General features: G+C 46.4%; 15 protein-coding genes across 15 annotated transcripts; 10 read left to right on the top strand and 5 right to left on the bottom strand.

Moving 5' to 3' along the window:
• EDB91DRAFT_1064239 (uncharacterized protein) lies at nt 1–815 on the bottom strand (the record flags this gene model as incomplete). Its single annotated transcript, XM_041314676.1, has 4 exons — nt 1–210; nt 244–298; nt 358–583; nt 642–815. Coding segments are annotated over 4 exons (665 nt in total), but the record flags the coding sequence as incomplete, so codon positions are not given.
• Nucleotides 816–4,082: 3,267 nt separating this feature from the next.
• On the top strand, nt 4,083–4,307 carry EDB91DRAFT_1064233 (uncharacterized protein; the record flags this gene model as incomplete). Its single annotated transcript, XM_041314675.1, has 1 exon — nt 4,083–4,307. A coding segment is annotated over one exon (225 nt), but the record flags the coding sequence as incomplete, so codon positions are not given.
• Nucleotides 4,308–7,323: 3,016 nt separating this feature from the next.
• Nucleotides 7,324–7,518, bottom strand: EDB91DRAFT_1029201 (uncharacterized protein; the record flags this gene model as incomplete). Its single annotated transcript, XM_041312688.1, has 1 exon — nt 7,324–7,518. A coding segment is annotated over one exon (195 nt), but the record flags the coding sequence as incomplete, so codon positions are not given.
• Nucleotides 7,519–15,508: 7,990 nt separating this feature from the next.
• On the top strand, nt 15,509–15,700 carry EDB91DRAFT_1023552 (uncharacterized protein; the record flags this gene model as incomplete). The annotated part of the gene is made up of 1 exon (XM_041312602.1): nt 15,509–15,700. A coding segment is annotated over one exon (192 nt), but the record flags the coding sequence as incomplete, so codon positions are not given.
• A 247-nt stretch (nt 15,701–15,947) lies between these two features.
• EDB91DRAFT_1088334 (uncharacterized protein) lies at nt 15,948–16,675 on the top strand (the record flags this gene model as incomplete). Its single annotated transcript, XM_041316404.1, has 3 exons — nt 15,948–16,091; nt 16,146–16,323; nt 16,479–16,675. 3 exons carry the CDS (start codon nt 15,948–15,950, stop codon nt 16,673–16,675), a joined length of 519 nt encoding a protein of 172 aa, XP_041169427.1.
• A 612-nt stretch (nt 16,676–17,287) lies between these two features.
• Nucleotides 17,288–17,641, top strand: EDB91DRAFT_1088335 (uncharacterized protein; the record flags this gene model as incomplete). Its single annotated transcript, XM_041316405.1, has 1 exon — nt 17,288–17,641. The coding sequence occupies one exon, from the start codon at nt 17,288–17,290 to the stop codon at nt 17,639–17,641; it is 354 nt and encodes a 117-aa protein (XP_041169428.1).
• Nucleotides 17,642–17,938: 297 nt separating this feature from the next.
• Nucleotides 17,939–18,142, top strand: EDB91DRAFT_1027534 (uncharacterized protein; the record flags this gene model as incomplete). Its single annotated transcript, XM_041312659.1, has 1 exon — nt 17,939–18,142. A coding segment is annotated over one exon (204 nt), but the record flags the coding sequence as incomplete, so codon positions are not given.
• Nucleotides 18,143–20,055: 1,913 nt separating this feature from the next.
• EDB91DRAFT_1088337 (uncharacterized protein) lies at nt 20,056–22,452 on the bottom strand (the record flags this gene model as incomplete). Its single annotated transcript, XM_041316406.1, has 10 exons — nt 20,056–20,330; nt 20,356–20,600; nt 20,669–20,708; nt 20,751–20,981; nt 21,043–21,291; nt 21,342–21,405; nt 21,446–21,556; nt 21,746–21,856; nt 21,904–22,026; nt 22,075–22,452. 10 exons carry the CDS (start codon nt 22,450–22,452, stop codon nt 20,056–20,058), a joined length of 1,827 nt encoding a protein of 608 aa, XP_041169430.1.
• Nucleotides 22,453–23,004: 552 nt separating this feature from the next.
• Nucleotides 23,005–23,720, top strand: EDB91DRAFT_1088338 (uncharacterized protein; the record flags this gene model as incomplete). The annotated part of the gene is made up of 4 exons (XM_041316407.1): nt 23,005–23,143; nt 23,191–23,406; nt 23,456–23,566; nt 23,620–23,720. 4 exons carry the CDS (start codon nt 23,005–23,007, stop codon nt 23,718–23,720), a joined length of 567 nt encoding a protein of 188 aa, XP_041169431.1.
• Nucleotides 23,721–24,842: 1,122 nt separating this feature from the next.
• Nucleotides 24,843–26,653, bottom strand: EDB91DRAFT_1088339 (uncharacterized protein; the record flags this gene model as incomplete). The annotated part of the gene is made up of 6 exons (XM_041316408.1): nt 24,843–25,066; nt 25,148–25,478; nt 25,583–25,665; nt 25,784–25,887; nt 25,943–26,361; nt 26,426–26,653. The coding sequence occupies 6 exons, from the start codon at nt 26,651–26,653 to the stop codon at nt 24,843–24,845; spliced, it is 1,389 nt and encodes a 462-aa protein (XP_041169432.1).
• Nucleotides 26,654–27,608: 955 nt separating this feature from the next.
• On the top strand, nt 27,609–28,973 carry EDB91DRAFT_1240275 (uncharacterized protein; the record flags this gene model as incomplete). Its single annotated transcript, XM_041321993.1, has 5 exons — nt 27,609–27,869; nt 27,941–28,104; nt 28,156–28,297; nt 28,376–28,473; nt 28,889–28,973. 5 exons carry the CDS (start codon nt 27,609–27,611, stop codon nt 28,971–28,973), a joined length of 750 nt encoding a protein of 249 aa, XP_041169433.1.
• Nucleotides 28,974–29,138: 165 nt separating this feature from the next.
• EDB91DRAFT_1256337 (uncharacterized protein) lies at nt 29,139–30,100 on the top strand (the record flags this gene model as incomplete). Its single annotated transcript, XM_041324145.1, has 2 exons — nt 29,139–29,992; nt 30,043–30,100. The coding sequence occupies 2 exons, from the start codon at nt 29,139–29,141 to the stop codon at nt 30,098–30,100; spliced, it is 912 nt and encodes a 303-aa protein (XP_041169434.1).
• Nucleotides 30,101–31,183: 1,083 nt separating this feature from the next.
• Nucleotides 31,184–32,514, top strand: EDB91DRAFT_1088341 (uncharacterized protein; the record flags this gene model as incomplete). The annotated part of the gene is made up of 4 exons (XM_041316409.1): nt 31,184–31,397; nt 31,456–31,664; nt 31,718–31,888; nt 31,945–32,514. The coding sequence occupies 4 exons, from the start codon at nt 31,184–31,186 to the stop codon at nt 32,512–32,514; spliced, it is 1,164 nt and encodes a 387-aa protein (XP_041169435.1).
• Nucleotides 32,515–33,451: 937 nt separating this feature from the next.
• EDB91DRAFT_1088342 (uncharacterized protein) lies at nt 33,452–34,528 on the top strand (the record flags this gene model as incomplete). The annotated part of the gene is made up of 5 exons (XM_041316410.1): nt 33,452–33,679; nt 33,720–33,890; nt 33,943–34,048; nt 34,138–34,336; nt 34,399–34,528. The coding sequence occupies 5 exons, from the start codon at nt 33,452–33,454 to the stop codon at nt 34,526–34,528; spliced, it is 834 nt and encodes a 277-aa protein (XP_041169436.1).
• Nucleotides 34,529–51,444: 16,916 nt separating this feature from the next.
• On the bottom strand, nt 51,445–52,311 carry EDB91DRAFT_1088344 (uncharacterized protein; the record flags this gene model as incomplete). Its single annotated transcript, XM_041316411.1, has 2 exons — nt 51,445–51,741; nt 51,841–52,311. 2 exons carry the CDS (start codon nt 52,309–52,311, stop codon nt 51,445–51,447), a joined length of 768 nt encoding a protein of 255 aa, XP_041169437.1.
• Nucleotides 52,312–56,183: the final 3,872 nt, after the last annotated feature.

The following is a 56,183-nucleotide window of genomic DNA, read 5'->3' on the forward strand; positions in this document are numbered from 1 at the left end:
TCCAGCTGAAGACTTGGCATACTCATGCAAGCATTCGAATAACTACCCACGGTGGTGAGAATATTGAAGTATTCAGGAATGAATATGTGGTCTCGATGATTGGGGGTTTGCCGATTGGAAATGACGGTGAGGGTGTTAAACACAGATGCCCAGTACTGGAGGGTCTCTGACATCCTCAGAAGATTCTTGCTTTCGGCTGATTGTCCGAGGCTTAAAAAGGCTCGTATCCCAGCCCAGTACTACTCAGGATGCATCACCCTGAGTGCGGCTGATGCGAAGGCTGCCAGCCTGGCAATGGCTTTGAGAATATTCTCGGAGAATGGTCCCTTCAATGAGGCAGATACCGCCAGGTCCAACAGATTCTACCGGATTGGTCAGTGTAACTATCGGAAACCGCCATCTCATGAGATCCCACCTTGTGCCCCTGTTGAAACCAAGCCGGAGATAGATTGATGCATCCAGGAGATATGCCATCATTTTCCGAGCTTGGTTTGAACCAATCCTGATTAGTCCGCCAACTCCCATCAACCTTTACACTTTTTGCAAGGCTCGGACTGAGCAAATCGGAGGCTGCCAGAATTTCCTTCTGGAGTTCCCATTTCATATTCCATATCCATTGAGTAACAAAATATGTTACCCACCTGGGTGGTTTCCGTCAGGGCATCCGGGAGGTACCACACAATGATGGCGCCGGTAGCATCGAGAACTGTCATGGGTATGTCGACCAACTTTGTACCTTCATGGCCAGGTGGACACCTCTCAAGCAACCTCGCCTCTCTTTCTTCATTATGTCCAGTGTCCTTCGGGGAGATCATTTTGCTGTATCTTGCAATATCAATCTGCATCCGAACTGTGAAGTAATTTGAATCATCAAATGGACTGTCCGAATCTGCAGGAAGACCCACTGGGATTGTTATATGCCTTTATGAGGCAATCCACCAATCGATCGCAAGCCATCACCAGATTGGTGTCTAGCTTAGGAGAAGGTATGACTGGGTCTCCTCCTGTTTTCTTGGCAATGAATTTCTGTTCGGTATATTCACATGCCTCATGAGTGACTGTCAAGGCCCAAGTGCGCCAGAAGGTTATTTCAATATCGGAGGTGGAAGACACATTCATGATGGTGTTGATCTTGGGAAATCAGATGGTCAATGCTGGATGTCCACAGACTTTAAAGGTGGTGGAGATAGGGTGGATCAGATAGGGAACCTTGATTTTAGCTTTCAAAGATGGATTATCATTTCATTGCTATACTAATATGTCAATGAAATACCGGATAATGGGAAGGGTGCAAGATATCAAATATTTGAGTGTCAGGACCCGGGACCCGGGACTCCCGGATCCCGGAACTCGGTACATGATGCTTGGTTCATTCAAATTTCGGTAGTTGGAACTTAGCTTTCCAAGACGGATTATCATTCATTGCAATGTTAGTATGTCAATGAAATACCAGATAATTGGAAGGGTGCTAGATATCAAATATTCGAGTGTCGAGACCCAGGTCCCGGGTCCCGGAACTCGGTACATGATGCTCGGTTCATTAAAATTTCGGTAGTCGGAGCTTGGCACTTGGCACTCGATAGTCCCACCCATCTATATCATATAATAACCTCAGCCCACCTGTCAACATCATATACATCTGGGCCCACCCGTGTATATCATACAACACCCTTGGCTCGGCCCACCTGTCGACATGATGTGTCTGGGCCCACCCATGTATATGATAACAATTAAACTCAATGCCCGGAACTCGGTACTCGGTACTTCGTGATTTGTTCAATTTATGAAATACCCGGAAGTCGATATTAGTTACCTGGAACTCGATATTAGTTACCCGGACATCAATAGACGTTACCCAGAACTTGATAGACGTTACCTGGAACTCAATGGATGTTACCCGGCCCATGGATATGATATCAACCATCTCAGCCTACCCGTCTATATAATATACTACTACCTCGGCCCATACGTCTATATAATATACTACCACCTCGGCCCATATGTCTATATGATATGTATCTGGGCCCACCCGTATATGTGATATCCAACTACCTCAGCCCACCCATCTATATAATATCTAATAAATTGCTCTCTCTGCCCACCCGTCTATATTATATACCCCCACGTCGGCCTACCTGTCTATGCAATATACGACAACCTTCGGCCCACCCATATATATAATAAATATTTTACCGCTCCCTCGGCCCACCCATATATATAATAAATATTTCACCACTCCCTCGGCCCACCCGTCTACAAAATAATCTTAATTCGTCGGCCCACCCGTCTAATATGATATATCTGGGCCCACCTGTCTATGTGATAACAAGCACCCTTGACATACCCGGCTATTTGATACACATCTACCTTGGTAAACCCATCCACATAATATCCAACTACCTCGGCCCATCTGTCTATTGAATATTCATGTCTATCGGCCCACTCATCTACTCTACATATTCCCTACATGGGCCCACCCGTCTCCATCGGGAATAATAACACTCCCGGCCCATCCGTCATAGTTGAGGATATATCTACCTTCGGCCCATGGTCTGCTGGCCCGTATCATACAGGATATTATGCATGTCCGTTCACTCGTATAATACGGAGATATGTTACTGCAATATGTGTCAATGTCCTTTTATTATTACTTTGTACTCTGCTGTGCTGTGCCGCATAGATATAGACTCAAACCTATCCTAACTACTCCAACTCGACTTAAGAGTCCCACTCACCATCTAGTCTGACCTCAAGACTTATATCACTGACTTCTGCTTCTGTCTTCGGATGGTCCTTGCCTTACTTTCTATGTCGGACTTAGTCCCTTGTAGCCTTACCTCTGTTGGAGTGTGTCGGACATAGTTCTATGCTACTGAACCTCTGTCGGAGCACATTGGAGTCGATCTTCAGCAGCCCCTATCCGTCCTCTGAAGTTAAGGGCACTGTACTTGCCTAAGGAGTGCGGCATAGAAGCTGAAGCTAAGCCCCTCCATAACCCCTTTCATACCTATTAGGCACAGTTCTGACAACAATCAAACATGTGATAAATTTAAACTATGTATCAGAGTGGGTGAGGGGACAGAGGGGGGCTATGTTGGCCAGACAGAGGGCGGAAAATTTATGAATATGTACACAAATATGCCTAAGAGTTAACCTCTGACAATGACCCTAAAAATGTGTGTGTGTCATATGAGTGCCCTGCTAAGGGCTCACTTAGTGGGGCACTGGTTAAATGAAGTGGGCTGCTTAAGGGGAACTACAAAAATACAAGGACAGAGAAATGGCTGCTCAAGAGGGACTATGACAAAATACAAGGTCATATGAATGGCAAGTCTAGTGGGCCGCTTAAGGACTACAAAAATACAAGGAGCCATGGATGACAACAGGAACAAGAGTTTTATTGAGTTAATGTTCACTACAAATACCCACTACATCATTCATACTTTTAAGTTTGTTCCACAAGATTTCTGTGCAAGATAAATGATGGCAAAGCAACAGCCGAAGATAGGGGTGGGTTGAATATCATGATTTGATGCTTACATTGAGTTTACTTTTGGAGGAATAGAATGATGAGGACCTCACCAGGAGCATCTTCAAATTGACATTGGAAGACAGGACTGAAGACGGGCAGGTTGAGAGCTGACGCATGCCAAATAATACATCTAGAGCTGCAAGGGAGCATTCAGTGGAAATACATGAAGAAGCATCAGATGATTACTGCAAACTTTTCCTCCTCAACATCAATATGCATGCTTGTCTTCAAACTGTAACTGATGCTGTAAATCAGCTTCACTTGGCTGATGAGCAACAAGTACTGGCAATGCTTACCACAGAGTATGAAACAATGTCTAATATGCAGGAAGAAGTGAGATGCATGCAAGTCAATGACAATGCTTGTAATGAGGAGTTTTGGCATGTGATTCTTGGAACTGTGGAGGAGATGAGAGATGCAGTGAAGAGCATCATGGACATCATCACTCATAGAGCAACCAATGATGATTTGAATAGTGCAGAAATCATTGACACAGGTGAGACAGTTGTTAAGCAGGAATGCCTACACTACTGAATCGCAAATAGGACCCTGGTTCAAACAAAAATACCACAATGCCAATCCTGCCATACTCATCACCATGCTCATTGTTTTAATCTTGAATGTTTTCAGACATGTTACTCGTCCATGGTGCAATGCAGTCCTTGACCTTTTGAATCTCCTTCTTGAGACTACCCTTGAAGAGTCAACCTGTCCCACCATCCCCTCCAACATTCATACCATCCATAAAATCTTTGACTTGGACCTGATTACTTGAATATTTGCCACTTGTACCAGATGTTCCTGCACATATCCACCCACACCTACAAGAAAAAAATCGCCATACCCCAACACTGCACTTATCAGAGGTACCGAGGTAGCAAGCCATGTGGTCAGTTGATGGTCAAATATAGGAAGGGTGAAGGCGGAAAAATGTGGACACCAGTGTGTCCATATGTCATTCAAGACTTCAATGCATTCCTTGCTGGAATGTTCAGTCAGCCTGGTATAGAAGAAGCCATGGACCATGGAATGATGATGAATGAGAAGTATTGCATGTGGGATATTAAGGATGGCACTGTGATGCAGGAGATCTCTGGTGCTGATGGAAAACTGTTCATGGATGGGCTGAAGAGGCAGGACCTCAGATTAGCATGGAGTTTTTCAGTGGACTGGTTTAACCCTCACAGAAATAAGACCTCTGGCAAGAAAAATCAGTTGAGTCAATCATGATGGGACTACTGAACCTGCTGCCCAGTCTCCAATACAAACTAGAAAATATGTACTTAGTTGGTGTTATCCCTAGACCCAGAGAACCAGCTCTTGACAAAATAAATCATTTTCTTTGACCTGTAGTTGACTTTTTCCTACCATCATGGAAAGACAGGACAAAATTCACAAGGACATTTCAACATGCTGAAGGGTGATCCAAACAAAGCACACAACGAACGGAACAAACGTGCAACAAGCGGAACTAATGCGCAACAAGCGGAACTACGCGGAACTAACGGAACTAACATGGAACAAACAGAACAAATGGGGAACAAACAGAACAAACAGGGAACAAACAGAACAAATGGGGAACAAACAGAACCAACAGAGGGAAAAGGAAACTACGAGCCTGTAGGAGGATGATTGGGCAAAGTCAGACCAGGCTTGTGTCTGGTACTTGCTCCAAGTCATCAGATCTGATGTCAGGCATTTTGAGCAGAACTCACGGAGGCGGGAACATTGCGATGAGATCAGGAATAGATTTGGGAAGATATTTTAGACAGTGAGTGGAGTACTGGGAAGTACTCTGTAAGTGGAAGTGGAGTCAAGTCTATCAGAAGCTAAAAAACTAAGATCCCATCTATTGCTACCTATATAGGAAGAGGTTCTGAAATGCACAATGCTACAACCGGGTGAGGCTGTGAGATAAGGAACCGGTCCCGAGTAGCGGAAAGATCCGTATAAGTATTGTAACACATATGTACTCACCAGTGAGGATGGAAGGACGGGGACAGGACGGGAGAGGACGTTTCAAAGGCTAAAGGAATATGGTGCGTGTGGTACGCAATTGTTCCGCTGGGTTCCACTTGGTTCCGTGTATTGGATGGGTCGGGTAAGACGCGGATGGGTAGCGGAATAGTAGTGGAATGCACGGGAAGATGGTGGTAAGGCTTGGGAATTATACGGGATACGGGCCTACAGTGGGGACATTCCCCACAATGGATTATATGAAGCCTGGTGATGAAAATGGAAAACAGAGGCAGAAGTTAGCTCATAGCACAATGCTGCTGGCAATGGCAAGCCAATGGGGAACATCACATGTAACATTGACACACCACACTCAGCAGTACATCATATACATGAAGGCCTACCTGGAGTGCATCCAAGACATTTTTCCAGGCCATTCTTTCTGCCTCAACCACCACTCCTCCCTCCACCTTCACGAGTTTCTTCTAAGATACAGATCTATGCATGGCTGGTGAATGTTTCCCTTTGAGAGGATCATTGGAGGCCTGCAGAAAATAAATATGAACTACAAGATTGGTGAGCACAAATGAAAATACGGGGAAACATATTAAATACGGTTCTTCAGGGGAGTTTGACAGAACTATGTTAGAGACATTCTGTGCAGCTGCACATGTCAAGGCAATGCTTCAAGAACCTGGCGCACCTGATGTCCTCAACAAAGCAGCTGACATCCTGCAGCAATGGTGCGCTCCATTTGCAGAAGGAGCATTTCGGACAGACACTGGCATCCTGCACACAGCAACAGAACCAATTCCATATGTGTTACATGTTGAAGCCAATATCATCAAGACCCCTATTTCAGCAGTTGTCCAACACACATGGCAAAAGGCAAGACTCAACTGCATGGAAATGACCACATCATCACTGAGTATAAATGGCTGAACATAGCAGGATTGCAATATTGCAGTTGCAACTATTCATGGGCGGATAGTTGTGTGTTCTTCAAGAACACATTAGCGAAAATTGTACCGGGTGTTATTGAACACATGTTTTCTGTGGAGGAGGATCACAAGCAGGTTTACTACATCATGGTCAGATGTTACTTACCTGTAGCTGTGGGGTACCAAGACCCCTTTCTATGCTACTGCAACTTTGGTGCACAGATATGGAGCTGCACTTTTAACAGCCAGCTTGATATTGTACTGGTGTGTAGGAGTAAAATTTACCATGCTATTTCAATGCCTTTGGGAACTGAATTGGTCCTAAAGGCAATGAACAGGGTGAATTCTCTGCCATTATAGAGGTCTTACCCCGGTACTAACCTCCTACCCTGTAGGACTTTGGTGCATGACCAGCTGTCATCAGAGGTAGCAGATTGTGCTGGTTTAGGGATATTGTAAATGATTGTAAATGATTGTAGACCTATTAGTACATATTGTAAACATCAAGTGTATACATTTACAAAGCCCTAATGACACATGTCACACTGCCTTGAAGTAATAGGAAAAGTTCTGAAAATGTGCCTGACTGGAGGGTGTGTATTACCATGCTCACAAGCATGCAGATAATGGCAAACCAAAGCAGCTGGGAGGTAGGTGAAGATCCTGCTGAGGGTGAGGTATACATCTCATTGTCCTCCCAACAGTACGTACCAATTTGCCCTCCACCCAGACCTTCATGCTACTGTGTCCATTAAAGCAGCTGCCAGTAACAACGGTGCACCAAGTGCACCCTTCATGCAACTACCCCTTGTTAGAAAGAGAAATGTATGCTAGAACTGTACTTACTGCTACAGGTATAATCTGATTGCCCCAATTGCCATGCTCCAACTGATCTTGGTATGCACCATTATCACCCCTAATGAAAATGAGCCCTGCTTGTTGAGCAACAGAGATTTGCAAAGGCACATTCTGCAGGATCATATGGCTGTAAGACTGGACACATTGGAGGGTAGGCATAGAATATTTGTCTACCCTGTCTTTAAGATTACTTACAAGGAGGAAATTTCTCTCAAGGGTGGTATTCCCACTACAGTGTAAGAGTAAATAATTGTGAGCACAGAGTGAACACCCAACTTACATCCTTCCCTGGACTTTCTTGTGCCATTTTAAATCCCAGGGTTCAATGGAATAGCAGAAACTAGAGTCATGGTCAGAATAAAATTAAAATTGTTGTGGTACATGTACATTTCACTGCTTTCCAGAAATGATACTAGTAGTGAAGTACCATTGTCATAGAAGTGTACCGTGCACACCACATACAGCTGCTTCTCAAGCTTCAAGGTGATGGAAGCGAGGGTTTCTAACACAGTCAATACAGCACAAGTACTGATTATTTGACAATGCACTGTCTGGTGTGAAGTTCCAAATGTGGGGCCAATTGTCACCAGCACTCACCAGTCAATGATGGACAGGATCCCAAGCAAGTGACTCTACCAGACCCGAGTGACCCATGGTAGTACTGCAAAATTTGAAAAGTGCCTGATGAGATGAAGCATTATCAGTGACCTAAATATCCTACTACCATCACACCTACATTATCAATTCTTTCATAGATTTGGACATTGCCATCTGAAGAGTTGATCAGGTGCAACCTCTATTGTGATTGCAAAATGGAGTCCCAGACATACTTTAAATTCATGAAATCAGCTGATTACATCACAGTCATGACATCCAAATTAACTTCTCGCAGGGTTAGCACTGTAAAAACATGATTCAATCTGTATGGCACACCATCAGCACGCGTGCTCAGGGGAAATTTGCAGGCATACAACATACAGGAACTGCAATGGGGAATAAATGCCTCATTAATGTCCTATGAGCATGAACTTCAGCAAAGCTCAGATGAAGTGAGTACAGCACTTGCATATAATTGGGTATTGAACATCTTCAGGATGTGTATCTGCTATGGATATTGACCTGCCCACCAGTGCAGGTAATGGGACATACGGTTGTGCAGATACCCTTATGGCAGATGATGAAGTAATTAGTCTCACTTGTCACCAACAAAAGCCAAAACTTACTTTATTTCCAAGGTTGGACCCTTCACCATTGTTCTGGGAACTTATCACTCCAGTTACCAGACACCAAAGAAAAGAAACCTTATCCACGGCCTGCACAAAGGCATGAACAAGTACATAGACCATCACTGTAGAAGGAAGCATCTTGTTACTGAACAGTTACAGGAGTGCATGTACATAGTGCTCCACACTGCAATGGTGGGCGTTGATGTCAAGGACATTGTGCTGCCTGAAGTGCATTATAATGGAGAACAGAATGCTGAGGTGGAAAACCAAATTGTAATGCAGATCATTCATTCTATGCTGATCAGTGTGAATGACACTGCCATAGGAGCTTTCAATGGAATATTTTATCTCACCTGCTATAGTGCAACAAATTTTGGATGGAGTCAAAAATTTCATCCCCAAAGTGAAACATGGGTTGCAGTCCCTTGGGGCTACACTAAGCACTAAACTATCAGCTCTAGTGGGTGAATATTTGACAGATAAGTTAACATACCTTCCACACACCTTTCAAGTCCCTTCTCATGAAGATTAGGATATCCTGCTACAATGCCAGGGGACTTTGCAGAGAGTTAACCAAAATATTGAATGAATGTAAAATTAGTAGCCCATGTCCTTGTACTATAGATCAGAAAAACAGTGATTGTAAACTCGAACTCAGTATGATGTAATTGAGTAGTTGGGCACAAGTACCATCATATTTTGTTGAGTGCTAATGCAGAACATGTTTATCTTTGGGCACACATATGTGAGTGTTATGCCTTTTGCTTGCCTGAATCTACAATATGTAATACAAGTATACATGAAGTACCCTATATTCAAAGGAACATGAAAGCAAGAGGTAAAAATTGAAGAAGAGAAGAAGATTTCAAACTTAAGTAGTGAATGAGATGAATGAGACTCCGATGGAAATACCTGAAAGTGGCTAAGTGGTGTACTGTACTCTGACAAGTCTAAATTTGCCCAAACCAGAGGATCAATGACATGAATGAAAGTGTGACAGGAGAGTCACTAACTGTGGACTTTTCTTTCCAAATTTAGGCCACACAATACATGTCTGCGTTGGTGTCATAGTATAGTCTAGACTTGTAATTGTTATTGTGTTATAGTATAGTATAGGTTAATGTGTTACAGTATAGTCTAGACTTGTGATCGCTTCAGATTTTGCACTGTCTAGACTTGTTATAGATGACTATAGATTGTTTGATGTCTGCTAGCCAGGACACTGGATTGAATGCAGGATTGCACAGCTGAGAGTAATAGATGATGTATGAGTCCTCATTGTGTTTGTTATGGAGGAGGTACATCTCTGGACCTCCCCAGTTCATTAAGCTAAAATGATCATGATCATATAGATTGTAGGCAGGTCTAATGAGCTAATCTGTCAGGAGTGGAACAGAGGACCTCAGAGACACTAATGCTTGTTGCACTACAATGAGGTGTTTGACTGCATTGAGTTTAGGGGTTTCTGAGAAGCAGATGGCCATGCCATATAGCCTGCTAGCAATGCCTTCCTTTATTGCGGCATTACAAATGTCAATGCCAGACACTCCTACCACGCTTGCCTGGAGTGAGGATATCTTAGTTGTCGGTCTGAAGGGGAGTCTATGCCTCCTAGGGCAGTCTTTAGCTAGGTGGCCTGTCTGTTTGTATTTGAAACATTGATTGTTGTCTCTTAGGTGTTGCAAGGTCTCAGGGCTCCTTTTAGGGCATTCTCCATGGGTTGAGTGTTGTTCTGTGCACAACTCAAGGCATGGTCGATCCCATCTCTTACTGTTGTCATTGGGGTGATTCTGGACCATGTTGGACAACAGGACACTTGTGCTTGGTTGTAAGTTAGATTGTTTCAAATGGCACTGACTGTCCCTGCTTCTAGCATTATGGTGGGCCAGGCTAGTGGCAAGTGTAGGATTAATTGCCAGGAGGATATTAGGATCCTCGGAATTCTCTAGAAAGGCTCACTCAGTGCGTAGTGCCTTCTTTTCTATGACATTGATACTCATGGTATTTGGTTCATACCCTTTGTCTACTAGGGACACCTTAAGGTATGGCTGACAATTCATCCAGAATTGTCTCACCATTTCACGATCGTTAATGTCACCAGTGGTGTCCACTAGGTTCCACAGTCTTTATAAGTAATCTCATATAGATTACTTAGGTTCTTGACAACATTCAATGAATCTCTGACATTGTTGCATCCTGAAGTCTGGCAGGAAGACATAGTCAAATAGCTGTTTGAAAACTTGGTAAGTAAATAACTTTTCTGTAAGTCTAGGATATCACGCTCATAGAACCTATAGGCCTGCCCACTAAGGTATTTCCCAAGCATGTGAAGCCTCTGATTAGTGGTGAGGTGGGCTCTGTCCTTTCAGTCATGGACTTCTCTAACCCACTTCTTAAAGGTGGTTGCATTGGCTTCACCTGTATAGGTAAAAGGGAGTTCATTTTTGATGAATCTTTGCCGATATCTTAGTAGGTTCAGTTTGTGCAATATTCTCTATGGGCAGTGCATTTGCTGTGTTTAGTCTCTACCAAGTCACTGTCATGGTCTGACTCAGGTTCAAGGGTGAGGAAATCAGCACCAAAGTCATTCATTAAGTGAGGTCCATGGGGGGAACTACTCCTGTTCTTATGTGACGAGGAGGTGTGTCAGCTCTTGCTATAGCAGCTGGAAGGACGCCTGATTGTGGGGGCTCCTTCACTCAAGCATGATTTAGTTGATGAATGCTTGTTGTCACATGATGAATCAGACAAGGGGTCACTGGGATTTGGGTCGATATCTAATAGTCCAGTTCCCATCATTGCTCATTTTACTGAGCTGGTCTGGGGGAGTACAGATGATGTGCATTGATACCTTGGATTTATAGGGTTGGTAGGAGTGGTTGTCTTGGTCCTGCTCTTGGGAGGGGCCTGTAATGGGTACCTTGAGTGTCCCAAGTCACTTTTGATGGTCAGTTTCAGGTGGTTGCTCACTGGGGTGCTGATGACAGGAGTATGGTGAGCTTCTATAACTAATTTGCGAGCCTCTTCCTCATGTATTTGGCTTTGGATGACTAGTTTCTCAAGTTCATGGACTCAATCTTGCAATTCATCAATGATGCTAAATTGTTTACATGAATCATTGTTAGTTCTATTGAGGGGTCTGCTCGATCCTAGGTATCAGTCTTCTGTTGCCACCTGGTGACCACTGTTATTTGGTCCATTGGTATCAGGTAGCTCATCTCCTGATGCTGTCCATTGGTCATACCATTCATTTGGGTCATCTTTTGTGTCTCTGTTACTATTTCCTGGATCAGCAGATTTTCCCTTCATAGCAAAAGGGATCCTTGGGGATGACTTGGCCATGTTAGGCTCTATTATTGGGCTGAGGATCGGGAATTCAGGAATGTCTGCTAATTCATCATCATTAAGGAGGTCTGCCCAGTTCATTTTCTCAGATAGTGTGGGGAGTAATGATGGACATTAGATTTAGGGTCTATTGTACTAGTTACAGGCTGTTCTGGTTGCAAGTAGCATTGTCCAACACCGCTCTCAAGTAAAGGACTAATGCTCATCATCGTGGAGCCTCCACTGTCTTCACTCATAAGGAGTGGTGCCATGAGTAAGTCATTTTTGCTACAGGTGTTAGGTGGTGTACTGAAGTTTGTGGATAGCTGATTGCTAGTCGGGGGCTCCACCCTCTGACTGTCTGATTGTTTGAATTATCACCATGATCAGTATTTCATTCCCAGTGAAAGCAAGAGTGAGATATCAGCAAGTCTGAGCAACAAGCCTTGTAAACATCACTGGCAGCAACGGTTGTTTGGCAAAGGCTTTGGATCCAAATAAGCACTCGGTCACATCAAGCTCAGTGCTTTGCATCAACCATGCATGCATCACAGACATCCGTCTTGCATGTCTCGTGATTGGCGATCAGGTCTTGTTTGGGAAGCTTCACAGAGGAGAGCTTCCATTTCTAACCACTCTCAGACCAGGTGAGTCCCCAATTTTACCTTCTTTGTAGTCTATTGATGCAGGAGAGAGCTCAGATGCCCTCATTCTAGGCACCACATCTGCAGATGACATTAAGATCCATGAGGCTGATGGCAAAGCAGCATTCAGCGCATCTATCGACATTTGTCTCTGGCAAAAATGAATGTGCGTAGCTGGTGTGGTTGGCATAGAGTTTATTGCTTGAGATGAGTGCATCATCTCATTTTGGTCTTCCATCCTTACACCCCTTCTCACAGGGCACATATGGTCACTCACCTTCTTCACCTCTCCCTTACCTTCTCCCTCATCTAGTTCTCTGTCCACTTGCACTGCAGGAAGTGGGCCCTGGCAAGTCACTCTCTGTCTTATGGAGCACAGCCCGCCCACTTTTGTAAATGGAAGGCTCACCATCAGTGTGTTCCGTCCATCCTTAGGATCATCCCAAATACTGGACTTGCTTTCATTGTCTTCACCAGTCCAAACCTCCCACTCAAGGCACCCATCCTCAAATCAGCCTCGTGCTGTGACACCTACTACCCCAACACAACTGCCCCTCACAATTCCTCTTCAATCTTCAAACTTCCTCACCCACCACCCATCAGATGGGTCTATATTCAGCATACTGGAGCTTGTGCAAGTTACTGGTCCTAGGTTGGTTCTGATTTTGTTGTATTGCATGGGGGCTGACAATGGGCTTCTACTGATAAGTTGACACAAAAAAGCACGGCTGAATGCTGGAAGATAGCGATGGTTTGTTGAACACAGTACTTGGGCTGCAGCTCAGGCCAGAGCCAAGCCAAAGCCAGCCATCACTGGCGGCTTTGGCCCAGCCTGGATTTTTTGCAAGCCCAAGCCATCTGAAGCCAGGCCAAAGCCGCAGCTTTCGAGCCAAGCCGGTGTGGGGAATTCCCCCACTGTAGGTGTAAAACCCCGTCCTTTCTGCATCATCTCATCTCAGTTCTGCATATTCCGCACATTCTGCATTTCCTGTGCATTGTCCGATGGGTTCCACATTCCCACGCATCCTTCAGAACCCGCCCGCACTATCCAATATTCCCATGCATCGTCAGACAACCTTCGCATGTCCTGTCCCCATCCTTCCAGGTCCATTGGTACCCTGTATCTCTCTTCCTGTTGTTCCTAACGTTATCCGGATCACACTGACACATGCCCTTATGGCACGGACCCCTATTCCAGAGTATTGCACCCATGTGCATTGCCTGCCTTCACTTCCGCTTCCTGAGAAGTTTACTACATGTACCTCAGTGTTCCTTGAAAATAATCTTCCCTTTAAGTAGTGGTACTCAGGGCTTGGGGTGTTTTTTATTGAATCCCATCTTTTACCTTCCCACTTTCCCTTCACCTTACTAGAGGACCACTTTGACTTATGCCCACTATCAATCTAACCTCGTGATATACTTCCTTCGACTTCGCCTGCAAGTTCTGATGAATCAGTACATTCCGCGTTTTATCTGTTTGGGTTCCGTTTCATTCCTTTCCATTCCGCTTGAGTTCCACTCAGGTTCCGCTTGTTCCACGCGAGTTCCGCTTGTTCTGCTTGTTCCGCATTTTTGCGGATCCTCATCCTACTTGCGGTAGGGTTGATTAGGGTCGTTTAGACAGAGACTAGTACTCCCCAGTAGCAATCCCCTTTAGGGTCGAACATGCTTGTTCTCAAGTGAGGCAGTAGGCAGCAAAGACCCAACTGTGTAGTAGATCGATTTCTCTCCACTGCACTTGTTGTACCCACACCAGGCAGGAACATCACTAGGCTCAATCCACTCATAGGAGTTGGAGAACTATGGGGAAAGGCACCTGGTGCAGCAATAGAGTTTGTCAACATTCTGGCTTTTGGATTGTAATTGAAGGGAAGTAGAAGGGTCAGAGGGTCAGAGGGTGATCAGTCCTCTTCAATGGCAGCTGTAGTAGATAGCTAGTTTAGGAATGGAGTTCAAAATATGTAATGTTTGTGACTCATTACAGGAAGTGGAGTTGACTTTGTTAACGTAACTTAGGACTTGAACAGGTACACCTCAGGCATCAGTTTTTGGTATCAATAAAAGTCTATGAGACCATGTTATTATGTTAGGCACAACCAATCTCTTAGACCCAACCTCTTGGTTGTTTTAAATATAGCACCTACCAAATATCCCTAAAATGCTCTTCGGGACCTTGCTGGATCCTCATGGCACTACCTGGATCATCACCGCCCTTCCTGGATCCTCTGCAGTACATCCTCTAAACACTCAAACTAATCCTCTTCAACACCCTGTCTGAACATCTGGGTAGAGTCCATGGCACACCAGCCAAATGACTTAGCAGACCCTCTCTTTCACTCTCTAGGGCCTAAGTCCTTTTCCTTTTCCTCTTGTCTTTTCTTCTACGCTACAACCGTCATTATGGCGCCCACCCACTCTGCATGTGGCAATCAGCCAACATCTATAGGGCTAGGGCACCACTTCATTAGCCCCAAGAAAGCTTGAAACCCAAAAAAAAAAAACTCAATCTTTGGTTCACGTTCCAGGCATTAGTTTGCAATGCAAGTGCCTCCTTGACCAAATGGCCACCCTAATGAACCCTCGAGAATTCAAAACTGACACCCCTGGTTCTAGTTCTGCAGCTGTTCATTCTGAAGCCCCAACAAGTGATGACGAGGCCGCAACTTATACTTATGATGAAGACTACAACATGACCAACAAGTACCTTGCTCTCCAGCAGTGGTGTGCGAGGGTACAGGGCGCCATCTCTTACCAGACAAGATGGCCTACAACCTCTATAGTGCCTGGAAAACTCTTATTCCCACCTTAGTGGATGCGCACCTGAAGTATTCTGCACAAACCCATGGGCAGCCTCTCACTTCACCCCATTCTATCATATCTGCCTATGCAAGCCAGGCTTGTGCATAAAGATGTTTCTCTGTTATTTGCATCTTTTTTGACCATAAGTAGTTCATTCCTCACATGTCACTCCAACTGACAGTTGCAGGTTTCAATTCTATCGATGTATTGGCCTGCAAATTTTCCACACTTGCGCAAGTCCTTGTTCACCATGGGCTTTTCCCCACTGCACCTTCTCAACCATGCATGGCCATTTCTGTCAATCTCCTCACATTCTATTGTGCCCTATTTGAGCACTCATGCAATGCTATCCTTGCTCTTGCCTCTGCCCTCAAAACCCATTATGCCCACAGATGTTTTCAGATGATCAATGCAGATGTGATTTTTAATTTATCACTCTTTTGCAACCCTAACTCATTGCACCACAGGGGCAAGTCATTCAAGAACCATTCAAATGGGGCCTTAGCCAAGGTGTTCAGTGGTATGACATATTGCAGACTGAGGTTGAATGACAGGACTGAGGTGATAGTACAAATGTGTCCAGAGTGGGTCTATGAGGCTCGGAGACCTCAACATCAAGAGGATGATAGTAACTGTGACTTCTCATCTTTGATTTGCGATCGCTGCCATGCACGCATACTGCCATGAGTGGGCATGTCAGCTCGAATACAACCCTCAGATGAGCACTGGCCTTGGTCTATCTGACAGTGAGGGTACAGAGAGACTTTGGTCCAGGTTTGTCAAGTTGATTGGAATTCAATGTTCATCATCGGTATGTGCTGGCAGTATTCAAATGATCCTTTATTTATAATCATGCACTACATAGCGACAAAGGCACCTTTGGTTGATAGACCGAAAAGCTTGTGCCATTGGTCTGGAGATGCAAGTAGATCTCAGTGATTGGATCAAATGGAGGCTCAAACGAGGTGTTAATGCTCAGGGCACAGCAGCCAAAGAAGTGCTGACACAATGCAGCATCAAAGCTGATGACCTTCAGACTCAGTGTGAGGATCAGAAGAAGTCACAACTCTCTATTTGTGCCCGTACATCATGTCACTTGCTCAGAATCACAACTAACATTGCATATCACAATTTACAGATGCTCCTGCATGACTGAAGAAAGAACTTGATGTTGTCCTTGCTCTACAGTCTGATCTAGATGCTTCTGATAAAGCCTTGCAAGCCACACGCACTGTGATAGAGAAGGGTTCAGTTACTGAGGAGACACTAGATGCTCTGGAGAGCCTCGAGCACAGCCATGACAAATTGATGAACAAGGTCAAAGTATTGTATTCCTCCCTAAATGTCCATGACAGGTTTCCGGAGCTGCAAGGTGTCAACTTAGATTTTGTTTGAACACTACTCATGGCCCACAACCTGAAAATAAATATCCACAAACGAGCCATAGGCAGCTTTTTTGAGTGGGACAAACTTGACTATGCAGTCGGCAGTGCAAACCAGGCCCTTGGTGATGTCAAATACTTCTGCATTGCCACATTGGAATTCTGACTCATTCTAACAGGCACCAAGCTACATCAACAAACATGTAAAGCAATTGTGAAGTGCTAGCCTGCCTTAATGACTGCAATCCACAAATTTAATTCATACTGCAAGCGTCTGGAGAATCTCTATGACCCGTCTTGGGGTGTCCCACTTCCTGCTGCTCTGCCTATGAAACTTGCTGACCTTTGAAATGATCAAACATTGATGGAGGACGTCTGGATTACTCTGTCAGTAGGAGATGTCCCCCATTGGATGCAAGATACCAATGTGAGAGATGATATATGAGCATTGCTCAAATGAGAACAATGCCATGAAGAACACCACCGCCTTGGGCTCAAGGCAAATAACCTTTGTCGGTGGTTCAGAGATGAGCTGGCTGCACTAGAACTTTCCTTATGATCTCCCGCAAGTAAGGTGTTCAATATACTAGTATATTCAAGAGTAGCACTGATCCTACAAGATTGCATGTTCACATTCCCCCTGCAGCAACAGCAGGATCACGTCCTCCAGCTGCAAACTAAATGGGTTACCCCACTTGCATCTTCTATTCACTTCGTCAGCAATGCCACAGCAGCAGTCAATCTCATGATCAATCTATCTGAGATCAAGGGACTATTGGAAAATGGCCTCTACCAACTTGTACCAACTTCATTGACACTTGCTGATCCCTCCCCTGAGGATGACACTGACAAATACCTTGCACCCACATTGGAAGAAGTTGTTGAAGAAGTGGCACTCATGGACATTTTGCCCAATGGTACTGTAAGCGATGACAAACATGACGAAGCTGTGGAAGAACCTCAATTCACGATTACTTAGACACTGCCAGAGGTATGTTCCCATCTCTTGATATGTACCTGCATTTATCAAATGTCATAGAATATATGCATGGATCCTTTCAAAGTTCCTTGCCCAGAGGATTGCCCCATAGTATCAACTGCATGTGGTCCCCTGACCCGGGTACGACCAACACAAGATGGGTTTCCAAGTCAAGTATTCGATCCAAGGGACCAGTCTTTCTTGGCACAGCCCACTGCCTGTCTTAATGATACATGTGTGAATGGCTGCGCGGCACTGCTATACTCCGAAATACTCACAACCTCAGATGTGCAGCCCTGTGCTGTTCTCTCCACGCACGATCTCCCTCGTATCCAATACAATGCATTGGATGAGATACTGTGGCAGAATACTTCGTGGACAATGTTTTGGGAGAAAGATATTTGGATTTTACCCATTCATCACCCCTTGCCAGTTGTACACTGGGTATTTTGTGCAATCTATATTCAAACTAAGGAACTTCACCTCTTTGACAGCTGTGGAAAAACAACATGAAGGTGAGTGGTAATTTCAGTCATCCTCTGTTAAACTAACAATGATCCGATAACAGGACATCATGAATCTTATTGCACGTCTATCATCCGTTGCTCACCAACACTATGGCTCGCATAAAATTGATCTTCAAGGCTGGGTGGCCTGCCCACTAATAGTCAAACCTCTGCAAACAAATGGCTACAACTGTGGTCTCTGGGTCCTAGCAGCAATTGCAGCCATCTTTTGGGGAGCTCATAGACCAGGGATGCATGAGGAGGACATGATGGCTTTCAGACACTATGTACACACACTTGTAGTTAGAATACCTGTTCCGTGATATAGAATTCATACTTGTCTACAACCCTCACGAAAGCATGCACAGAACAATGTTGAGTATGGTACACGATAAACATAACAACCTACTTGAATTGGTGACCAAGCATGGCTTGGAATGGCTGATGCCTGAACACACTTGCCCTTGGCATGGTTAAACTTGCGGAGTTCCGGATATAGTACCCTGCCACAGAAACACTGAATAGTAGTTAGATGCTGGGAAGACTCAAGTTAATGCTGCAACTAACAAATTGAACATGTTCTCCCTGATCCTTATGTGGTTTGAGGGCAAAAAACCCTTCAAGCAGGAAGCTGACAAGTCAATAGACCATGAGTTGGATGATCATTGAGTATTTGAGGACAGCAGGAGCCTTGGTTCGTGAATGGTTGCATAAAAATCACATCTGAGCGAGTGAGAACACTTACAATTCAATGAACCACTTAGTACTATACCACAATTAACGCAAAGTGAGGCGACTGTGCATCCTAAACACTGCATTGTTATATCTGGCCTGAAGCGGGGTCATAAGGTCTTCAATGCTCACCTCTTTGTAGCCGTAAAATCGGCTTTACCAAGCTCCAGAGACATGTTTTCTGTGTAGTAGGACTTTAATATGAATTTTATATGCTATATGATTGGTTGAGGCACTACCTCTCAAGATGTTGCACCCAACATCTTTCCGCTCAATTAGCGTTAATGATCTCAAGATCGTAACAACTTGAATGTGAATCATGATCATAGCAAGCCACTGCAAATATTCTTCCATGACACTACCCACACTATTATTGTTGCTTGGACATATCTGGTACAAATGCACCAATGCGAATCTGTCACATACTACAGTGACCAAACTCCATCTTAGACGGGCCAGCCAAGGGACATAATACACCGTCTTAGATGGGTTAGTGGACCATGGGCCAATGTAATAATATCCTCATTGAAGATGGGTGGGCCGAGAGGCAAATTATTCCCAATGGAGATGGGTGGGCCCATCTACATAATATCTAGAGTAGAATACAGTAGACAAGTTGGCCAAGGGAGATGGATCATAAAGATGAGTGGGCTGAGGTATTAGTATATTATATGGATGGATGGGCCAAGGTGGATGTGAATCATATGGATGGATGTGGCAAGATAAATGTATCATATAGACAGATGGGCCGGGATAGTGGTATATCATATGGACGGATGGGCTGAGGTAGATGTATATCTTGCAGATGGGTGGGCCGAGAGAGATGCATATCATATGGATGGATGGGCCAAGGGAGATGAACATCATATGTACCATTGGGCTGAGATCAATGTATATCGTATATGGGTGGGCCAAGGTAAGACATATATCATATAGACGGATGGGCCGAGATAGATGGATCTCATATGTATATGAGATGAACAGGTGGGTTGAGGTGAATGAATATTGTATACACCGGTATGCCGAGGTGGATGTGTAAAGTATGTATGGGTGGACTGAAATGAATGAATGCTGTGAGGATGGATGGGTTGAGGTGGTGGTAAATCAGACCGATCGGTTAGATGGTGTAGGTGCATCAATGATTATTGAGGATGGAGGATTGAGTAGCAAGAACCATCATATAAATGAGTATCGAGTATGGCAAACGGAGCACCGAGTACCAAGTACTGAGTACCGAGGATCGGGGATGGCAACCCGGGCAGCGAGGATCAAGTACTGAAGGACAAAGTACTGAGACCTCAGAACTGAGTACCGAGGATCGAGAATGGCAAACTGCAACCCGGGTGGTGAGTACTGAGAATTGAGTACCGAGTACCGAGGGTTGGGGATGGTGGCCCAGGCACTGAGTATTGAGTACCGAGGACCGAGGAGCAAGAGCTGAGGACTGAGTACTGAGGATCTGGGAGGATTGCGAACCGGGCACTGAGTATCGAGTACCGAGTACATGTACCGAGAGCCGAACCAAGTACTGAGCACCAAGGACTAAGTGCCAACGAACATCGGGTATCAAGGTCGGAGGGCCAAGGATCAAAAGCCGAAAGGCAAAGACCGAGTACTGAGCACCAATATGCTTGGGACTTGGTCCTTGGGACTCTTTGCTACATGTGCGGGGCTCAGAGGTTTGCACAATGGTGGGTATGCTGTACTGATTGCTGAGTACTCTACAATTCTATGGTACAAATAATTCACAATATTCACAGTATAGTACAATGGATCGTGGTATATCTACATTTCCATCACGTCATCCTGCTCATCACCAGAATCATATTCTGGAAGAAGGTTGAGGGGCGACTCACACTCAACAATCTCACCGGCGCTCAGGCCATCCTCGGGAGTCTCCAATGGGGTGGGGTTCATTGCCGGGGGGGCCGGAAGTGCGAAGGCTGATGTGAAGGTGGAGGCGCCATCATCGGCTGGGCTGTGAACTGCATCGACGGGTACTGTCAATGCAATGGCAGTAGCAGGGTCCAACGCCGCTTCAGTCTGAGAGGGTGGGTTTGTTGGCTTCATTACCAGGGCAACAATGGTGGAGCCTTCCTCGCCTGTTGAGTTGATGCCAAAGTTGATGAGTGGCAGCAGTGCCAAGTGGACGGGGACTGTGACCTGGGAGCGGCTTGATCCATGAGTAGACAGGAGGGTTCGGCGGGAGGAGACTCCGGGAGGGGGAATGACGGATGTCGGTGCATGATCTGATGTCAAAGGCTCTCATGCAGCCTTCGGAGCGTATTGATTGTGCTCTCCTGTTCAGAGGCACGAGCCTCCAGAGCTGCGATGCGATTGACATCCAGTGGAGGTCCAGGATCGGGAGGTCCTGGGCTGCATGGGGGGCAGCCGAACTCGATGATGCAATGACTGGAATTAAATCAATAACAGCAAATGTTGCATTAATTGAAGTTACTTACTGGCTGCAGGGGGGACAGGCATTGTCACCGAGCCTGTGGGCTTGCTTTGGCCCTGGGACCGTGGCTTGGGGGGGTTGCCCCGAGGCTCACTCAGAGCTACTGACGGCCCCCGGGATTGACTTCGGGTCCACACCTTTGACTGGGAGGTCGACGAGCCTGTCAATGAGGCCCTTGTCCACTCGGTAGACCACCCTCATGTGGTGGCGGCAAGGGTCCTGAGACGTGCCGAGATGCACTTCACTTTCTTCGTCGTGCACAGGATACATGACATAAGGGCCGTGCCCTTTTGCTTATCGAATCTGGTGGTGCACGGCAGCTCACACTGCGTGCAAAACCTGCATGGGTTGTTCTGTGGGGGATGGTCAGTCAGTCGGGACAGCGAAAAATATCTTGGTGGTACTCACCAGTCTGGGAATGAGAATGGCCCTGGCGTCCACAACTGGGGGCACATCCCTCGGGCTCTCGGAAGTCACTTGAGACAACTCGGGGACATCAGGGTGCATGAGCAGAGGTGTCTGCTAAATGTTAGTATTAGGCACCCAAGGCAACAAGTCTAGCTTACCATTCCAGGGCCGAAGGCGGCCTTCTTCAGAGAGCCCAGGGATCGGGGAGGCCCAGACGGCCTTGATGGTTGGGTGGCGGAAACCCGCCGAGTCACAATCACAGAGGATGTGTTGGAACGGGGCTACACCACTGCATGAGTAAAGGTCAACACGGAAAAAACAAAGTGTACCTTTGACAACCTGTCCTCTTCCTCCTCCTCATCCGATGAATCCACTGATTCTCTCAATTTCCGCTCCTGCCCCAACTTCCCCCTCTTCGGCGTCTTCATTGCCGACTTTGGGAGTGGCTTCGACATCCGGGAGAAAGGCTGCTTCCTGTGCGGCTTCTCCTGCTCTTCCTTCGGCTTCTCCATCTCCTTCTTCTTCTCCGGCTCCAGCTCCACTTCCCTCGCCTTCCCTTTCCCCTTCTCCAAAGCATCACCATCCACACTTGTCGAGGGACTGGGAGCATTGTCGGTGGCACTACCATCAACCTCATGTGCGAGATTGAATGAGTGGTCGCCCAAGGCTTGCCAGGCAAGGGCCTTGCTGTGCCAGCTGTGCCGCATGAGTCAAGGGTCGTCATGGCCAATGCTGCACCAGTTTGGGGCCTCCTGTGGAGAACAGTTGCAGGTCCAGATCAACTCTCTTGAGCAAGACAAGACGAGCCCAGGGATGCATGTGGACTCGCCATGATCCCGGACTGCCCTTGCCTGATAGGAGATGAGCGATCATATAAAGTATGTCTTTGATGTAATATATGTACCACTAATTCACTTGCCTGTGTCGCCAGAGCGAAGTGACTGGGACCAGGGGGAATTTGCCGGGCAGCACGGACGATCGCAAGAAGTTGGCTAGTGATCTCCTTGAGATCAGCCATGGACTTGTTGGCTTGGTTAGACATCGAGGATATAGAGATCAATAATAAAAGTTATGAAATGCAGTAACAGCTGGCAAGGAAGCAGTTTTACAAACACACAAGTCAATCAAACTTCGGTCAATAAATATTTCATTGTTGTGGATTATTTGCACAATGTTCACATTTCAGGAGTTTGCGAATAATCCACTCATTTCAAGGATCAAATTGTGAGATCTGTGGATCAGTTAGACCATCAAGCCCAATGCACTCTCACCCCACAGTGCGATTCACAGAACCACTGGTGACTGACATCATCAAAATGGACATCAACGACGCTAGTCAAGCACAATCGTCAACAAGCTCAACAGATCTGTGGATGAGGGAGGAATGGCCGATGTTCGGTAAGATGTCTTCCTACATGCTTCTATTCATTAACACATGCAATCAGATGACTTGTATCTTGGGCCGGACGATGAGGTGGAGTACGAATCCATGCCCCCGCACATCAGTCGGGAGCTATATCTTGGCCTGGAAGACAACTTCGATGGTGGGATTGGTGTGCCCGAGCCATCCCACCGCACAAGCAGTGATCCCCCGGGCCAAGCCATCAGTCTGGCACTGTACCTTGGGCCAGAAGAGATGTCCAATGAACCCATGGAATATTGTAAGTGCTTTGCAACACCAGGCCTTCCATACCTGATTGACTCCATCAGTGAATTCACCCAATGCCAAATGCCTTCTGGCACCTCTGGCCCTCGACAACAAAGAGCTCCAAGCTATGGTTCGGGAGTTCTGGCCTTTTGGGTCATATCATGACATGGAATGTGAGTATTAATTGCAGGTCTATGTCAGCACGTCATTCTCATTGCTATCATAGTGCAGAATCTTCAAACCCGACTGGCCAACTTCACAACCACTCATGGAAACCTTCCAGAGCCGTCCATACTGCAGCTCCTGGAGGCAGAGCGACCATTTTGAACTGCTTGGGTGGAGACATCCGACAAGCTGGCACAGGCCGATTGGGAGCTTCAAAGGATGCAGAGGGCTGAGCGGGCAAGCATCGAAATGCTCAAGGTCGTAGATTCACAGATTCAACAGTTCGAGACCCAAATTCACCAGGGTCAAAGTAGGATACCCGAAGATGTAGATAGCACACGACCATAATCCTTATATTAGTGTATGATCATCATATGTGACTTCCACCAGACACATGGAATAGGAGATTCACTTTGACTTCACAACCAGGCACAATTGAATAACAATACTTTGACAGACAACTGAGATCTCGATTCTCTGTGCATTGAAGTGTGATCGTCAAGCATCGGTTACCGAGTACCGATGCCCAAGCCCGAATGATCACAAAAACAACCATTGACAATGAAGTCCTGTATGCCAATTGCCGTGTGCCACTGGGTTTCATCAGTCGATCATCAGTCATCGGTAATTTGGCGTTCGGCCCTATGCAGATCGACTGCCAAGGGCCAAGGACCTCCGACTGAATACCAATGGCCGATTACTGACGACTGAGTGCCGACGACCAAGTACCGATGGCCGATTGCCGACGACCGACCATTGACTGCCAACAACCAGATGTCGGTAGTTGATCGTCGGTCATCGGTAATTGGTAATCAGCCATTGGTATTTGGTTGGAGGTCCTTGGTCCTTGGCAGTCGATCGTCAGTACATAGTCTTCAGCAGTCAATATTTGGTGCTCGGTCGTCGGCAGTCAGTCGTCGGTAATAGGCCACTGGTATTCGATCGGCGGTGCTAAGTTGTTGGCAATCAATCATCAGTACTCGGTCATCTGCATTTGATGGTTGATGATCTGTGTATTGCACAGACTACATAGTCATTGTTCTTGATACTCAGTACTCTCGGAGGATTTGGCTGACTACAATGACATGATGTGGTATGATGCAATTACTTCCCTGCCCTCGCTCTAGTGACTCTCCTAGGAATATCTAATGACTTTTCCATGGTCTTACTTCAAGTTCTGCTCAGAGGTCCCACAATCACCTTTTTCTGTCGCTGGATTCCCTTTGGCACCAGGGATGCATGTGTCTCCTCCTCAGTTGCAGCTTCATCTTGACAGTCAACTCCTCAGTTTTCACGAGTCAACCCCATGAGGAGATTTCCCATCTGTGACCCCAGCAGCGGACCAGCAGCCAGTTGCACTGGCCTTGCTGGCCTCACCAGGTGAGGCTTCGGAAGCGGGTGTCGCACTCCTTGCCCAATGATCCGGGCTGACAGTGGTCCTGGCGCTACCCGAACCCCCTTATGGACAGTTCTAGCACCGTCCTCATCCATTCCAGAGTCATCATCCCCTGGATTATCATCCTCCAATGACACTCAGTTGTCTTCGGAGAGCTGGTGGGCATTGGCAGCGAGGGCATGGTGCAGCTGACCATCAATCTCAGATTTCGTTGATGAATCCCGTGGCCTCCTGATCATGATGCCCCAGTGAGGGATGCAAGCATGAGACTCGTTGGATGATGACTTGTCTGATCCCCCGGTCGAGACTGGTTTCATCATGTTGCCGACTTTGTTCTTCCATGCTTTGAACAGGAAGATCGGATCATCACCATTCTCCTGGTGAGCATACCAGAAGTTCAGCAAGGCGGTTGCATTGGAGTGTTGCAACTTTGAAGGGTCCTTCAAATGCACCCCGCTCGGAAGATACATTGGTGATACAAAGTCATCCTCACATTCTATGATGGCACTCCAAGGGACAACGGCCTTGTCAATGCCAGAACAGAGTCCTAGGCACATCCAGTCAACTGATTCTCGCAGGATGTTGCCAATGCAGACTCACAGTAGTGTGTTGTAAGGAATGCCCTCACTATTGCCTTCTTCTCCTCGAGCTTTGTTTGCACAGTGTCCAGAAGCGATGGGATGCCTTCCCCATTCACGTCCAGTTCGAAGGCTGGTTTCCTAGGTCTTTTTCAATGTCACTTCTCCTGTCATTCACCATCCCTTGCCTCGGCACCTATCACAGGAACCATCAATGTCACCCTCCGCATCCCAATAGCTGTAACACTCACTGAACTGTGCTTGTGCATACTCCTGCCACATTGGTTCAATATCCTCCCAGTCCTTTGTCTTCATGAAGCTGTCCGCATCTCCCAATGCCTCATTATCATCATGCCTACAGGAAATCTGTTGAGATATCAGGTCTAGCATGACATTTGCAATGCACTTACATTCCAAATAGCACCTGTCCCTGCTCATTCTTCCAGGCGGACAATACAAACACTCTCATCCTGCATTGTCTCCACATCTCGTTGGAGAAGTGCTCCATGTATGTGGGTCCCTTCTTACTGGCAACTTGCACTTGGATCTCGGGAGGAGGAATGTTGTTGGACCATTCGTCAGCTGTTTCTTTTGCCTTCTCCAACTCTTCATCCAACAATTCTTCCATCACCTTCCAGACGGTCACCTGGTAATACTTGAACATATCTGGAGCTCCTGGCTTCGCCCTGTATTTCGCCTCAATCCTCTTGAGCACGTCATCTCTGTTCTGCTGATAGACCACCATCCTAGGGGTCCATTTCCTCCCATACTTTATCATGTCCTTTGTTTCCTTCTTTTTCTTGTTCTTGAACAACCGGGTTTTATAGATCTGAGCGAACAACAAACAATCAGTGTTGAAAACATTGAAATTTCAACCTGCATGGATGAATCACCTGCTTCCTCTTTTTCCATTGTCCATGGTCAAGCTTTGGAGAAAACAACCTTGCCGCTCGAGCTATGGCTGTGAATATTCCTGGTTTCTCGTGCTGTTTTGCGGCAGTCCACTCAGGAAGGTAGTTTTTGAGTTCTAAGATCTCTTGTTCCATGAGCTTTTGTCTCGGTTGTAAACATCGTCCATGTCTTCTGTCTGAGAAGTGAATGGAATCCCCCAATCTAGCCATGGTAAAATGGAGTGCAGGATGCACGTATGGGAGGCAACGTTGAAGAAATAATTGTCCTGAGTTCAAATCTGAGTAAACCTTACATCTTGGTTTATCAATGAATTTCAGATGCACTGCCTTGCATCCAAATGAATTTGTAATAAGCCTACAACAAGACTGGATGACCCCATAATGGAATCACAAATTGTTTGACCTCCCTCAGCAAACCCTCAGCCAATGACATCAGAAGTAAGATGAAGATCACTCAATCGACCCCTGTGCAGAAATCATACAAGGTGGAAGCAAGGGGCAGGAAAGGTAGGAAGACATGGGTCAAGGTCCCACTGGCTAGCGCGATGAAACGTGCCAGCAGGTGCATGCCTCCATCCCCCCCGGAATCACTGTCACTCGATCCTGCTCAGGCTCCGCCTTTGTGGGAAGACATTGCCAATGATGCGTATGAGCTCAACGAAGGATCATTTGAGCCCTTGCACCTGCCGAAAACCATGGCAAGTTCATTGAGGATGTTGCATGGTCGATCGAAACATGGCTGAATGAATTCAATGCAGAGTCAGAACGATTACCTTAGGCAATGGCTGCCAAAGCAGGAATCATATCTCCATCACCTCCTCGATTGAGAAGCTCCCCCGGCAAATATGAGGTGCTCCATCTGTGATCAGGATGGGGTATACAAATGTCAAGATTGTCTTGGGGAGCCACTGTATTGCATGGGCTGCTGCAGGAGTCAACATCGATGCAATCCCTTCCACTGGATCAGTCAGTGGAATGGTCAGTTCTTCGAGCAAAGTTGTCTTGCTCATGTCAGACTCATGATACACCTCTTCATGAGGGAAAGCAATGTCCGGTTCTCATGGATAAGTGGGATTTGTTTCAAGAAGATGAATCCAATGACCACATTGAACCGGAAGATTTACCATCTGTCTCGGGCCCCGAGTTCCAGCCGAAGGACAATACCATGGTCATTGTCAACAGGTCCAGAGTCCACCAGCTCGAGGTGCGATGCTGCGGCTGTCCCGATGCAATGAGTCCGGACATTCAAATGTTTCGACATGGCTTGTTCGCTGCATCTTTCAACAGGCCAAAGACCTTGTTCACATTCAGTGTTCTCAATGATTTTCTGCTGGACAACCTTGAATGTGGCACCTCGGCAATGGCAATGAATTATTACAACAAGCTTCGGCAAGTGACCTCAAGCACATTTCCACACCTCGTGCTGGTAGGGGACAGTCTATACCTTCTAAGGATGTTTATACTCACAGCGGACGTGGGCAGGATCGATACTGAGAGCTCATGAGGGTCTCCCGGCAGTGGCAACACTTGAAGAACATGAAGTGGCATGGCTTCAGCCATCATTCCAACCACCGCAAGCCAGGGGACCTAGCATTGTTCTGCCTGGCATGTCCTCAGCCCGGCATTAATCTATCTCTGACGACAGAAGAATCACTTGATGAGTGAGTCATCATGAATATGCAATCAAGGATGAGGATATTAACAACTTCAAGCTGGAAATACACCAGGTCGTTCATGATGGATGGGAACTTCAAAGTGGAACACCTACATCCAATCAACCTGGACGATGAAGTATGGCTGTCCGATGGATTTGGATTTATGGTTGGAAAGGACAGGTACCAGAGGCATCTTGCAGTAGCTAACGATACTTTGGAAAGGTCGAGCTGCAACAACCATTGAGCTGTCAATCAAGCGAATGTGGCTCGGCACAAGCTGGAGTCCACCGGGATCAGGGGGGGGGGGGGGGTGGCCTGTACCCGACACGGCTGTTTTGTTCCCCACTTGATCGTAGATTTTCAGAAAGGCAAGAGGTCAGTGAAAATCACCATTCCATGGCCTGGAAGTAACCACGAATTGATTTCAGACAGATGAACATGCATTATGCCCTATGTGAAGCTGTGGCATACAACATGAAAGGCATCACCAGGGACATCACCAGGGCCGTCACCTTCTACAACATCAACTGTCAATACAACAAGCATCTTCGCATTCAGGTCAATCAAGGTCCATTCTTGACAATGGTTCCAGAGCTGACCATAGTTCCCGGAATTGGGCTTTGGCATATCCATGGACATCAGGACAGCTGCTATGTGAGATATGTGTCAAAATTCATCGAAGGCATAGGTCACATTAATGGAGAGATCATGGAGACCTTGTGGGCCCCCCTCAACCTCATATCTCCTTCTGCTCGGGGAATGTCGTCGCCACATAGAAAAGAATGTCTAGATTTTCAGATGAACGATTCCAATTTTCGCAAGATGATTCGCATGAAAAGGACGCTCTGCTGGAAATTCAAAAGGGCGAAGTGTAGCATCACCGAAAATAGGAAAGCATTTGATAGACTAGATGAGGGGGCACCAGAAAGTTCAAAGACTGTGTGGTTGGTGAGTGAAAGGGTCGCACAGTCAAACAGAATACATGATCCCACTGCGATGGACATATATGAGATCAATATCCAGAAGGGTGAGATCATTCCATGGACATCAAAGTGTTTGAACTTATAGCGCCTGCAGCACTGAGCAAGAAGGAGATCAAGCTGAGATTACTGGAGGAGAATGATGCTCGTCATGCATCACCTTCCTGCCAATCGGTCGCAACATGGATATCCATGGGATTGGCAATTGAAGAAGCTCAGATCACATTGCTCATTGAGGTCCGGGGAATCGCACAAAGACCTACCAAGACACAGAGATTAGACATCGCCTGTCAATGCAATCGGGTGCAGGGACAGATCGATGAATTCCCTCGGTCCGCTCTCCTGCATTTCGGAGATGGATTCAATAGTGATGAAGATCCAGAGGACTTGAGTTGTGCAATTCTCAATGATCTCAACGATGGCCCGGATGAGTTCAGTGAGACTCTCGATACCTACCCAAACACCCCCGAGCTCACTGTCATCCCATTGCCATCCAATGTCGGGCTGGACCGACTCCAACACTGCTTAGCAGAGGATCTGATTCCGCTGGAGATGTCGCTTCGTGAAGGACAGGCCAATGATGCCCTTCACAATCTCCAAATACACTTGTGCAACAAGGCGGTCCTTTTCCGAACCACCCTTAGGCAGGCGAAGTTGCAAGCTTTGAAGACTCGGGCATGGTCCCAGGTGATGTTGGTTCAGCAGGCTGTGTCTCTGAATGCCAGTATGTACAACAGGACAAGGAAGCAAATGATGAAACTTGGTCTGGGGCAGCACCAGCTTCAGAAATACCAACCTCTACTCCAAGAACAGCTCAAGATCAGCACTGCAGTCAGTGATCCAAATGCCCGAGGTCAGCGGAACGAGTCCCTTGCCTGGTTCTGGTCTCTCAACATTGATTTATCAGGGCTGAGGTAAGCACCGAGTACCATTTTAATTACAGTTGATGAATCAAAACATCCAGGGTGGTGGATCAAACCTCCATCCCATCTCTTATGGGACTTCGGTGGATTCGAGGATGATTGGTGACATTGATTGAAGAACAGTGGGAGGGCATCAGAGATAAGATGGGTGAGATACAAATGTACACTGGTATCCTCACCCGATTGCAGCGAGCCAGGGAGGTGTGCAGTAATGGATTGCAGGAATGATCGGGATCCATAGGAAGGCTGTTATGCTTCAGCACGCCAGCATGTATATACCGTAGACATATTCAAATGTACAGAATCACCGAGTCCCACATACAGAGTGAGCACCAAGGACTGACCCATCAGCACTTTTTACCGAGTACCGAGAGCCAAAGACTCCGGGTCCCAGGTCCCACTCCTTGGTACTGATGAGTGGCATTGAATGCCTCCAGAATGAATTTCCGAGTGCTCAACACTCAGTGCTCGGCACTCATTAGTGCAGCCTCGGGTCTGATCACTCGGTCCTTGGTGCTCCGTCTTTACCAAGTACCGAGTACCAAGGACTCCTGGGTCCCGCTCCTCAGTAGTGAAGACTGGCACTGAATGCCTCCTGAATGAATTTCCAAGTGCTTGACACTCAGTGCTTGGCAGTTGGTGCTCGGTGCTCGGCACTCATCAGTGCACCATCAGGTCTGATTGCTCGGTCCTCGGTGCTCTGTCTTTACCAAGTACCGAGTAACGAGGACATCTGGGTCCTGGGGCCCGATCCTCTGTACTGCACCCGGTGCTCATTACTGCAGACTCAGGTCTGAGGACTCGGTCCTTGGGGCTCCATTGTCAGTACTCGGTACTGAAGACTCAGTGAACTCTCTCCGGTAATCGGTCCTTGCGCGGCATTCGGTCCACAATCCTGGAGATCCTGTCCTCGGTATGGATCATCGACTCTGTGATCCTACCTGGGATACTTGATATTCGGTATTTGGCCCTCAGTTCAATAACCGGTACTCGGTGCATCTTTGATACTCAATGTTTGGTACTTGGTCATCAGTGCTCTATACCAAGATCATGCATCATGTGGCCCTATCTGATCCTTGCAATCTCCGCCACCCCGGATCTGATATCCACCATAAAGCCGAATTGTAGGAATCATCTTATACTCGCCATCACATTTCCCACCATCAAATACATCCCTTCATCATGAATGTGTCCCCAGACTCCGAGATTGAGATATCCTTCTGGATCTCTTGGGCCCTGACTGTCGCCCATGAGGCGAGTGAATATACCAAACAGAAATTCAATGTGGACAAGATGGGAGGGGATCCAGTCATACCTTCTCCTCACCTAGGCACCGATCTGGTGATGGCTTGTGATCAATTGGTTGATTGCCTCATCAAAGCATATCACAATCCCAGTGAGTCGGATTGCAGATTTGGATCTTCCATTTGATCATTCAGATTCCTCGATCACAGTTCAGATGCAGATCGATATTGCAAGATACAGCAAATTGATATCCCCGAAGGACACTGGCCATAATGAAGAGAGAGAGAAGAAGCTGCTTGACAGGTGTCCTCCTGGCCATGAGGGTACCAAGTTTGTTGACATGCCTGCCACAGTTCTCAATGTCACCGGTGCAATCATCGTGTGGTATCTCCCTGGTGCACTCACAGACACCACCCAGGTATTTCAGATTCTTCATCGCCCGATGGATCCTGAATACTGAATATACTACAGGAAGAAATTTGGAAGGCCTCACAATTGCTGACTCCCACACTTGAAAAAAGTGTAAAAGTCGGCGGCACTTGGCAGACTAATGAAGAGTGGTTCGGTCAAGGCTCCGGGAATGGTGACATTGCTGCCGGATGCATCAATATATCCCTTGCGTGGTTTCAGCAGGGGCATGAGGTTAGATGCCATGACATGCCGATGTTCCTCAGTAGTTAAACTCACCACTCCTGTAGACTGTCTCAGATCCGGAGGTATCCGCTTCCTTGAAGGGTCCACTTTCCGAGGATATCCTCAAAGCTATTGTGAGGCCGGCAGCTATAGCCTCAGCAGCACTCAGGGTCATGCATCCTCGACAGTACTGGGCAGGCATGCATGCCTTTTCAAGCCTCAGTGAGTCGGCTGAAACCAAGAACCTTCCGAACATGTCAGAGACCCTCAAGCTCTGGGCTTCCATCTTCAATACCCTCTCTGTCATTTCTAATTGGCAAACCCCATATCATAGAGACCACTTATCATCTCCCGAGTGGTTTGACATTCTCACAACTGTGGGGAATTATTCTAATGCTCACATGAGCATGCCCAGCCTTCAGCTGGAGTTCATGTATGATCCCAGGGTCATGATAGCATTTTCAGGAAGGATAGTCAGGCATGGGGTCCATGAAGTAGCAGGGGATTGGGTTGCTTGGGCATGGTATATGAGGGATTCAGTCCATATTTATGCAGGTGTTCCTTCATGTGGATGGGCCATGATGGATTCGGTAAAGATTCCATTTGGTGAAACATCGGCCAGGGAGGGTCATTAGTATATTCATAAATTCCATACCTCTGAGAAAGCGATTGAGCCCCAACCGAATGTCAAGCACCAAGCACCAAGCATCACACACCAAGTCAGTCCCAGGTCCCAACCACCCATAACCAACCACTCAGGCCTGAGTACCGAGCACCAAGTAACATATTCCAACGTCCAGTATCACTGAGTTAATATCTGTCTTCCTAGGTCATCGGTCTATAAAATCAATAGTTCTATCGGCCCATCCATCTATTTAATGTACAATCTTATTGGCCCATCCGTCTATGTAATGTACAGTCCTATCGGCCCATCCGTCTATGTAATGTACAGTCCCATCGGCCCATCCGTCTATACAATCTACAGGTTGATTGGCCCATCTGTTTATATAATCGACAGTTTCATCGGCCTACTAGTCTACATCATTCAAATCAAGAGTTCTATTGGCCAATCTGTCTATGTAATGTACAGTCCCATTGGCCCATCCATTTATAAAATCGACAGTTCCATCAGCCCATCTGTCTATACAATCCACATGTCGATCAGCCCATCTGTCTATATGATGTACAGTCCCATCGGCCCATCCACCTATGCAATCGACAGTTCCATCTGCCCACTAGTCTACATCATTCAAATATCTCGGCCCTCCCATCTCTATCAAATCCCTTACACATAGTGGCAACATTGGCCCATCCATTACCATCGAGTATTATATACACATTGGCCCACCCATCAACATCAAGGATATTATGACATCGGCCCATGGTCCGCTGGCCCATTTAATATGGGATATTATGTCCCTCAGCTGGCCCATCTAACACAGAGTTGTACACTGAATGGGCTCAATCTGTCTCTAAATATTTATAAAAGTATTTCAATTCTATGTGAAGAACCCATACCATCTCATCATGCTATAAATACTGATGCTAACACTCTACTAGATCAGGATCTGGATGGAGACTAGTAGGGCCGAGTTCCTGCGCTCCAAAATTCCCGCATTCAGAAGACGTCAACCCTGGGACAGCCAAACAGACCTTCTCATTGACAACATACTCGAGGAGTTTGATGAGAGGTGGCCATTATGGGAGCAAGTCTTGCCCGGTCTTGATGTCAAAAGGGATGTACCCATCACCATCTTGCAAGTCGTGCAACTCCGTGATGCGCTTGAGGAATGTCAGGTTGTGAGTACTTCTGACTTTGGTCATTAACATGCTGACCTAGTGGGGATTGGTGGTAGGGATTAAGTGTTTTTTGCTGTGGGAGACACACCGGTTACTGAAGCAAGAGTTGAAACAGAATGGTGTAAGGCCCAGAGATTATTGGACTTACTGGGGGGCGGGACGTGCATCAGATTGGGCCTATGGGGGGTCAGACCGTGATATCAAGTACAAGGTTATTCTACACAGCTGCCAGAAAGACTTCAACTTCACTGGGACCCAACAAGCTCATCATTGACTTCTTCCTCATCAAGCTGGGTAAGCAGCCCATCAACTTCATCTTCCTCCTCATCGACAGTGCCACCTGTAGTCGCCAAGAGCTGAGTGAGGCAGGTGATCTCTGGAATAAGTCCACCAGTTTCTGGTCTACTGACAGGCATCTAGGAGGGAGGGTCATTGGTCAACTCAATGAAAACTTGGAGGTTCCGACAATGCAAGGGCACAGGAGACACCACAGGAGAATGATGATGAGAAGGTGTGGGAGACACTACGGGAGACATCACAGGAGAATCCTCAGGTGATAATACCTGTAGTTTCTGCCAACGAAGCCAACACAAAGGCACAGGTGGAGATAGCACAAGAGATGGCTCTGAGGGAGGCTCTGGAGATGTCTCAGCCATTGTGAGATGAGGAAGCCCCTTCCTATCGATCTGACCATTGAGGAACGCACACCAGCCATGCAGGTTCTGCGAATCATATGCAGGCACCTCTCCAAAGATGATTGGTTCACAGGAGGTCAAGATTTTTCCGGCAGGTGTGGGTAGTGATGTGCTGAATGGTGATGGAATTGGTTTTGAGGGCATCAGCGAGTAGGTCCTGCTCATGGAGCAAGAGACCATTGGGTGTTTCTCGCCAGGCATGAGAACTGTTATGGCTGTGTTTTTCTATGAACTTTTTTTCTTCTTTCCCTTGATCCATGCTTACTATGCATGACTCTTATTAGTCTATATTTAGTTTGGTATGACTCAGACGCCTCATTGCTTACACATGTAGCTTACTGATCATTACCTATTATTATGTCATACCCTGTACCCTGTTTACTATATAAACCCTGGCTAGGTGACACTGATTCTTCAGCTTAACCTACACTGGTTTTCCTCTGATCACTCTGACTTGATTCTAAGTTATCTCTTCGGTACTTAGCCTTTACTTGAACTTGGGCATTCTTTAGACAGTTGTCTAGAACGTATTGACAGACCTTTGGTCTTATTGATTGATTGTTTGCCTGCATTATACTTCAGTGTAACAAGAACATTCTTGGGGTAGTGGTGGAGGGTGTAGCCATGGCGGGCTAGTATGGTGGGTCATGTCTTCCATGGAAATGCCCCCCCCCCCAACCATCAAGTGTGCCTGTACCTATAAAATTGTCAGTAACTATATAGATCAATCACCATTAAAACTTAGCAAGAAGTGCATTGAACCTGCCAATAATGCAAGGGATGCGATTGAGCTGCTTCCAATACTCAGAATCTCTAACTTCCTGCCTCTCAAGCCACTTGACTAACAGTGTATCTCCTGGTACCCCACATTGCATAGCGATGCGATTGAGAACTGAATCAAGCCTGATGAAATCCATAGTAAAATCCATCTGGACAATCTTGTGTGAGGAGAAGCAGCACAGTTGTGGGAGTGAAGGGGATGGTGCGAGGAGAATGACATCGATGGCAGAAGCATACTCTTGATAAGTGAGAAGTCATTACAGGCTTCGAGATTGATGTTGTGCAGAGTCAGGATTTAATAGATCAGAAGTTGAAATTCCCACATTGTTAGTTGACTTGACACTGCTTGGTGCTATAGCTTACTAATATTGGCGCTGATCTTCAACGTTCAGCTACACTGTAGGATCATTGACCCCCATCCACACCAGATCTGAGATCTCCGAGTAAGTCTAACAACAGTTAATCTTCAAATTTTCAGTACACTGAACAACCAAGACTCAGCGAACAACCAGGACAGACTAAGTACAATATCAGGGATGCCCAAGCCACAAGGTAGCCTACTGGCTCAGCGTGTGCGTTTGGTATTTGTTCCCTCGCCAGTCTCCATGATTTCTTGGAGAGCCCCTTGAGTGACAAATCCCATACTATACGGGTCACCCGACCTACATAATATCCCGTGTAATACGGGCCAGCAGATTATGGGCCGATGTTATGTATATTCCCGATGTTGATGGGTGGGCCAGGAGAAATATTATTTCCGATGTTGACGGGTGGGCCCATCTATGCTGATGTTATATATATCATCGACGATGGCAGATGGGCCGGGAGAAATATTATTATGGAGATGGGTGGGCCCATGTGGGTAATATGTAGAGTAGAATTGACATATATTATAGACCTGAGGAGAGATATATAGCAAATATTATTATATAGACAGGTGGGCCGACATATTAGTATTATTTTGTAGACAGATGGGCCAAGGGAGCGGTGGAATATTTATTACATAGATGGGTGGGCCGACGTAGGGAAATATTAGATAGACGGGTGGGCCGATGTGGGGTATTTTACTTAGACGGGTGGGCCGATGTGGGGTATTATTAGGTAGACGGGTGGGCCAAGGGTGAGGCGAATTATTTATTACATAGACGGGTGGGCCGACATAGGGGTATATTAGATAGATGGGTGGGCCGAGGGTGAGGTGAAATATTTATTATATAGACAGGTGGGCCGAGGGTGAGGTGAATTATTTATTACATAGACGGGTGGGCCGACATAGGGAAATATTACATAGACGGGTGGGCCGAAGTGGGGAATTTTACCTAGACAGGTGGGCCGACGTTGGGTAATATTAGACAGACGGGTGGGCCCAGATACGTATCATATAGACAGATAGGCCTAGGTATTGGTATAAGTACCAAGTACCGAGTTCTGGGCACCAAGTGCCAAGTTCCAAGTTTCAGGCATCGAGTACCGAGTGCCGAAACCCAGCACTCAGCACTCGGTACTTGGTGATTTGTTCAATTTATGAAATGTTTTATTTTAGTTTCGTGTTTCAGTGCTCAATGCCTGGAACTCAATGCCCAGAACTCAGTGTCTGGAACTTGGTACTCAGTACTTGGTGATTTGTTCAATTTATGAAATACCCGGAACTCAATATTAGTTACCTGGACGTCAATAGATGTTACCCAGAACTCAATGATTTCATTCTTTGGGTATGCCGGAGGTACAATGCATTTCAACAACATTTACAGAAATCTTACACTACCAAATTATGTAGACATTTCAACCTCACCCAGATGACCCTCATCACCACCTTCAACTTCAACCTTGACCTCAACATCCATGTCATCAGCAGAATCGTATTACGGGAAAAGGTTGCATGGATCATCCGGCACCACAATGTCTCCGGCAGTTGGGGGAGTAGGTGATGGGTCCAGGGCTAGTTGAACTTGGCTCAGCTAAAATATGAGACCCTCGATGGCAGAGGGATCCTCAATTTTCGAGGGTGTGGGCTCCATCCCTGCCATCGAAAGCTCCAAGCACTGAATACTTGGTACTCGGTACCTACTTGATACTCAAAACTCAGTACTCAGTACTTGGCACTCAGTTCCTAGTACTTGATACTTGATGCTGAATATATTGGTAGATCTTAACCTATTGATGTCATGAGACTACAGATAGACTCCCCTAGACAAGGGCTACAACTGTGGTTTTCATCGAAAAAGTTCCCATGGTCTACAATATCAAGTACCGAGCTCCGAGCACTGAATACTCAGTACTTGATACTCAAAACTTGGTACTCGGTACTAAGTTCCCAGTACTTGATACTCAATGCTGAATATCTTGGTACTCAACTGAGCACTGAGCACTGAGTACCAACTACTGAGCATTGAGCACTGAGCACCGAGCACTGAATACTCGGTACTCGGTACTTAGTACTCAGTTCCCGGTACTTGATACTCAATGCTGAATATCTTGGTACTCAACTGAGCACCAAGCACCAAGCACCAAGCACCGGGCACCAGGCAGATATTTATCTAAAAAGTTCCCATGGTCAAAGTGCTTTCTTGAACACTCCATTTGCAAGTATTTTGCTTATATCCTACTAGGATCTTAACCTATTGATGTCATGAGACTATGGATAGACTCCCCTTGACATGGGCTACAACTTTGATTTTCATCGAAAAAGTTTCCACGGTCTACAATATTGAGTACCGAGCACCAAACACCAACTACCGAGCACCGAGCACCGAGCACTGAGCACCAAGCACCGAGCACCGGGCAGATATTTATCTAAAAAGTTCCCATGGTCAAAGTGCTTTCTTGAACACTCCATTTGCAAGTATTTTGCTTATATCTTACTAGGATCTTAACCTATTGATGTCATGAGACTATGGATAGACTCCCCTAGACAAGGGCTACAACTTTGGTTTTCATCGAAAAAGTTCCCACGGTCTACAATATCGAGTACCGAGCACCGGGCACTGGGCACCGGGCACCGGGCACCGGGCACCGAGCACTGAATACTTGGGACTCGGTACTTGATACTCGATGCTGAATATCTTGGTACCTACTCACTACTCAATATGTACAGTGGCTCAAAAAAGTGTCTCAATGTTTGCACATTTTCATATAATTGCATCATTGTGAGCCAGGGTGTAGGAATATAATAGGGCTATAGGGACATGTCTGAATCCGTCGTATCCAGGCTTGAATCTGAGATATGCAGCGTGGGAAAGTGATGTCATGGAGCGGAGATATGGCTATTCTAGTTTAGTGACTCATTGAGACACTTATTTGACTTTATATCAAAATCATAGAATTAGACCACCTACACATGATGTGATAAATGACACATGTCTTAGAATATCATATGGGATGTGAAAGTATAAAAATAATAAAAATAAAGCCAAACATCAACCTTTTTTGGCATCTTTTATCACTGACTACACAAAATCAATTCAACACTCTTTCTACACAATTCAACCAAATTTTTATAGAATATCTCACATTATACTTGTGTCCACTAAAGTATTATAAATAAAATTTACTGTAGACACTATACAAGCCTTCAAAATTTTATTGGTGATCACCATTCTATGCTTTTTACCTCTACTATTTAGTATGCTATTTGCTTAAACAGTACTGACAAGCCTGCAAATGCTGCTCAAGTGACAAAAAGACTGTATAATATCTAGAAGCAGCTTATTACATTGTAGACACCATGTTGTGACTTGGGGTTAAGTGATATCAAGGCTAGAATTATGTAAAAACATCCCTTTTTTATTTAGCACTATAGAAGTAAGAGTAAACACTGCTATGTATCACTAGTGCTGTACTATGAATAGCTGAACAAAAATTATACTATTAGCAGATAGAACAGGAAGTAATCATCTGAGGCCAAATGGATGGCAATAGTGAAGCTTATAATCTCCTCTTCTTTAGTGCTAGAAAAGAAAGGAATGTTTTTGCCTAATTCTAGCCTTGATATCACTTAACCCCAAGTCACAACATGGTGTCTACAATGTAATAAGCTGCTTCTAGATATTATACAGTCTTTTTGTCACTTGAGCAGCATTTGCAGGCTTGTCAGTACTGTTTAAGCAAATAGCATACTAAATAGTAGAGGTAAAAAGCATAGAATGGTGATCACCAATAAAATTTTGAAGGCTTGTATAGTGTCTACAGTAAATTTTATTTATAATACTTTAGTGGACACAAGTATAATGTGAGATATTCTATAAAAATTTGGTTGAATTGTGTAGAAAGAGTGTTGAATTGATTTTGTGTAGTCAGTGATAAAAGATGCCAAAAAAGGTTGATGTTTGGCTTTATTTTTATTATTTTTATACTTTCACATCCCATATGATATTCTAAGACATGTGTCATTTATCACATCATGTGTAGGTGGTCTAATTCTATGATTTTGATATAAAGTCAAATAAGTGTCTCAATGAGTCACTAAACTAGAATAGCCATATCTCCGCTCCATGACATCACTTTCCCACGCTGCATATCTCAGATTCAAGCCTGGATACGACGGATTCAGACATGTCCCTATAGCCCTATTATATTCCTACACCCTGGCTCACAATGATGCAATTATATGAAAATGTGCAAACATTGAGACACTTTTTTGAGCCACTGTACCTTAACACTTTTGAACCATTCATTTTCGAGTATTTTGCTTATACCTCACTAGGATCTTAACCTATTGATGTCATGAGACTATGGATAGACTCCCCTTGACATGGGCTACAACTTTGATTTTCATCGAAAAAGTTCCCACGGTCTACAAAATTGAATACCGAGCACCAAGCACTGAATACTCGGTACTCAGTACCTACTTGATACTCAAAACTTGGTACTTGTTACTCAGTTCCCAGTACTTGATACTCAATGCTGAATATCTTGGTACTCAACTAAGCACTGAGCACTGAGCACACTGAGTACCCACTACTGAGCACCAAGCACTAAGTACCAAGCACCCAGTAGATACATCATATCACTGGACCAGGACACCTACATGATCCTTCCATAGGAACAACACTTGACAAATCACAATTGTGACATTTTGATATGTTTTACCACCCTACCCTTACACAGATTATCCAAGTTACTCATAGACTGTCATTATTACATTTATTATGCTAAGGATCAGTGATATTTAGGCCGGAAATTTGAGATTTGATGTAAAGGGGATATTTCTACTGATCAAAAGCCCACATGGTAAATGATAGCCTTAAAGGCTTAGAAAGATCCATCCAGGATTGAATGAATGACAAGCAAAACAATATATGTGTGAAAAGTGACGATTGACATCTGTTCACACAAAGTCACATTTATATATGATACAGGTTGAAGATTTCATTAAAAATGTGTAGGATACATGGTGGACTACCTAAGGAACCTATACTGCATACTGCCCTGAGGGTAGAGTGTTGGTGGGAGGGATGTGGCATAGAAGTGTTTGAATTGGTTGCCCATAGCCAAGGATACACCAACTGACCATTTTCAATGTTTGGGGCATTTGAGCTTTGACGTTTCCCACACTCGATTTTTTATTTATTTTACTTCCCCAGCTCTCAATTCCTGGTGGATCTTTCTGTAATTTTAGATCCATCATACTGAATATATGTGAAATATACTCTAGGTGTCTGATCATTAAAGTTCAATAATTCAGAGATATGGGCCTTTTATCAGTAGAAATATCAAGTATATACACTATCTCAAAGCAACAGCATATTTTGAGCTGATCCTGGTCATGAAAAGCAAGTATATATGCTATGCTAATGATATATGAATATATTGGATTATTTATGCAAGGATAGAGCAGTCAGAAACATGAGAAATGTGAAACACATGATTTATCAATTTTTGTTGCTGTAGAAGGATCATGTAGGTGTCCTGGTCCAGTGATATGATGTATCTGAGGGAGGGTACACTATACAGGTACTTGAGTATCAAGTAGGTACCGAGTACCAAGTATTCAGTGCTCGGTGCTCAGTACTTGATACTCAGTATTCAATACTTGGTAGTCAGAACTCAGTGCTCGGTGCTCAGTGCTGAGTACAGAGTATTGAGTATTGAGTAGGTACCAATTACTGAGTACTGAGTGTTGAGTATCAGGTAGGTACTGAGTTCCAAGTATTCAGTGCTTGGTGCTTGGTACTCAATACTCGATACTTGATACTAAATACTAAATACTAAATACTTGGTAGTCAGTACTCAGTGCTTAGTGCTCAGGTGAGTACCAAGATATTCAGCATTGAGTATCAAGTACCAAGTACCAAGTATTGAGTATTGAGTAGGTACTGAGCATTGAGTATTAAGTACCAAGTACCAAGTATTGAGTATTGAGTAGGTACCGAGTACTGAGTATTCAGTGCTTGGTGCTCGGTACTCAATATTCAGTACTTAATGTTCGGTACTCAATACTCAATACTCAATATACTAAATGCTCGGTAGTCAGTACTCAGTGCTCAGTTGAGTACCAAGAAATTCAGCATTGTATACTGAGTACTGAGGTCTGAGTATCAAGTAGGTACCAAGTACTGAGTATTCAGGGCTCGGTGCTCAGTACTCAATATTGTAGACCATGGGAACTTTTTCGATGAAAACCAAAGTTGTAGCCCTTGTCTAGGGGAGTCTATCCATAGTCTCATGACATCAATAGGTTAAGATCCTAGTATGATATAAGCAAAATACTTGCAAATGGAGGGTTCAAGAAAGCACTTTGACCATGGGAACTTTTTAGATAAATATCAATATTGTAGCCCTTGTCAAGGGGAGTCTATTCATAGTCTCACGACATCAATAGGTTAAGATATACCAAGATATTCAGCATTGAGTATCAAGTACTGGGAACTGAGTACTAAGTACCGAGTACCGAGTATTCAGTGCTTGGTGCTTGGTGCTTGGTGCCCGGTGCTCGGTGCTCGGTAGTCGGTACTCAGTCCTCAGTTGAGTACTGAGTATTCAGTGCTCGGTGCCCGGTGCCCAGTGCCCGGTGCTCAGTGCTCAGTGCTCGGTAGTCGGTACTCAGTGCTCAGTTGAGTACCAAGATATTCAGCATTGAGTATCAAGTACTGGGAACTGAGTACTGAGTACCGAGTTTTGAGTATTGAGTAGGTAGCGAGTACCGAGTATTCAGGGCTCGGTGCTTGGTACTCAATATTGTAGACCATGGGAACTTTTTTGATGAACACCAAAGTTGTAGCCCTTGCCTAGTGGAGTCTATCCATGGTCTCATGACATCAATAGGTTAAGATCCTAGTATGATATAAGCAAAATACTTGCAAATGGAGGGTTCAAGAAAGCACTTTGACTGTGGGAACTTTTTAGATAAAATCAAAATTGTAGCCCTTGTCAAGGGGAGTCTATCCATAGTCTCACGACATCAATAGGTTAAGATCTACGAATATATTCAGCACGAGTACTGAGTTCCGGGCATCGAGTACCGAGTGCCGAGTGCTGGGTTTCGGCACTCGGTACTTGATACCTGGAACTCAGTACTCAGTACTTGGTGCCTGGAACTTGGTGCTTGGTACTTGGTGATTTGTTCAATTTACGAAATGTTGTATTTTAGTTTTGTGTTTCGGTCCTCGATGCCCAGAACTCGATGCCTGGAACTCGGTGCCTGGAACTCGGTACTCGGTACTTGGTGATTTGTTCAATTTACAAAATGTTGTATTTTAGTTTCGTGTTTCGGTGCTCGATGCCCAGAACTCGATGCCCTGAACTTGTTGCCCGGAACTTGGTACTTGGTTATTTGATCAATTTACAAAATGTGGTATTTTAGTTTCATGTTTCGGTGCTCGATGCCCAGAACTCAATGCCCAGAACTCGGTGCCCGGAACTCGGTACTCGTTACTTGGTGATTTGTTCAATTTATGAAATACCCGGAAGTCGATATTAGTTACCTGGAACTCAATATTAGTTACCTGGACATCAATAGATGTTACCTGGAACTCGATAGATGTTACCCGGCCCGTGGATATGATATCAACCATCTTGGCCCACCCATCTATATAATATACTACCACCTCGGCCCATATGTCCATATGATATGTATCTGGGCCCACCCGTATATGTGATATCCAACTACCTTGGCCCACCCATCTATATTATATACCCCCACGTCGGCCTACCTGTCTATGCAATACACGACTACCTTCGGCCCACCCGTATATATAATGAATATTTTACCGCTCCCTCGGCCCACCCGTATATATAATAAATATTTCACCACTCCCTTGGCCCACCCATCTACAAAATAATACCAATATGTCGACCCACCCGTCTACAAAATAATCTTAATTCGTTGGCCCACCCGTCTAATATGATATATATCTGGGCCCACCCGTCTATGTGATAACAAGCACCCTTGACATACCCGGCTATTTGATACACATCTACCTTGGTAAACCCATCTACATAATATCCAACTACCTCGGCCCATCCATCTATTGAATATTCATGTCCATCGGCCCACTCATCTACTCTACATATTCCCTACATGGGCCCACCCGTCTCCATTGGGAATAATAACACTCCCGGCCCATCCGTCATAGTCGAGGATATATCTACCTTTGGCCCACGGTCTGCTGGCCCGTATCATACGGGATATTATGCACATCCGTTCACTCGTATAATACGGAGATATGTTACTGCAATATGTGTCTTGGAGTGGCTAATCTTCCCTTTTTCTCCCTTCCTCACGTCTGTTTTGAAATAGCGAGTTTGAATGCCAACGGCACATATCCACGAGCCTCGGACCTCTCGGAATACCATATGTGAGCAGATCCATTATTTTCTAGTCAATTACCTTCCTGACTTCTGTTTTGAAGCAGTGGATCTCTTCATTTGATTCCTGCTCAACAATATGGCAGTGGAATCTTTTGCTCTTTGTGTTTTGCTCTTTGTGCAACCTCCCGAACACAAAAAACAGTCCCTTTCTGTACATCGTACATTTCCCCATGAGTTCTTTTGTTTGCACCATTCATTCCCAGTCCTGACCGGCACTCCAGAAGATCTCTCCTGCGTCTGTCTTCGACCTCTCAAGAACCAAAAACAGTTCCTCTTCGCACATTTCCTGTGAGTTTTTTTGTTGGAACTTGGCACTGTGCATGCGCAGTCCTGACTAGCACTCCAGAAGGCCTCATCTCAACCTCCCAATCTTGCTTTCTTGCAACCTCTCAAAAATCAAAAACAGTTCCTCTCCCTATTCTTGTTATATCTTTTTGTTTGCAGAACATTTTTGTAGGTAAGACATTAATATACTTTGTTGTAGGACTACGCTCATGTATTGTCTTAGCCATGACTCAGGAGAACCCAGCTCTCCAATGCCTGACTATGCAAGGTCCTCCCCATTCCCCAAGTCCCTTTTGCCCAAACCAATGCTGGATCCCAGCATAGGAGACTACCTGCAAGAACAAGTGGGTGGTAGTAAATGCTACATGGATCCCGTTATGGATACGACTCCAACCCGTCTTTGCACATGCATTAAACCCACAGCTTGTGACATGGGAATTGTCAAGGAGGCATCCATGCGTCGTCAAGCCATGCCCGCTAAAAACCAGCCAAGTGGAGATGGCTCCCTCATTAGTGAGCCCATTGTTGAAAGTAAACTCACCAATCAATGTTACCGCCTCTGATAGAGCATTAATGCGCCTATGGTTGCTAGATGACATGAAAGCGAAGGATCTAATTACCCGCCATCTCAGCCCTTCCATCAGTGCACTCGTGTCTCGCTCACACACCGTCACCACACGGAAAGCGTGGGAAACACTCAAAGAGCACTACAACCGCAACAATATTAGTTCTCAATATCAGATCCATCAGCAGTTGCTGGCACTACACATGAAGGACTCCGCAGATGCATCAAATTTCATTGGGCAGCATGCCGCTTTACGAGAACGTCTCATTGACTCTGGGGCACCATATGGTGATGTGGATGCAATTTTGAACCTGCTCATGGGTTTACCGCTTACGCCGATCTGGCAACAATACAAATCCCAACTTGAGCAACGCATGCACAATGATCAGATCACAGTATCATCTACTTCCACCCTACCTACCTTCACCTTTGAGACCTGCATGTCGCACATCACTGCAGAAGCTGCGCATCACATGAATGTTCAACTAATTCAATCTGCACACCCAGGGTCTGAGTATGCCAATGCTGTCACTACACCATCCTCCACTGCAGCTACCAGCATCAACACTCTCACTGGCTTGTGCAAGCACAAGCATAACCCACATGGCGTTTTCTGCACCACGGCAGGCTGCAACAAGGGTGATCATAATCACACTCATTATTACAAGAAGGGCGGCGGCATGGAAGGCCAAGCACCTTGGCAGAAGAAGAAAGGCGAATCTGAGACTGCAGCAGCAGCAGTTACAGCAGTTGTTCCTGTCGCGCCTGCCATCATCCCTCCTGCTCCTTCTCCTCACATTGCCGCTGCAGCTGCTTCCATTGTCAGCCTATATGAAGATGTTTTGTTCGCGTCCATCGCCAAACTTCCTGTAAACGAAGTCGCCTGTGCTCTCCTGCTCCCCTTTTCCGTCATTCTTGACTCGGGAACAACTATGACGCTCATCAAAGACTGCAGTCTCTTCCACATCTACTTGATGGAGGACCCAATCAGTGTAAAGACTGCTAATCATGGGATTCTTCAGACTGCAGGACGAGGTACATGAGTAGCTTGGCTCACTATTGGGAGACGACGAATGCATCTTCGCATGTCCAACTGCCTCCACACTCCAGGCGCACTCCTTAACCTCATTTCCGTGAGCAGTTCAATTTCCACGCAAACATGACATGTGAACTTACCTATCGCAATACCCTACTTGGCGCCATTCCTGCCACAGGCAAGCTTTACACACCTGATCTTGAGTTTGTCCCCTTCATGTTGCCCACGCCATCTTTGCCCAAGGCGCCAGAATTCGCTGTGTTCGCTCATGTGCCGCTCACCTTGGATCTCTGGCATGTGCAAATCGGGCACATTGGCAAAGCCGCTGTCACACGTCTCCCGCAAATCGCGAAAGGGGTAACTGTTGATTCCTCAGCCCCTCTTTCCAACTGCAAATTGTGCATCCTTGCTAAACATCCTCACCAGCCCTTCCACTCCTCAGAGACCAAACGCGCTGCTCACTTCCTTGACCTCATCCATTCAGACCTCTGCAGCCCCATCCCTGTCATCTCTGCTCATGGGAAACACTATTTTATAGTGTTTCTGGAAGACCATACTCATACTCTCAACCTTCAGCTCCTTGCCACGAAGGACCAAGCACTTGACGCATGGCACACTGCACGCGCACAATGGGAGAACATGTCCGGGCTACAGGTCAAAGTTTTTCGTTCCGACAATGGTGGGGAATTCATGAGCGACACCTTTACCACGGCTCTAGAGGAGGCAGGAATTGAACATCAGCACTCGGTGCCACAGGCTCATCAGCAGAATGGGAAGGCTGAACATGTCATGCGCACAATCAAGGGTCGTATGTATGCAATGCTTGACTATGCTCGTCTTTCTTGCAATTTGTTGGGTGAAGCAGTGCTCATGGCAGTGTACCTTTTCAACCGAACAGAATCTCGTGCATTGCCTCCTGGGAAGACACCTTATGAAATGATACATCACGTCCAGCCCACCCTTGCTCATCTTCGTGTTTTTGATGCACGTTGCTTCGCTCGCATCCTGCCAGAACTGCAGGTGAAGCTCAGACAACGGTCGCGTGAGGCTGTATTCATGGGATACCCTCCAGGTGTCAAAGGTTGGCATTGCCGCAATGTTATTACTGGGGCCTTCTTTAATGCCCGTGACGTCATATTTGACAAGAACTTCACTCACTGTCCTTTCCCTGACAGCGATGATGACGAGGAGGAAGAACCTGCGATAAGCCCAGCATCTGGTCCTCCCGCTCCCGCCACCATGCCTCCTGCACCCGCACCGCCTCATACCGACATCATTCGCTGCTCGGGTCGCATTCCAGTTCGCACTGAGAAGGGATCTCTGTTCCAATCGCGGATCACAACTGATAGGCAATGACTCGACCACCAATGGGTGATTTGTGCAGCCCAAATCCAAGGTATCCCTCCTCCCCCCTCATCGCTTGACAATGTTCTTCCCACCAACATCCCTGTCCATCCCATGGTTCTACCTGGACCTCCTGTTCTCGGTCCTGCTGATCCAGATGCGATCATTGAGGACGATGAGGAGGTGGGATTTCCTTGTGTTCTTGCCAATCTTTTGTTGTTGAATTTGTGTGTCTCTCGATTCACAGTGATATCCGCTGGAATCCTCTCGCTCCCAATTATAATCTAAAGGTACCACCAGCCACTTATGACAAGGAGATCAGACTCCCAGACTGTGACGACTGGCTAGCTGCAATGTGGAAGGAAATGAACCTTATGTCGGAAATGAATGTGTACGAGCTGGTACCCCTACCTGCGGACCGCCACGCTATTGGGTGCTGCTGGGTTCTCAAATTCAAGGAGGACCAGTGTTCAAGGCCCGTCTGGTAGCTCAAGGGTTCTCTCAAATCCCTGGCATTGATTTCGGCAAGACTTTTGCGCCGGTAGCTAAATCCTTTTCCATACGCATTCTTGCTGTGCATGCAGCCGTGCATGACTGGGAGCTAGACTGCTTCAATGCGAAGCGTGCTTTTCTCTGGGGAAAGCTACAGGAGGACATCTACATGTGCCAACTGCTGGGTTTTGAACATCTTGGCCCGAATGGGCAGCAGCTCGTTTGTCACCTTCTCTCCTCCTTATTTGGCCTCAAACAAGCCGCCTATGACTGGTACGAGCTACTACGCAATGTCCTCATGCATCTTGGTTTCCTGCGGTGCAAGGCTGACTATGCTGTCTTCATTTTCAATCACGTCAACAGTGAGGGGGTGAGGGTGATTTGTATCATCGCGTGGCATGTTGACAGCGGCCTGGCCAGGAGCAACAATCAGGCATTCCTCAATCAAACAAAGGGGCAAATTGCAGAGTGTTTCGGCATCACAGATCTAGGAGCCGTCAGCAAGTACATTGGGATACAGTTCATTCACGATCAGGGAACCCATGAACTCTGGATGCACCAGGAGGACTACATCACCTATTTGCTCGAGGAGCACAGTATGTCCAACTGCAATCCTGTTGCTTTACCCATGGACCTGAACTTCCCTTTTGGACACGCCACTGACATCTACCTGCATGTTGACAATCTTGAGATGGAGTATCGAAAACTAGTGGGCGAGCTCCTGTATCTCACAATGTACACTCATCCCGACATCGCTTTTACCATGATGCGACTCACACAACACAACACTACCTCTCGGGCACCATTCACATGAAGACTCACTATGGCGGCACAGGGATCAATCCTGCTCTCCATGGTTTTAGCGACTTGGACTGGGCTTCCTGCCTAGAGGACTGAATCTCCATCTCGGGCTATGTCTGGTTTTTCAATGGCGGACCCGTCTTGCACTCAGCGAAAAAGCAGACCACTCACGCACTGTCCTCCACAGAAGCAGAGTATATGGCTTTGACAGCCACGATCCAAGATGGTATCTGGCTACAGTCTCTCTTCACTTGTTTTTTGATTCCCGTGACCCTACCTCTACGCATCTTCACTGATAACGCCGGCGCCATTGCACTATCACAAGAGGCAGCCAACCACATACACATGAAACACATTGGCCTTCACTATCACTTCATCCGATGCCACATTGAAGAGGGAACCTTCCTACCTGCATGGTTATCAACTCACAAAAACATGGCTGACATTTTCACTAAGCCCTTGCCTCATCCAATCTTCATCCAACACAGGTCCAACTTGTCTCTCGTGTGTTGTTAGAAGGATGCATCTGTTGTCCATTGTCTCATTGAGGGGGTGTGTTGAAAGTAAACTCGCCAATGTATTGTTTTCATTTGTTTCTATCTTGGACTCTTTCCTTGTACTATATTATATTACTGTCTATGTTTGTTTATACCCCAGTGGTTCTTTCACCAATGCTGAGGTATGTATCTCGACCGTTTGCACACTCACTCTCTCTTACGATTAATTGTTTCCAGACTTGTCTATTAGGTACTATGAATGTATAGTGGTTCTTTCACCAACACTGAGACTCGTCTATTAGCTTCTCTTTTCCAACACCCATTGATCAGGAAATCATGGACCTTCTGCAACTTTCTGTGCATGTTGCTGTTACCATACCTCCTAATATCCACAGTAGTCCGGCCCTTAAGCCTGTGCCAGCTCATCAGGCTGCACCTCTTTAGGATCTATTCTATGATTCTGTCACCACCCCTCCCAAGGTTCCTCCGCCACCAAATCGAGCCCCTTCAGTGACAAATCCCGTACTATACGGGTCACCCGACCTACATAATATCCCGTGTAATACGGGCCAGCGGATTATGGGCCGATGTTATGTATATTCCCAATGTTGACAGGTGGGCCCATCTATGCTGATGTTATATATATCATCGACGATGGCGGATGGGCTGGGAGAAATATTATTATGGAGATGGGTGGGCCCATATGGGTAATATGTAGAGTAGGATTGACATATATTATAGACCTGAGGAGAGATGTATAGCAAATATTATTATATAGACGGATGGGCCGAGGGAGCGGTGGAATATTTATTACATAGATGGGTGGGCCGACATAGGGAAATATTAGATAGACGGGTGGGCCGACGTGGGGTATTTTACTTAGACGGGTGGGCCGACGTGGGGTATTATTAGGTAGACGGGTGGGCCGAGGGTGAGGCGAATTATTTATTAGATAGACGGGTGGGCCGATGTAGGGGTATATTAGATAGATGGGTGGGCCGACGTAGGGAAATATTAGATAGACAGGTGGGCCGACATGGGGTATTTTACTTAGACGGGTGGGCCGATGTGGGGTATTATTAGGTAGACAGGTGGGCCGAGGGTGAGGTGAATTATTTATTACATAGACGGGTGGGCTGACATAGGGGTATATTAGATAGACGGGTGGGCCGAGGGTGAGGTGAAATATTTATTATATAGATGGGTGGGCCAACGTGGGTTAATATTAGATAGACGGGTGGGCCGAGGGTGAGGTGAAATATTTATAACATAGACGGGTGGGCTGACGTAGGGAAATATTAGATAGACGGGTGGGCCGAAGTGGAGAATTTTACCTAGACGGGTGGGCCAACGTCAAGTAATATTAGACAGATGGGTGGGCCCAGATACGTATCATATAGGAGTTTCAAGTTTTGAGTCAAGTACCGAGTCATGCTCGCTTAAGGCACTCACATGGCTTCGACTCTTAGAGTCTCGATACATCATCCCATTCAACTCCCCTGCTTCATCTGTAATCGACTCTACTATGCAAGTCTTGTTGCTGGCTGACATGAGTCTCATCTGCAACTCTTAGCTAAGGGTTTACCCCGAATCTGTTCTGTTGTACTACTCTCATTCACCCTTGTATTCCTCTCTTCACCCGTGTTCTCCATCTCAAATCTTACTGCCATTTAATTCCCCTCTTCCAAATCCCCCCAAATCACCTGTGTTTTCTCTTCCCTTTCCACCCTCACGCACAGCCATATATATTTTTGGAAGATAGCTCTATGTCATATAGCAGTTTTTTGTCAGTCGTTGTTTGTATACTTACTGACGATGTACGGACATAATATCGTGAAAACTCAGATTTATACGAGTTTCGAGTTTCGAATTGAGTACCGACACCCGACACCCGACACCCGAGATTCGGTACTCGGTACTCGGTACTCGGTGATTCATGTGTTCGAGTTTCGAGTTTCGAGTCAAGTACTGACACCCGACACCTGACACCCGACACCCGAGTACCGAGTACCGACACCCGAGATTTGGTACTCGGTACTCGGTGATTTGTGTGTTCGAGTGTCGAGTTTCGAGTCGAGTACCAACACCCAACACCCAACACCCGAGTACCGACACCCGAGATTCGGTTGATTTGTGTGGACATTTGAAATTTGAAACCTGAAACGAAGTGCTGACTACCGAGTACCAAGTACCGACACCCGAGATTCGGTACTTGGTACTCGGCACTCAGTGATTCAATTCTCGGGATTCGAACCTCAGATTTATGCAAGTTTCAAGTTTCAAGATTCAAGTTGCGACTTTCGAGTTTTGAGTCGAGTACTGACACCCGACACCTGAGTACCGACACCCGAGATTCGGTACTCGGTACTCGGGTGTCAGGTGTTGGGTGTCGGTACTCAGATTTATGCGAGTTTCAAGTTTCTTGATTCGAGTTCCTTGATTTGAGATTTGAGTTTCGAGTTTCAAATTGAGTACCGACACCCGACACCCAACACCTGACACCCGACACCCGACACCCAAGTACCGAGTACCGAGTACCGACACCCAACACCCAACACCCAACACCCGACACCCGAGTACCGAGTACCGAGTACTGAGTACCAACACCCGAGATTCGGTACTCGGTACTCGGTGATTTGTGTGTTCGAGTTTTGAGTTTTGAGTCGAGTACCGACACCCGACACCTGACACCCAAGTACCGATGATACACACGAATCACCGAGTACCGAGTACCGAATCTCGGGTGTCGGGTCTCGGTACTGGGAACTCAGTCACTCGATCAATGGACTGGCAGAGGTTACATTCATTGAAAACTTGTATATACATCTATCACTATGCAATTATGTAGCCATGTCAACCTCCTCAGAAGACTCTTCAACCTTCACCTCAACCTCAACATCCATGTCATCAGAGGAGTTATATTCTGGGACAAGGTTGCTTGGATCACCTGGGTCCACAATTTTGCCGGACGCATCTGGATCCTCTGGATGAGCAACTTGGTTGTAATCAAACGGGAGGCCATCAATGGCAGAGGCATCCGGGACTGTTGCAGTTGCGGTTGTGGGAGCAATGCCTTCCATTGTGAGATCAATGAGAGGTGGGGGTGCAGATTCGGTGGGTGAGATGGTGGGGGGGCTGGATTGATCAAGCAACAGGGATGATGCATTGGCAGGAGGATCGGGCAGTGGGAATGAGGGGTGCTGGACCATGATTTCGCGCCTAAGGCCTTCATGAAGGCGTTGCAGGGTATCAATCTTACCATCCTGCTCTGCCACACGATCCTCCAGAAGAGCAATTTGAGCTGCGCCTTGACGAATCGCAATGGCCATGGAATGGAGATCTGGCATGGGCACATCAAGTGCTGCAGCAGGGACTGCCGGGCCACGTGCTGCAGCCGGGACTGCCGAACTCAAGGCCGGAAGAGCTAGAATGGAAACTTAAGGTCAGACAATGATGAAAATAAACCTCGGGTGACTTACGAGCTGGTTCAGGTGCAGGTGCCTTGACGGCAGTGATGGTCTTGCTGCGACCATGCATCTGGGTCTTGGGGGTTGTCACCGCAGTGACACCGGGAGTTCCGGTCATGCCACGAGACTGACTTCAAGTTCGGGCCTTGGATTGGGAGGCAGGGGGAGCTTGGGAGGGGGCGGGGGTTTGGGACGCGGGGGGAGCCTTGGAGGGAGCCTTGGAGGGAGCCCTGGAGGGAGCCCTGGAGGGAGCCCTGGATGGCATCCTGGACCTCGTTTTCCGGGTGGTAGAGGAGGCACCACTGTGAGGAGGCGGGGATCCCATAGACGCGGGGGTGCACTTGATCTTCTTTGTCATGCAGTAGATGCACGACATACACGGAGCCCCGGTCCTCTTGTCCATCCGAGTTGCGCAAGGCCATTGTAGCTTGTTGCAAGCGTAGCATGGGTTTTTCTGTGAGTTGTATTAGTGTATGGATACACTTGAGATATATAAAAGTACTCACCGGTCCGGGAATGAGAATGTCAACTGTAGGGATGACTGGGGGTGCCTGCACCGGGGGTTCGGGAGTTGGCCGGGAGGGCTCGGCGACTGCTGGGCGACTTCCGGCAATCACCTGGTAAATGGTAAGCATACACCCGAGTCCCGGACGCATAAGCGTGACTTACCGTGGCAGGGCCAAAGGGTTTCTTCGTCGGAACCCTGGGTGATTGAGGCGAATTGGGCATCCTTGCGATAACTGTGGAGAGCAGGGGAACGACGACCTCCGGCGCTCCACCCGAAAACGGCTGCAAGAAAATGTGAGACAAGTAAAAGAAGAACAAGACGACATACCTTGACAATCGTGTCTTCCTCATCTTCCAACTCCACCATGGGCTTGGACTTCACCACGCGAGCCAACCTCAGATGCTTGTGACTCTTCATCGTGGATTTCGGGGGTTGGGAGGGTGGTCCCGAAATCAAGGGGGACTTCCTCTTATTACTGCCTTCTGCCTCAGGCTCCAGGTCAGCGAAGACGGCCTTACCTTTCCCCTTGTCCCGGAACTCGGTGGTGGGGTCGGTGGAAGGGCCGGCAACATTGCCGGTAGGGATGGCTGGGGAGGGAAGGTTGACTGGAATCGGACCTGTGGATGGGGGGGCAGCAGTTGGGAGATCAAAGGTCCGGTCACCTATGGCCTCCCAGGTGAGGACCTTGGGGTGCCAGGGGTGCCTCAAAATGCAGGGATCGTCATTCCTGATGGTGTGCTAGTCAGGCCAGACCTTGGGAACCATGCTCCGGATGCGGTGTAGCTCTTTGAGGCACGAAATGATGAGTCTGGGAATAGGACCATCCCCGGACCCATACTCCTTTGCTACATTAGACTACCTGGATGTTAGAGACAAAAAAAAACACAAAAAAAATACATACCACAAGTGTACCAACCTGTTTTCCCAGAGCTGAGTGGCTGGGACCTGGGGGAATCTGCCGGGCGGCACTGATGATGGCCATGATCTGGGCAGTGGAATTCTTGAGATCAGTCAAAGAGTCGGCAACTGGAGTGGACATGATGAGTGAGTTGAGAGATTTAAAGATCTTGAAATCAGATTGAGATCAGTTATCAGAAGGATGAAGTTTCAAATCAAACAAGACATTTGATGGACGATCGATAAAATCATTGATTGTTTGTGTTTGTTTGGTCGTCGTTCAACTTTCAGGCAATCGCCAGTTGTGTGTTGAACTTCGAAGTTTTTTCAATCATCAGTCAACCAGTCCACCAATTCTCCACACCACATGAGTTCCCATCCAGCCGTTAGATTTAATGACCCCCCCGGTGACCGACTATAATTCTATGGATGTGGATGACTCATCTATGGGCTGGGTATTACTAGGTATGTTGTATTCTTATCATTCCTTATCAATTTACCGGGTGTCCCTCAGATGACTTAGATGACTTATACCTTGGGCCGGATGATGACATAGAATATGATTCTATGTCATCCGGACCACCGGATGCGTTGGCTGCAATGCCTGGTATGTTTATACATTCCTTATGATCAGTGTTCACCATCCATGCTAACTTCACCCTTGAAGATCAATCACATCTGGGTGGGCCTGATGATGCCGCCTGTCTCATTGATCCAGACTTGTACCTCGAGCCTGAGGATGATGTCATTGATGTTGATGAGTTGCCGGATTCTGCTGATCCTCCCACTTTTGCACCGGCTACATCAGAGGTGTCTATTTCATGTGGGTCTATTCATTCCAGATGATTATTGATACTTATCGTATCTCCCAAGCCGCCAAATCATCTACCGAACTTCGTGCAGACGAGCCGGAGCTTGATGTCAAAGATGTACGTTTGATGGTCCGGGAGCTTCATCCTTTCGGAAAATACGAACACCCAGAATGTGAGTATCTGAAAGCAGAGCATTTATCTTTTTGCTAATCTTTCGGGAAGACCAATCCATCCGAGATCGACTCGGTGATTACAAATGCTGTACTGGAGGTCTTCCTGACCCTTCCATCCAACAGCTAATGGAGGCTGAGCGACCATTCCGAACTGCTTGGGCGGAAACTTCCGACAAACTGAGAAAAGCTGATGCAGACCTGCAGAGGTTGCAAAGAGTTGAACAGATGAGCATTGAAATGCTCAAGGTAGTAGATTCCATGATTCAACACTTTGAAGAACAAATGACTATGTAAATTACCTTATTACAACCTCTGAATTTTCATTGATATCCCCACATCATGTACACTACCGGATCTTTCAATGCATGTCACCGGGCGTCTTACGGGACTCGGTGTTCGATAGTCGGGACTCGAATGTTCGATAGTCGGGATTGATGGTCAATGTTCAGGACTCGGTGTTTGATGGTAGGGATTCGATATTTGGGACTCGATGTTCGGGACTCGATGTTCGGGACTCAGTAGTCAGGATTCATTCCTCGAATCTCGGGCTTCGGGTTTCGGGACTCAATACTTGGGACTTGATGTTCGATGTTTGGGATTGTTAGATGTTCGGGACTCGATGTTCGATTCCTCGGGACTCTATACTCGATACTCGATAGTCAGGACTCGGTGTTCGATAGTCGGGATTCAATGTTCGGGACTTGATGTTCGGGACTCGGTAGTTGGGATTCATTCCTCGAATCTTGGGCTTCGGGTTTTCGGGACTTGATACTTGGGGACTTGATGTTCGATGTTTGGGATTTGATGGTCGGGACTCGATACTCATACTCAGGACTCCATTGATATGATTGAATCACATTGACATGTACATAATAGCAGGTAAAGGCAGGCAGTGTAGTATAAGTCCATCTACTTCTTTCCCCTTGCTCTGGTCACTCGAGGGCTAGTGTCCCAATGGCTGTTGTGTTGACTTACTCCGGGTTGTCCTCGCCAATGGCTCAATCACCCCTTTCTTTCCCCGCATGTTTTTCAGTGCCGGTGACCTATTGACTCCTTCGGTTGCACCATCCTCCTGAACATTGCCGGTGACTCTCTCAGTCAGTCTAGCCGGGAGGTCGCCCATTCGTGATGTAAGCAGTGCACCAGTTTTCCCTGCATTCACCGGGCGAGGCTTTGGAATTGCACGTGGACAGCAGTTCCTTCATGTGCTGTCGAAGGACCAGGCTCTGTTCTGGGTCTCTTTTGCGGGGATCTACCTTCCACTGGTCATCACCATCATCATCCTCCCTATCATGAGTGTCACCCTCGGGCTCACTCTCGGATCACCCTCATGATCGGTCTCAG

Source organism: Suillus paluster (assembly GCF_016628075.1).
Source record: "Suillus paluster strain FC165 chromosome Unknown EDB91scaffold_185, whole genome shotgun sequence".
Lineage (NCBI taxonomy): Eukaryota > Fungi > Basidiomycota > Agaricomycetes > Boletales > Suillaceae > Suillus > Suillus paluster.